The sequence below is a fragment of the Diospyros lotus genome, chromosome 6 (genome assembly GCF_014633365.1).
Source record: "Diospyros lotus cultivar Yz01 chromosome 6, ASM1463336v1, whole genome shotgun sequence".
In the NCBI taxonomy this organism is placed as follows: Eukaryota; Viridiplantae; Streptophyta; class Magnoliopsida; order Ericales; family Ebenaceae; genus Diospyros; species Diospyros lotus.
Window position 1 is genome coordinate 29433593 of NC_068343.1, and position 72089 is coordinate 29505681.

Below are 72089 nucleotides of genomic sequence, written 5' to 3' on the forward strand. Positions count from 1 at the left end.
TATTAGCAACTCGGTTAGTCTTGATAGATGATTCATGAGCTTCCCTAAGCCTCGGCTGTAGTTCGGCCATCTACTTGTCCACATTTTTATCCAGCTCTTCCCAAATGCTCTCATTTATTTTTCTAATTTCATCCAGATGAGAGCGGTAGAGTCTGGATAGATGGTCTAGCATCTCCACCTCCATGATTCGAGCTGCCACCGCAAGATTGAGGGCCTACACCTCGATGCATCAAAACATCCTGAGCTGGCCAAGGGATGCTAGCCTCTTCCGATCCTTCGCCGAGATCAAATGCTCGTCAATGAATTGATAAGTCTAGAACTTGAGATGGTGGAGGTCGACTGATCGCGCTTCACCAACAGCCACACTTGGGGTGGTGGTGTAACGCCCCTCCCCCCCCCCCCCCGAGCCCCTCCTAGCATAGAGGCATTATTTGGATGATATAGAACAATTTCCACCAAGTATATAGTAAGAGAAACTACATCACATGACATTTCATAACAACCCTTACATAGTCAACCACATGGCTACTCAAATCGGGTTCTTATGCAACCACACACAACATATGACAAATCGGGACTACATAACATCCATCGATCCCAAAAACAAAAGTGTATTAACCTAACAAAATAGAACTACACCCAGGACCCTATCTTCAGAAGAGCTCTACACGTATACTATAACCAGAAAGGAAGATCCCAGCACCACCTAATGAATTGGCCAACTCAGGCGTCCTTCCTACTTTGAATGATGGAAAGCAAGGTTGAGTCACAAGATTCAACAAGTATATACATGAAATGAAGGCTAAGACTTTGGGAGGATAACCCAGTACCACCCGTACACTCCGTACCTAAGACATTCACATCCACAACATAAAACACAAGACAAAGAATAACTGCATAAATAAACATGCACATATTGATCCTTAGGGCCCATATAGAAGACATCGGCACCCAAGTCCCTAACAAACATGCAGCTGCCATGAACTGGCAAGTGTAAATACTCTGCGCTCCAGCGTTGAATTCAAAGCTTCCTCGGGTCAGTCCTTTCACCTGTAAATCACGTACATAGATCTTCATGTCCAATCAGGTCTTCCCTCGGGACCTTCCCGAGCTAGTCTAAAAGTCTTCCCTTGGGTTGCCCCCGAGATAGTTTAAGAAAACTGAGCCGAAGCTCCCCCGGGTCAGTACTCCCATCACCCTCCCTGGCATGGTCCTCTCGCTATGCACAATAGTAATAATAATAATAACAATAATAGTCGCGTGCAATGAAACCATCAAATGCATAAGTAAGAATGCAATGGCATAGTAAGCATAAAGATGATACAAGACCCCCATAAACCAAGCATTAAGCCATGCTTCGCCCATATAGTAATACACATTCAATGCAGTGCTCGTGTAAGGTACACCTTAAACGCCCTAAGGCACACCTCATAGGGTATGGCACCCCATTGATGCAATTCCCAAATCCTGACACCCACTGTCTGATAGTATGGTATAGCTATGGCAATGATACCCAAGAGATGGGTGAATTGCGTTATTTAAAAAATAGATATAAAACTTGAAAATTTTCTTACTTAAGAAGGATACAAATTTTGATGCAAGTTAAAGATTGTAAATTACAATTTATGAAATGAAAAATAAACATAATTGAGTGACACAAGCAATATATAGTGATTTGGCTTAAAACAACCCTAATCCACTACATTAACTCCTCACTAAGAATTTTCAAGAAAATCACTATAACCTTCCTATCACACTAGATAGGCCCTCTAGCACCAAGGTAGGAAATTACAATCCTCTTGCTTAAGCAAGCAAGCCCTCTAGTAAAGCTAGGTAAAATACAATCTCCTACTTAAAACACAAGTAGGTCCTCTAACTATACGAGCTAGGAACACAATTTGAAATACAATAGAGAGATGTCTAAGAGTGTACACTCTTAGTTACAGTATAATCAAGATTAAATGCAAGACTAGAAATATAATTCTACTCAATTAAACATAAGCCTTGAAATAAAGAGATTTAGAACACCAATTGAAGCAAAATCATTGATGAGCACTTGGGAGCTTGTAGATGGATCACTTGGGTTTTTTTGGATCTCCCATTTGACTTTTATTTATAGAGTCTTGATGGCTTGATCGAGAATCTTGTCGTTGATAGTGGAAGGATCACTTTGAGAAAGTAAAGGAACTAGCTGTTACATGCTGTTTGCGATGAACTGGTAGACAGGTTCATTTAACTGGTTGACAGGTTAGTTCAAATATTTGAACACCAGTCGACAGATGGATCAAGGCAGTTAACAACTTCTTAAGAACGGTCAACAGGTCCTGATGTAGAGGCAGTCGACAGTAAACAACTGAGAGCATGTTTTGCAACTGATCGACAACCTATTCTGGACAGTCGACAACATGAGCAAAAATTGATTGATAGGTTCATATAACCGGTCAACAGGTTGTCTCATGTTTTTCAAAAATATGCTATGTTTTCTCCAACGATTTTAGAATCGACTTTTGAAAATATTTTAGCCAATGTGTTTAATATAATTCATCTTGATTTTTCTATCTCTACTAATCTCTATTAAGAAAAATGGGCCATAGAAATAAGTTGTTTTAAATGAATGTTTGTTTTTTATTGAATTTGATTTTTGTTTTCTTAAGTTGTTTTGATTTCATACGATGGCTTGAAATTGATTTTGTTTTCATAACATGAGAAGTTTTGAGAATCATCAAAACCAAAACATCATTATCAATATCAAACTGTAATTAAATAAATATTAAATTCACACACAAAAACCTAAGACACACAGCTGTCACCTAATCACTCATCTAAAACCTAACCCCACCAGGTGCGACATCATTCCCAAGGAATTGGGGCGATATAAAGCCCTGTGTCCGTTAGCAAGAAATAACGGCCAACTCATAAAATGGTTGTCACGTGTAGTTACATAATTAATGAGTGGAATCGAATCATGGTAAGGGAGAGAATAAAATATGTAAAACGACAGGGACTTGCATAGGGATTGAAAAGCACGAAGAGAGGGTTTAGAACTTGCCTTTAACTGGTCGATTCTCATTTTTCCTGCACTCCCGCTACAAAGTAATACATTTTATGGAAAATAATAAAATTATAGTCCAAATTAATTAAATTTAACCGTGTAAAACTTATAATTTAAAGATATGAAAATCTCAATAATTTACCCCACTTACTTGGCTTCCTTAATCTCTAATTGCATAAAATTTTAATCCAATTTCTTCTTAATTCCCTCTTCTTCTTGCTGCTTCTGCTCGAGTGTCTTCTCCTAAATTCTTCTTTCAAATTGCTCCAATCTTGCCTTACTTGCTACCCAAGGGTTGCAATATATATGGGAGATTGGGGGCAAAAAAGTCATAGGTGAAAGCTACTAGAAACCAGCCACGTGGCAGCCAGAAATGCAGGCCGCTCAGCTCGTTTCGGGCTGGCCTTGGCTGAAAAAATCAGCCATTTGACTCATCTCCCCCCATGCACAACTCGATCCCACGACTGCTGCAAGCCTCCCCTCACGTGCGCCCACCCGCTCCAACCACATCCTCACTATACGGTAAGCACACACTTAATCTTAAAGAGATTCCAAACCTCTTCCGGCCATTACACTTAAACCCCGCAACCTCTAGAGATTAACACCTACAACCCACTTAATAATAACACTTACACCTAATTTTACCGAATACTTACCTATTTCCTTAAATCAACATAAATTAGGTGGTGTTCTTTTCGTGTTTTAGTTTTAAGTTTTGAATTCATTTTTAGTTTTCTGTTTTGAGATTACTGAAAATGCGTTCTTTTTGTTATTCTGGTAAACTATTTTGCAAAAATGAAAACTAGAAAACGCGTTTACTTTGAATTTTGAGAAAAATTATTTTATAATATTTTATTTAATAAATTTGATTATTTATTAAATTAAAATAGTTTAATACTAATATATTGTTAAATAATATATATATATATTTTGAAGTTGGTGAATTTGTAATATTTTTTTCTTGTTATAAAAAAATAAAAACAAGAAATAAATTAATTTTGATAAAAAAATATAAAATATAAAATAAGAATTAAAAATAAACTCGATGAACAAAACTAATAGAAAAAAATGAAACAATAATGGGGCATGGGATATTGGCCCAATTCAAAGGCAAACATAGTTCTTTTCATTCAATTGGATTGGCTCCCACTGCTCTTAAAATCTATCCTATTTGTTTCCTTTCAAATACATCACATAATACAATGAGAATTAATCCCCAAGCTTGTATTACAACAACCCAAGAACACAAACTCCAAAGGAATAGCTAGTAGCATCAAATGAAAGAATTGAGTGAATAGTACAGTCAAAAACTTGAAAGGGAACATGAATATTTCCTTCAAATAATAAGAAAAACAAATTATACTCAAAAGAATCACCTAACCACTTAAAAGAACCACCAATAAGAATCCCATCTATCATACTAACAATCATCAAATTAGAAATAAAAATACAAAATCATACATATTTCCTCAAATAGATTCATAGATCTAGATACAGATTTAACCATACAAAAATACAAAATCATACATAATCCTCCAACAAGTACAAGGGCTTTAACCTAAAGAGGAAGAGTCACAAGAGGAAGTGATCAATGGCGTAGCTGAATGGCAAATGACGGATCTGGGTTTCTATAATGACGGGCATAAACGAAGGTAAGGCGTGGCAGAGTTGCTAAAACGACAAAGGCGAGGCGGATATGGGTTGCTGGTCGTGGCGGTGACGGCTCGCGCTTGTGATAGCCATGGTAGACTCATCGCCGACCAACAAAGGAGATAGATAGATAGATAGAGAGAGAGAGAGAGAGAGAGAGAGAGAGAGAGAGAGAGAGAGAGAGAGAGAGGAAGAGACAAAGGACTCTGATCTGGAAGAGAAAAAGAAGAGCGAGACTGCGACTCGCGGCGAAGATGGCCGTGGCAAGTGCGTCATTGGCCAAGAAGGAAGAGAGAGATGAAGCAAGGAAGAGAGAAGGGAGGGAGCTCATCGGATCTGGAAGAGAGAAGGGAGAGAGAAGATGCAGCAACTATTTTCCGCGTTTTTCTATCTAACCGTGTTTTGGTTGAAAATAGCCAAAACGATTTTTTGTTGCTTTGCATTTCCTTTACAAAAAAATTTCTTGTTTTCAAAAATGTGTTTTTGAAAATAATAAAGAAAACATATTTTCATTGTTTTGAAAAACTGAAAACATAAAATGGCTCAAAAACGACAAAGAGAACAGGCCCTTAATATTTTCCTTTAAATCCACAATTATTCAATAATCACCTTAAATATTAGAATTAATAATTATTATTTATCTCCCAAAATTCTGGGATGTTATAGGTGGAGGTAAGGCAGCTCGGCCCCGCCTCTTCCACCATTTGCCTTTTTCGGTGGAGCACCAATTCTTCGGTCACTGTTGGCTTTGTGGATGGGTGAAGAGAAAGAGGCAGGGATGGGGCATGAAAGGAAGATGGTGAGGTCGACAATCGGGCCTATAGCAGATGAGGAAAAATAGCTCTGCTTGAGGCGGGGGCCTTACCCAAGGAAAGCTTCGAAGGCTTTGAGCGCTTCAAGGGGACTGGGGCCTTCTCGATAGCTCGGCCTGACGATTCGAAACTCCCTGAGGCCTTCTTCTTATCATAACGAGCCCTCACATCTTTCTTGGTAAGTTCGGGAGCCATCTTGTAATACTCAAGAAATTCTAAAGGACTCAAGAGTAATTTATCTTGGGGCAAAAATAGAATTTAAGGATAAATAGAAGGTATGACGGTAATTTATTATCGTATAGATGACCGAATCAACTGATAAGAGTACCCCAGAGCCGAGATGCCAAAGAAAAATGGCGTGGCATTAACAAGCACCCCGAGATAGGATTTATGGTGCCAAAAGAAATAGGATCGGGAACGATTTTCGGTACATCTAAAATGCAGCTGCCAATTTGGCTGCAATACCGAATTATTATAGACGATTTTTGGGAAGTCAATGGAAGCTTGAAGGGGCTTCATTTTTTCATAAGGAATGACCCTTCAGTGGTTTCAAGAAGAAACGAAAGGGTTTAAGGCCAAAACGGAGATTCGGGCCTAAGTGCAGTTTTTTGAAATTACCAGAGAGAGGTCAAAACGATAATTTCTTGAAATATTCGGGGGTTAAATGAATGTTTTAAGACTTGAGGGTCTTAATCGAAACTATGAAAAGTTGAGGGGCTTTGCAAAATGGGCCAAATGAAGAAAGACAAAATTTTAAGGGTCAAAGTGTAATTTCAAGAAAAGCTCCAAAGCATCCATGGCCGACCAACCTTCCAATCGCTGAAATCAGCCATGGGAGACCCAAGGCAGTGGCTGGGGGGCCTCTGGTCAAGGCCAAGACAAACTTCTTGGCCAACAAATGGCCAAAATGGCGTCAAAATTGAGCCAATTTTTGGCCGAAAGTTTAGCCATTGAAATGGCAAGATTGGAGCTCTTTCGGTGGATTTGGACTTGTTAAGGGCAAGAGGGGACATTAGAGACCTTGAATGAAGTGAGATCCGTCGTTTAAGGGCCCAAAATCGCTTATAAATAGAGGTATTTAGAGATGCTCAAAGATAGAAGAAATTTAAACTCTCAGATCTGAGAGCTTGTGAATAAATTGAGAGAATTGGATAAGGGAATTTTTTTTCCCATATCCTAAGCTTCATTTCTATGCAATTTGAGCTATTTTGGTTGAGAGATGAGTGAGATCCGAAGCCTCGTCGAAAAAATGAGCTTCACCAGAAAACATGCTTGAGCAGTCTGAAAATGGCTTCATTTGTGAGCTTTTTTGGTATCATGTTGTAGAGGGCGAAAAGATGAAGAAATAGGTTCAAACAAGGGGTCAATCGGAGGTTGGATGAAGGAGATATGGCCATTAAACCAGAGGCGTCGCGAGCTGGCCGGAATCTGGAGGAAGAAGACGATCGGCGTGTGGGACACACGTGCTAGCTGAGCGTGCGTGAGTCAACTTGTTTGGGCGAGTGCGGGCGCATTCGGGCTCCAAAAATTATGAAATTTTTTTATAAATTCCTCTAAAATCAAGTTCTAGAGGCTTGTGCAAAAATATTTGGATTTGGACTTCTAGATGTCTCGATTTTTGCACCAAAAAGCCTCGTTTTGCGTGAAAATGCAACATCTGGTTAAATTCAGTATTTTCCCTTGAAGTTCATAGTTTATTATGAATTTTTGTGAAATTAGATTTGATAAAATAGTCTTGATGGTATTTATTAGGATTTTTAGAAGAAAAAATAGAAGAAAATGAAAGAAAATAGGAAGAAATTGGAATATTGAGATATTTAGTGATTAAATATCATTTTATGGTTGAGGTGATCGAGATGATGTGATTGGTGTGACTTTTGAGAGTTAGCATGAGAATCGAGGTCGGACACGCATATCGAGACGATGCACGCTTTTCGAGGTGATTTGATCTTTGGGCAAATGTGAGTTTTTTCCTATCCTATATGATATGATTGTATATTATGCATGACATTTATGAAAGATATGATTGCTTATATATGCATAATATTTACGAAAGATATGATTTATTTTGTTAATTGCATGGAAAGTCATGATAATTGCATGGCACAATATTATTGTTACATTGATATTTGTGCATGGGAATAGGATGTCACCCCAGAGTGTAGCCGTAATTCCCCTAGGGCAATGATGGAATAATGTTAGGCTTGTCCTGTAGAGGATTCGGGATTTGTCTAGTATTCTGTGCCAGGCTGGTGGGCCTGGGAAGTTACATTAAGGGCAAATGTTGTTCATGTTATTGCATCATGCATATATGTTTTTGGACCCTCACTAGAAGTTTCATCTTCTAATGGGTTATGCCCTTGGAACATTCAACGTTCCAGTTTAGACTTGCAGCTTAGACAAGGAACAGGTTGAGATGAGACAGCGCGTGATGGCGTGGCCGATGGATTCAGCAAGCTGACTCAGATATGTTTTAGCTGATACTTTATTGATGATTGGCCTTGTTAGAATATTATGGAATCTCCATGTATTTTTGTATTTCAATATTGAGGATATGATGTTAACTATGGTACGAATTATTATGTTATAAATAAAGTGAATTGATTATGTACCATATCAGGTTTCGATTTTAAGTTTCCGCAATTATGATGTTTACCTGTCTTAACTTATTGATTCTTATTTAGAGTGTTGAGAAGGTAGAACGGGATTATCGAGAAATGATTTATATATATAAAACAAAAAATTATTTCCAAAATTCCTAAGTTATTTAACGCTCGAAAAAGCGGGACGTTACAGTTAGTATCAGAGCTTAACCCTATTTGGAGATTTGGGGAAAAACAATTTGGAGACTTAAGGGTATCAGATACAGTTAGAGCCAATTAGTAGAAACCCCAAGTGGTGGCTTAAAGGAAAATAGACTAAAGGTTCATAAGAAATCCCTACTTAGAAATTGGGGATTTGTCGGTTGAAGTCTTAAAGGTTACTAGATTTAAGTGTGGGGTAGTGAAAGTGCATGTCTAGAAAAGTTTTGGCTAAGGAAAGACTTGGTATTTAAGTGTGTCCGTTTGTGACCCACCTCTCTTTCCTGGGAACTTACCTGGTATACTATTCACATACAAACACTATTTCAGTATACGACTACTATTCTCGATGAATAGTAGAAGAATGATGGAAGCTAGTACCAGCAGAATGATCTAGCTATTGAAGTTAGGATCTGATGATATGATTCAGGTTTAAGGTTGACTTGGTAACCATGATTATGGATCTGACAGATTTAGAGACTGATGATTTGAGGTCACTAGTCGAAATCCTTACGATGAAAAATAGGATAATTGTGGTTATCAAGGATGAACGAATCATGGATAGTTAGTCTGATGTGACAGGGCATAGTTGATGAGTTAATGATAGAATGATAAGGATTTTCGAGGATCATTTAGTGTCTCGAAAATAAGATGAGTGGATCAGGGATCCAACGGATTGGGTTAAGCGAGAGGCTAAAAATGGCCTAGAAATGGCGTGTGAGTTATGTCAATCGATGAGATGATAATAGTTCAACCGACGTGACTTGCAGAGATGGGATAGGGAACCCTACCAACGTGATGGCACTACTGGTTCGGTGTTCACAGTAACAGATCTAGATCTAGGGACCCACGTGCAGAGGGCTGATGGATGGCTAGTGGTAAGGTACGGGAGTCCCGTCGACCGAAGCATCATAGCGAACTGCTTGGGAGATGATCAGATGCTGAAGATCTATGACAACCCAGTAGGATATGTACCTTGTGTGGGGTCCAAGTCCTAAATGGTCTAGGGTGCGAGGTGTGCCGCTAGCTTAATTGATCGAGGCCAGAAACCTCGGGAATCTAAATGAGATGGATTGAATATGGACTAGGTGTTCTATTTAAAGGATTGCATCAAAGTTTGCAATCATCTTGGGTGTGGGTAATGCGACAAATAGTACGAGGCTCGAGGAGAAGAATCCCTCGGTGTCAAGTTTGGCAAATGCCAAGTGAGATCATGAGATGGTTTTATTGCAATTGCCTCAAAGAAAGAATTAGGTTGCAAGGAAAATATACTCGACGTATGGATATGATATATGAATGCTCGTGAGCTGTTTAGGTGTTACCTATGAGGTGAGGAAATCACCGACCGTGATAAGGGCCTAGAATGAATGTTTTTATAGAAGAAGCTAGACTCGTGGTAGCGACAATGAATGATAGTTCTTGAAGGACTACGACGAGACCGTGCGATTTTCACTCAGGGTGTGCCCATTTGAGGGTTAACGTATGATGTAGGAGTAAGCCTACTATATGATAGGGGTGATGATGACAACTTGTGTGCTGGCTGGCGGTAAGTGTAATGCCAAGGAAGAACTAATTTAATGGTCGTGTGCCTATGGTTAGCTAGATATGAAGAACGGAATGCGAGAATCGATGGATTCTTGATAAATGAGATTTCAGGTAGTGGAGTAGGGATAGTCCAAAAACGATAATGGCGAGTTGTGAGAAGGCAATCTCGGTTTAAAGTAGAGTTCAGGTATCGAAAAGAAAGAGTTGTTTGGCAGGTCATATTGACCCTAAGAGAATGATGAGAAGACCTAGTCAACAGAGGTTGTGACTATGGTTCATTGTGCTAGATGGATCAATGGAATTAGGTAAAGTTGTTGGTGGTTAACCCAACAAAGCGAACGTGGAAGCGCCATGATAAGTGGTGGATTGAGAGCCACAATTGCAAGGAAATCAAGTTCACCGAAGATGAATGGGACCAGATATCGTAATCTAATTCGGGATTTTTGGAGATAAATCGATTTGAGATTCTTGAGTAATTTCTTGAAAGAACTAATTGAGGATCTAGGGATTCGTAATGGAACTTTAGAGTTTTCAAGAAGAAATCCAGTGAGGATTGGAGTACCGTAGGTGACGTAAGTACCTACCTGCTCTAGTTGGTAGTATGGTTATGGATTGTCGTCTTAAAGATTGTGCAAATCTTTGATGTGATTGAGAGAATCAAGTTATGACGGATGCGCCAGGATGACAGGTTGCAGTAGGGGAAGCTGCAGATTAAGAGATCTGGGATTTTTTTAATTTTGAGAAAGAAACTCCCATGTGGTTAGACAGTTGGTCTAGGTAGCTGTGGTAGGCAAATTGAGAGATGTATAGCTATACAATCATTAAAATGATGTCAGCAAGTTATGAAAATAAGGAGCTTATTGATATGAGGTGTAGGCACTTGCGGTTAGTGAAAAGCCGTAAGAAGAATGGAAAATACCAGGATATATTATTGGAAGATTTAACGAGATTATTTCTTAATGATGAAATTGCCAATGATAGCTTGGATGCTTAGCTATGTGTGACTTGATTAAGGACATGAATTATTAGGTGATAATTAAGAGCCGATATTTTTACCTCGATTTGATGAATTATTAAACAGTTGCAAGAGGCTGAGATATTTTATGATCAATATGCAATCGAGGATAAAAGAATGAGACGTTAAAAGTACCAAAAGCATAATATTCATTCCATATGTTCAAAATAGTTACAGGAAATCAAGCCGTACAATTACTCAAAGGAAAAAGGCAAACCATAAAACTGATAACGTGGTCGATGCTCAATGACGATGACGGTTTCCAAACATGACAGGTCCCAGCTCATCGATGTCATCTGGTGGTGGCATCTAGCTACTGCTAGCTTCACCAGGGTAAGGTGGAAGAGTAGCCTCTAAGAAACTAGGATGAGGCACATCCTTTGGGATGATGGGAAGATCGAAATTCCAGCTTGGGTTTTGAATAGGTTGAGGAACATGTTGGGGATACGAAGAATAATATGCGAATAGTGAATCTTGCAAATAAGTTCGATAAGTTTGCAAATCACTAACCTGCTGCTGGAGGGCTAGAATGTGAGGTACACAACCATAGACAGGATCTTGAAGCCGGGCTTGAGCTTCAAATAAGAGTGTCATAGTAGCTACAAGTCGGTCACTTGCTGGAAGATGGGCCAGGAGGATGGAGGCATTTCTGGTACCAAAAATACTGTGAATGGTAGCAAAATAAGTGGCTCATTCCTCATGGTAGAAATAAGGAACAAAGATACAGTGTGGAGAACACTGTCTCTTCGCACCAAAGAGCCTTGTTTTGCTTGAAAACGCAACATCCGGGTAAGTTTAGTATTTTTCCTTTGAAGTTCATAGTCTATTATGAATTTTGTGAAATTAAATTTGAGAAAATAGTGTCGATGGTATTTATTAGGATTCTTAGAAGGAAAAATAGAAGAAAATGAAGGAAAATAGGAAGAAATTGGAATATTGAGATATTTAGTTATTAAATATCATTTTTATGGTTAAGGTGATCGAGATGATGTGATTGGTGCTACTTTTGAGAGTTGGCATGAGAATCGAGGTCAGACAAGCATATCGAGGTGATGCGCGCTTTTCGAGGTGATTTGATCTTTGGGCAAATGTGAGTTTTTTCCTATCTTATATGATATGATTGTATATTATGCATGATATTTATGAAAGATATGATGCTTATATATGCATAATATTTACGAAAGATATGATTTATTTTGTCATATTACATGGAAAGTCGTGATAATTGCATGTCACGATATTATTGTCACATTGATATTTGTGCATGGGAATGGGATGTCGCCCCAGAGTGTAGCCGTAATTCCCCTAGGGCAATGATGGAATAACGTTAGCAAATTGATGTAAGAAAAACATATCGGAACCCTACGCATATAAGTGGCCAAACCCTCATTGTCCCCGCTATACCGGCCCAAAGCCTGTGAAGACAGCACCACCGAGTTGGACGCAAGCACATTTACCAATGCTTGAACCCCCACACCTAGGCTACCATACTCTACTGGCTCGAAGAAGGACGACTCCTTGCTCCAGTACAAGGGGTACCTCGATTCTCCCTTAACATCTAAAAAGAAGGCCAACTCAGACTTTGCGGAGAATACCTTGAAGAAACCAGCCTTGAAATTCTTATACGAACTATCAAAGGCGTGCAACAATTTTATCTTCGAGTTCCCACTCAATGACACCCAACTACCTCTGTCGACCCCTTTTGGCTTGAAAAAGTAAAAGAACACCCCAACATTGGCATGTCGACAGGGGAAGCAACATAACACTTTGAATGTTTAGATAAACGCCCAACTATTTGGATGAAGTTGGGTTGGGCCACGTTCAGCATCGCTAAAATCTAGCTTTGGAATCTGGTGAAGGGAAGGCGCAGATGAAGTCACGAGAAGAATGTCTCGTACATGAAAATTGACCTAGCATCCGCCTTCGAGTCTTGCTCCATGAAGACCCTCTCTTTTTCCCCACACAGCTCACATGTGAATAAGCTCTCATTCCCTTCGACTGATAAGAGAATCCATGTCCTCAACACGACAACATCATTTGTAGAATCGTACATTGAAGCAACCTTGCCTACGTCCTTACTTATCCAACTGTATTTGTCGCTTGCACCAGAACATACTACAGAGGCCTTCTCTATAATACCCAAGAATTTCAAAAGGGCTCAAGAATAAATTATCTTGGGGCAAAAGTGAAATTTCAGTTATATTGAGGGTATAAGAGTAATTTATTACCGTATGAATGACTGAATCGACTGTAGGGAATGCCTTGAAGCTGAGATGCCAAAGTAAAATGATGTGTCATTAATAAACATCCCGATATAGGATTTATGGTATCGAAAGAAATCGGATCGGGAATGGTTTTCGGTACAGCAAAAATGCAGCTGCTATTTAGGCTGCAAAATCGAATTGTTATAAGCGACTTCCAGGAAGTCAACAGAAGCTTGAGGGGGCTTCAGTTTTTCATAAAGAACAACACTTCAATGGTTTAGGAAGAAACGAAAGTTTTTAAGGCCAAAACGAAGATTCAAGCTTAAGTACAATTTTCTGAAATTGCCAGAGGGAGATCGAAACGATGTTTTTTTGAAATATTTGGGGGTCAAATGAAAATTTTAGGACTTAAGGGTCTTGAATGCAATTATAGAAAGCATAGGGCCTAAGTGAAAAGGGCCAAAAGTTAAGGGGTTAAAGTGTAAAAAGCTAAAAGTTTGGCCAATGAAATCCAACTAGCACATGGCCGATCAGCGATGGCCAATTTGGACCATAGGGTCGCACGAGGGATGGTCGGGGGAAGCTTTGTTGTAAAGGAAGGACCGACCACGACCATTGGGGTGACCGAATTTTGAGGAAAAATCGACCAGCATTCTGGTCACTTGGTCGATCGCTTGCAAGTGGCGATTTTGGTCAGGTAAGGTCGATTTGGGGTGGATCCAAGGGAGGTTGAGCCACTAAGACACATGGGTTGGTCGATCTCGGGTTTTTGAAGGATCAAAATAGCCTATAAATAGACGTCCATGAAGGCCAAAAATTGGAAAAGTGGAAGCTCCCAATCGAGGTTGTTTTCGAATAAATTGAGAGTCAAAATTAAGGGGTTTTTTTTGTCTATAGCTCGAGGATCGATTCTGGAGCATTTGAGGAATTTTGGTGGTGGTTTGGCATGTATTCGAAGGTCGCCGAAGTTGGGAGGCGGTAGCTTTGGCCGAGGCTTTAAGCCTTTTGTTGAGGGCCTTCCGGCCATCCTTTGGAGCATTAAAGTATACCATCTTGATCGACTGGGCAAGAGGATCATCGTGGTGGAGTCGACAAAATTTTTTGGCTAACCATCGCCAGAGAAAATGACTGGTGCGTGGGCCACCATGCTGCCAGTCGCCCTAGCTCGTGGGGGCTCGTGTGGGCACGTGGAGCCTTGGAAAAATTTGCAAAAATGTTTGAAAAATTTGGAAAATGTGTTATCGAGGTTTGTGAAAAAAGATTTGGATTTGGCCTTCCCGATATCTCAGTTTTCACACCGAATAGCCTCATTTAGCATGAAAATGTAGCATCTGGGTGAGTTCAGTAATTTTCCTTTGAAGTTCATAGGATATTATGAATTATTGTGGAAAGAGATTTGAGAAAATAGTGTCGAAGGTATTTATTTGGATTTTTAGAAGAGAAAATGGAAGAAAATAAAGGAAAATAGGAAGAAATTGAGGTATGGAGATATTTTATGATAAAATATCATTTATAGGATTGTTGTACTCAAGATAAAGTGATTGGTGCAACTTTTGAGGGTTGGCACAAAAATTGAGGCTGGGCACGCAAATCAAGGCGATGCGCACTTTTTGAGGTGTCCTGATCTTTGTGAAAGGTGAGTAGTTTTATCTCAATAACTTATATTTATGATATGATTGCTTATATATGCATGATATTTATGAATACAATGATCATTTTGTCATATTGCATGAAAAATCGTGATTTGCATAGCACAATATTATTGGCATATTGATAATTATGCATGAAAAGTCGGAGTTTATCTTGATTTTGGATTGTGTTTAGGCTATAACTCCACTACTTAATTGTGTATATTGGTTGGGATTATTATTAGTGGTTTTTGGGTTGTCTCCACTGTGGTACCCGAGACAACCCACTGCAGTGGAAATTGAGAAGGCAGCACACCATCCTATGGTACACTTCTGCACATTGCCGACTATGACAGTGTTCAAGTACATTTGTTTAATTTTCTTTCTCTATTGGAAAATTCACATTTCTTTCTTGGAGCTATAACTCCACTGTTTAATTTGTTTAATTTCCTTTCTCTTGCTAGAAATTTGTTTATGTATTCAGGTTTGTTTTTGTTTTGAAAAGGATTTTGTGACAACGTAAAAGTTGTATAAGTCCAGTTATATTTTGTTTGTTTTCCAAAGGTGACTGAACATGGTTTTTGGTTTATGACAATTATTAATCTTTGCGGTATCTGAGATAACCCACTGCATAGCCAAATGTGCAGTGAAAATTGAAAATGCAATTGTCTGCTATCCATTAAAAATCATCTACAGATTCCAAGAACTATATGTTTTTTACAAATCTAGGCTTAATTCTATTTTGGGTAAGAAAAAAAATAAACAAAATATAATAAAATACTGAAATAGAAACTGAAAATGAGCAGGAAAGATCAGCCATCTATCTTGGTCTCACACGTCAAAAGATCCGACTTGGGGTCTCATTTCGAGCTCAACTATCTTGGTCTCACACGTCAAAAGATCAGCCATTATCTTGGCATATCAAACTCGAATGCTCTCCCTCGCAAACATCCAACCTGGGGGGTTGTGGACCGTACTGGCCAAATCAGGCCCAGCCCAATGAAGGCCCAAGACCTCCATCGGCCTTCCGGCCCGATCTTAGCCCCCATACCGACCAACAGTGATTATCATCACTCCTAAACTTGCAAACACTCCCGTTTCATCGGCATTTAATGAAGGTCCCGTTGGCACCACCCCTCCGTCAAAAAGTCTAGCCAGCGCCGATTATCTCTATCCCATCCCACTACAACACCCAAGGCTAACTTGCATGTCAGGGAACCCTTCTTTTCCTTTATATAAATCAGCCTGCTCATAGGCCAATGTAAGTTCTTTTTAGCCCATCGACACTCTGCCAATTAACTTTCTTATTCACTTCACCATCAGAGTGTTTGTAGCTGCCACCACCCCATACTGGAACCAATTCCAATCAATCCTTTGGGTCGAAAGGAACATTATTCAATAAGGCTTATTTGATCCATAGAACAAGGAAAGACAAGTTGGTGGTACCAACTCGTGAAAATTTAGTAACCAATTATATCATACAATTTGAAAAGTTGCTACTATTACCAAAAAAATCAATTGTTTCATCTAAAATTTATTGATATAAAATCTAAAATATTTTTATCAATTTTGTTAAAAATAAGAATTAGTTTTTCTTAAAATTTTATTTATTTTATAAATAAAATTTTATTTTTATAAATTATATACATCGATATTGTTAGTTCTACTTAAAAAGATTCTACTAAGAATTCAGATATTTATATTGAGTTGATTATTTTATGATAAATTTTTTGTTTAAATAATTTTTTAACTATATTAGTTTTATTTAATTTTTCATAATAAATAAATTAATGTTTTAATTTTATTTTGTTTAATTTTAAATATCTATTTGGAAAAGAGAGCTGTAGAAAAATGGGTACACCGTTATTCATAGATTGAATTGATAACTTTCATTATGTATCATCTAGACTTGATTTATATTTTTTAGTACATGATAATTAAATTTTATTTCGTAAAATTAATTAGTTTGTTATTAGCATGCGTTTACTAGTTTATTTATCAAATTAATTATTTTTTAAGATAAAAATATATATATTTTTTAAAGCATGTGGATAGATAAACCAAAATATAGAAAATAGATAGATAGACCTATACTTCCATGTACCTAAGACACAAACTCCAAATTCCCTTTGAAAAAACGTTAAATAACTGAAAGAACTACCGTAATATCTACTCAATAAGGAACAAAAATATATTTTGTGAAACTCCTACACTTTTTTAATGAGGTGCAACAATTTATGGATCAGACAATGTTCTAGACTTATGTACCTACTAGAATTCGAGGATTAAGCTAGAATAGTTAAACCTCTCCTTTATTATTTGGTCGATTCTATAAATTATTTTATCAGTGAAATAAATTTTCTAATCACCCGCTCCCCATTCCTGAAAAATTTTGATTTTCAAATTACTAAATCAAGATGCATGGAAGAATCATTAATTACAATTCATATAATGTAACATATTACATGTAGAAACAAATAATTACAAATATAATATATTTTTATGACAATAAACATCTAAATTTTTAAACATTAGAACTTGTTCCTTCTAGACCAAAATGACTGGATGGAGAGCTTAAGGTGACGACAAACTTGGTCAGAGCGGGGGTGGTATCTACAAGCACTCTGATGCTCAAGTAAATAAGAATTTAAGGTGGTAAAGTGTTGGTAAGGCTGAAAAAAACATACCTCTGGTGGCTAGGCTAGTTTATATAAAAGGGAATGGGGGAGTCCCCCTTGCGTGTTGCCATCCGCCGTGGAACGATAGGGAGTTGAGATATCCGGTATTGATGGGGATCAAAGGCTGGGATATTCAGAGTCGATGAGGCTGTTGCAGGCACGAGACTCTAAGATGGCATTGATGGAATGATATTGTTGATAAACTGGCGTTGGGCCGAGATCGGGCTTGGTGCTGAGCTATGGGCCTACTATTTGGACTGAACCCAACGGGATTAGTAAGGTCCACAACCTCCTAGGTTGGATGTTCGTAAAGGAGAGCATTCGAGCTCGGAATATGCAGCTGAGGTGGCATCATGACTTGGCCGAGATGTACAGTTGAGATAGTGTTGCGCATGTTTTGGAAAATCTTGGACTTGGGTTGAGCTCGATTAGTTTGGGGGGCTTGTTTTAATGTTTTGAAAAATCTGGGATAAGAGGCAACATGTTGCAGATGGTAAGGAGTCCTTCTGCTTTCAACGGATGACAGGTGCATGGGCGTCATTCCACCTTCGATGCATGACAGGTGGCGCGATTGTAACGGTTGTTACGCTTGAATCCTTCCCATTGGATGTATTGTGTAGTGTCGATTTGCCTTCGATGGTAGGTCTAAATCGTGGCCTTTCGAGTGATGACGGTTATAAAAGTTCTCTTTCTTGCTTCCTTACTTTACCTTTTGCATTTGCTTCAGATTTCAAACTTTTGTTCACTAAGGGCTTTTGCTTCTTCCCTACCTCCGTTTTTCAATCCAAATTAAGGGGCTTTTGTTGCCCATGAGCAGTAGATTAATTCTGGAGATTTTCGAGTGTTTTGGTTGAGTTTTGGAGGCCGTTCGAGGCTTCGAGCCTCCGGTTGAGGGCCTTCTGGTCGTCCTTTCGAGGCGCAAGAAGTTCCATTAGGATCGACTGGAAGCAAGGATTCATGAGGTGGAGAAAACCAGATCGCCGGCACGGCCGTCGCCGGAGAAGACGACCGGTGTGTGCCAGGTCACGTGCGGTCCTTCACGCGCTCCACTCGCCCTAGACGCGTGCAGGCGCATGTGAGCGCGTGGAGCCTCCGAAAAATTTGGGAAAAATTCCTAAAAAATCGAAAAAATTATTTTGCGAAGGTCTGTGCGAAAAGATTGAGATTTGGGATTCTCGATATCTCAGTTTTTACACCAAAGAGCCTCGTTTTGGTGAAAACGCAACATCCGGGTAAGTCCAATATTTTTTCCTTGAAGTTTATAACCTATAATGAATTGTTGTGAAATTAGATTTGAAAAAAATGTCCCGAGGTATTTATTGGAATTTTCAGAAAGGAAAAATGAAAGAAAAATGAAATAAATGGAATATTGAGGATATTTAATGATTAAATATTATTTTATGATTTAGGTGATCGATATGATGTAATTGGTGCAACTTTTGAGAGTTGGCACGAGAATCGAGGCGGGGCACGCATATCGAGGCGATGCACGCTTTTCGAGAAAATGCAAGTTTATCTTAAAAGGTGAGTTTTCCTATCCTAGGTATGATTTGATGAGTGGTATTCTCACAAGGACTTATATTTATGATATGATTGTTATATATGCATGCTATTTATGAATGCAATATTCATTTGTCATATTACATGAAAAGTCGTGATATTTGCATTGCACAATATTATTGTCATATTGATATTTGTGCATGGGAATGAGATGTCGCCCCTAGAGTGTAGTCGTAATTCCCCTTAGGCATTGAGGGAATAACGTTAGGCTTATCCTACAGAGATTCGGGATTTGCCTAGGATTCCTAGCCGGGCTGGTGGGCCTGGGAAGTTACATTAAAGGGAAAAAATGTTGTTCATGTTATCGCATCATGCATTCATATATATGTTTTGGACCCTTACTAGAAGTTTCATCTTCTAATGGGTTATGCGCCTGGAACATTCCACGTTTCAGTTGAGACTTGTAGTTAGGGTAGGGAGTAGGTTGAGATATGATAGCACGTGATGGCGTGGCCGATGGATTCAGCGAACTGATACTCTATTGATGATTAGCCTTGTTAGAATATTATGAATTCTTCATGTATTAAGGCTATTAAAGATATGATGTAATATATGGTACGAATTCTTTATGATATAAAAATAAGTTGAATTCAGGTATGTACTATATCTGGTTTCGATTATTGCTTCCATATTTTTAAATGATTTGCTGGGGGTTTTGTTTGGAATTCGGTACTTAAGGTTAAGTTATGTACCAGAAGGAAAGAAAAAAATAATTTATGTATATTTTGGGCCCCAACATAGTGACACGCTCAGTAAGAGAAAAACGGAGTGTTACAGTTGGTATCAGAGCGAATTGTTGGAAAAGAAGTCCGACGGAAGAGCCTTAAGTGACTAGGATGTAGTCGATATTAGGGTAAACCTAAGGAAAAGGGTCGCATGTGGCTAGATAAGCAAAGCCACCATAAGATTTGGGTATTGACGGTTACTGGATAAGTGTGTTGTAGTGGAAGTGCATGTCTAGGAAAGTTCTGGCTAAGGAAAGACTTGGTACTTAAGTGTGTCCGTTTGTGACCCATCTCTTTTTCCTGGGAACTTACCTGGTATACTATTCACGAACATACACTATTTCAATAGACTACTACTATTCCTGGTGAATAGTAGAATGCCTAATAGAAGCAAGTATTGGAAGAATGATCTAGCTATGAAGTTAGGATCCATTGATTCGGGTGTAAGGTTGACTTGATAACCATGATTATAGATCCGAGGGAGTTAGAGACCGATGATTTGAGGTCATTAGTCGAAATCCTTACAATGAAAGACAGGATAACTGCAGTTATCAAGGATGATCGGATCATGAACGGTTAGTCTGATGTGACATGGCCTAGCTATCGAGTTAAGGATCGAAGGATAAGGATTTTCGAGGGTCATTTAGTATCTCAAAAATGAGATAAGGGATCCAACGGATTGGATCAAATGAGGGGTCGAAGATGGCCAATTAATGGCGCATGAGTTGCATCAATTTATAAGGCTACAGTGATGCAAAACGATATGACTCGCAGAGACGTGATAAGAAACCCTAGCAGCGTAACGGCACTACTGGTTCGGTGTTCGCAGTGACAAATCTAGATCTAAGGACCCGTGAGCAGAGGGTTGATGGATGGCTTGTGGTAAGGTACGGGAGACCCGTCAACCAAATCATTCTAGCAGACTGTCAGGGAGACGATCAGATTCTGAAGATCTGGGACAACCTAGTAGGGTCTGTACCTTGTGTGGGTTCGAATTCCAATGATTTGGGATGGAAGGCGTACCACTAGCTTGTCTATCAGGGCTAGGAGCCTAGGGAATCAATCCAATGTAAGATGGATCGTATTGAGAAGACACGATCTAAGGAAGAATAAGCATGTAATGACTTGAGTGAGAACTGTGTTTCCTATTCAAGGAATTGTATCTAGGTTCATGATCATTTTTGTGAAATGGGTAATGAGATAAGCATCATGAGACTCAAGGGGAAGATTTACCATGATGTCCAGTATGGCAATGTTAAAGTGAGATCATGAGATGGTTGTATTGCAATTACCTCAAATGAAGAATTGGGTTACAAAGGAAAGGCTACTCGACGTATGAAATGGACGTGAAAGATGCATGCTCGTGAGCCATGTAGGCGCTACCTCCGAGGTAATGAAATCACTTGCCATGATGAGGGCCTAGAAGGAATGTTCTTATAGAAGGAGTAGACTCAATGGCAGCGACAATGAATGATAGTTCTTGAAGGACTACGACGAGATCGTGCAATTTTCACTTGAGACGTACCCGTGTAAGGGATGACGTATGATGTGGGAGTAAGCCTACTATATGATGGGGGTGATGATGACGGCTGTGTGCTGGCTGACGGTGAGTGTAGTGCCTAAGAAGAACTAATTTAATGGTCGGGTGCCGATAGTCAACTGGATCTGAAGAACGAAAAGCGAGAGTTAGTAGATTCTCGGTAAATGAGATTTTAGATAGCGGAGCATGGCTAATCCAAAACCTTGACGATGAGTTGTGAGATGGTAGTCTCAACTCAAGGTACAGTTCGGGTACCGAAAAGGAAATAGTTGATTGATAGGTCGTATCAACCCTAAAAGAATGATGAAAAGACCTAGTCAACAGAGGTTGTGACTACGGTTCAGTGTGTCAAATGGACCTGCAAAATCAGGTAAAGTTGTCGGTGGTCAACCCAACAAGATGAACTTGAAAGCACTATGAGGAATGGTGGATTGGGAGTTATGATTGCAAGGAAATTGAATCCATGGGAGGTAATTGGAACCGGATATCATGATCTGATTCATAAATTTTTGAGGATAAATCGGTTTGAGATTCTTGAGAAATTTCTTGAAAGAATCGATTGAGGATCTAAGGACTCGTGATGGAACTTTGGAGTTTCAGAAAGAAGTCCAGTGAGGATGAGAGTGCCGTGAGTAATGTAAGTACCTACCTACTCTAACTGGTAGCATAGCTATGGATTGATGTCTCGATAGTTGTGTGAACCTTTTACGTGATTAAGGGAATCAGATAATGGCAGATGTGCCAAGATGATAGGTCGCAGTAAAAGAAGCTGCAGGCCCAAATTGATTGAGGATCCGAGATTTTCGATTTTGGAGATTGGAACTCTTGTATGGCTAGACGGTTAGTTTAGGTAGCCTTGATGGGCAAATTGAGAGATGTATCGCTGAGTGATGTCAGCAAGTTATGAAAATAAGGAGCCTACTGATATGAGGTATAGGCACTTGTGGTCAGTGAAAAGCCGTAAGAAAAATGGAAAATACCAGGATATATTCTTGGAAGATTTAACGGGATTATTTCTTAATGATGAAATTTCCAGTGATAGTTTGAGGTTATTGGATGCTTAATTATGGGTGACTTGATTAAGGACGTGAATTATCATGTGATAATTAAGAGAGCCAATATTTTACCTCGATTTGATGAATTATTAAAACAGCTGCAAGAGGCTGAGGTAATTGATGATCAATATACAATCGAGGGTAAGACAAGGGAATGAAACGTTAAAGTATCCAAAAGCATAACATTCATTCCATACATTCAAACAAGTTACAAGAGATCAAGCGATACAATTACTCAAAGGAAAAAAAGGGGGGGGGGGCAAACCATAAAAACTGATAACGTGGTCGATGCTCAATGATGACGACGGTTGCCAAACACAACAGGTCCCAGCTCATCGATGTCATCTGGGGGTGGCATCTGGCTACTGCTGGCTTCACCAGGTAAGGTGGAAGAGTAGCCTCTGGAAAACTAAGATGAGGGACGTCCTCTGGTATGATTGGAAGATCGAAATTCTATCTTAGGTATTGATTAGGTTGGGGATGTGAAAAATAATATGTGAATAGTGAATCTAGAAATAGAGCTCGATAAGCTTGCAGATCACTAACCTGCTGTTGAAGGGCAAGAATAAGGGATACTCATCCATAGACGGGATCCTGAAGCCGGGCCTGAGCTTCAAAGAAGAGTGTATCAGTAGCCCAAAATCGATCACTCACTGAAAGTGGAGTTAGGAGATCGATGACATTTCTGAGACCAAAAACATCACGGATGGCTGCAAAACGAGTAGTACCATCCTCACGATGAAAGTAAGGGGCAAAGATACATTGTGGAGTGCATCCTCTATTTAAGACTAGGCAGGCCCCACATCGAGTCCGAGCTCGCATGATAGATCTGGGTCTTACTAAATCTAAACAAATCAGATATGGATCGGATCTAAATAGGTCAGATCTAATTTGATGGGTCAAACCTGAATCAGGTCGGGTCGACCTAGATCTGGCAGTAGCGGCAGGGACGGCGCCGATCGTGATGGCGACTGAGGGAAGCTGGGCGGTAGCCGGTCGCTGCGCGAGGGAGCAGGCCGCGGCGGTGGCGTGCCGGATCTGGCCGACGGTGGGCCGATTGGGCCTTCGGAGATGGCGATCGGCGACTGGGGGCGCGGAGAAGCCGCACGATGGCTCGTGGCTGATGGCGGAACAGGCCCCGACGACGATTACAGAAGGGGCAGCGGAGGGCATTGGAGGTGGCGGTGACGCTAGAAGGCAGCAGTGGCCAGTGGCTGTTCGCACGCAGTGTCGGCAGAGGAAGGAAGAAGAAGAAGAAAGAAGAAATAAGGAAGAAAAAGAAAAAGGAAAAAAAAATATTTTTCTTTTCTCTATGGGAAAAACATGTTTTATTATTCCGGAAATTTTGGCAAGAAGAAAAAAATTATCCGGACACGCGAAAGTTGAGTTCGGGACTTTTCGAGTATTTATAGTCCTGACCCTATGTTTCGAAACATGGAGCAACGTGGGGTTCGAAATGAAATTTTTACGAACCAGATTTCGAAATAGAGTACTAAGATGTTTCAAAATAAGATGTTTTGACAAGCTATTGTCAGAAGACAGTGATGGAACACTCTGGAATAATTATGTCCACAATAGGACACATGAGAAGAGTCTAATGAAAATAAGCTACCGGGTGTAGTAAGAGTTTATGATAGCTCAAAGGACCGAATTGCATGATTAGTGCAACATGACTGAATGATGGCGTGCAGATCACACCAAGGCACAAAAAGGACTACCCGATATATGACTTGGAGTTGGCAAATGTGGTATGTGCTCTCAAAATTATAGAGATATTACCGAAACAGAATGGTGGGACATTTTGATGTGCTCACAAACCACGAGGAGCCTGATGTATGAGTTCTCACAGAAAGAGCTGAATGAGAGGTAACGACAGTTGATGGAATTCCTTAAGGACTGCGACTGCACTACTTTGTATCACCGGGCGCGTGGCAGAGATGTGCCCAACGCAGGACCTAGTGGATAGCTATGAGTGTCAGATGAAGTTAGAGGCTTGTTGGCTTGCTGACTATGATGGTAGTGCCGAAGGAATCGTCTATTTTTATGGCTAGTCTGGTCATTTAGTTGGATTTGGTGAACGAGATATAGAAGGCATGTGTGGTTGACAAGTGTACTTGTCTATGGAATGATGATATGGCCAACCTAAGGTTTATGATTCTTGAAATGCGAGAAGACATTCTCAAAAGTTTCAGGGAAGAATGTGCGTGCCTAAAATGATTGAAAGATGCATGGTCGTTTGAAAGGAGCCACAACAGGAAATTATGTGAATGACATGGTATGCTTGTAAGCATTAGACGTGTAAGGAACGCAAACCGAGGTGTTTGTCAAGGATCAAATAGATGTTTGATTTGAGGTATTCAAGTAATGAACTATGTTATGTCTTAGTTACCTTAACGGTCTGATGAAAATTTCGAGGACGAAATTTCTTTAAGGAGGGGTGAATGTAATACCCGAGAAATTCTAAAGGACTCAAGAGTAAATTATCTTGAGAGTAAAAATGGAATTTAAGGATAAATTAAGGGTATAACGTTAATTTATTACCACATGAATGACTGAATCGACTACCGGGAGTGCCCTGGAGCCGAGATGCCAAAGGAAAATGATGTGGTATTAACGAGCACCCTAAGATAGTATTTATGGTGCCGAAAGAAATCAAATCGGAAACAGTTTTCGGTACAGTAAAAAGGTAGCTGCCAATTAGGCTACAAAACCAAATTGTTATAAACGACTTCTCGGAAGTCAACGAAAGTTTGAGGGGGTTTCGATTTTTCATAAGGAACAACCCTTCAGTGATTTTAGGAAGAAACAAAGAGGTTTAGGGCCAAAACAAAGATTCGGGTCTAAGTACAGTTTTTCGAAATTGCTAGAGGGAAGGCTGAAACGATATTTTTTCAGAATCTTCGAGAGTCAAAATGATGTCTTAGGACTTGAGGGTCTTAAATGCAATTATGGAAAGTTGAGGGGTTTAGTGAAATGGGACAAAATGAGAATAGCCGAAAGTTAAGGGCTAAAGTGCAAATTCAGCAAAAGTTGGCCAAAGACCAGCACATAGCCGAAATGGACCACGGGGTTGCACGAGGCATGGTCGGGGGAGCATCTTTTGTAAAGGAGGATTCGACAACAGCCCATGGGTTGCTAGAAAAAGCAAAAAAATGGACCAAAAATTTGATCAGGTTATCGCAAGACCTGCAACTTGCTTTTGCAGGTGAATAACGATGCTTTTAGGTTGATCTAGGGGCGGTGAAGACTCCTAAGGTGATGGGTAAGGCAGCCAAGAGCATTTCATCTCTCGAATTGGCCTATAAATAGGGCTAGGGTTTGGCCGAAAATAGGGGAGAAAGGAGCTTCAAATCGAGGGCCTTTTTGAACAAATTGGAGGTCAAATTAAGGGGCTTTTGTTGCCCATGAGTAGTAGATTAATTCTGGAGATTTTTGAGTGTTTAGGTTGAGTTTTGGTGGCCGTTCGAGGCTTCGCCGGAATCTGGAGGCGAACCTGCCTGGCCGAGGCTTCGAGCCTCCGGTTGAGGGCCTTTCGGTCGTCTTTTCGAGGCGCAAGAAGTTCCATTAGGATCGACTGGAAGCAAGGATTCAAGAGGTGGAGAAAACCAGATCGCCAGCACGACCGTCGCTGGAGAAGATGATTGGCGCGTGCCGGTCACGCGTGGTCCTTCACGCTCGCCACTCGCCTTAGGCGCGTGCGAGCGCGTGGAGCCTCTAAAAAATTTGGGAAAAATTCCTAAAAAATCGGAAAAATTATTTTGCGGAGGTCCGTGGAAAAAGATTGAGATTTGGGATTCCTAGTGTCTCGATTTTTACACAAAAGAGCCTCATTTTAAATGAAAATGCAACATCCGAGTAAGTCCAGTATTTTTCCCTTGAAGTTTATAACCTATAATGAATTGTTGTGAAATTAGATTTGAAAAAAATGTCCCGAGGTATTTATTGAAATTTTCAGAAAGGAAAAATGAAAGAAAATGAAGGAAAAATGAAATAAATGAATATTGAGGATATTTAGTGATTAAATATTATTTTATGATTGAGGTGATCGAGATGATATAATTGGTGCAACTTTTGGAAGTTGGCACGGGAATCGAGGCGTGGCACACATATCGAGGCGATGCACGCTTTTCGAGAAAATGCAAGTTTATCTTAAAATGTGAGTTTTCCTATCGTAAGTATGATTTGATGAGTGGTATTCGCACAAGGACTTATATTTATGATATGATTGTTATATATGCATGCTATTTATGAATGCAATATTCATTTGTCATATTGCATGGAAAGTCGTGATATTTGCATTGCACAATATTATTGTCATATTGATATTTGTGCATGGGAATGAGATGTCGCCCCCAGAGTGTAGCCGTAATTCCCCTTGGGCATTGAGGGAATAATGTTAGGTTTATCCTACAGAGGTTCGGGATTTGCCTAGGATTCCTAGCCAGGGCTGGTGGGCCTGAGAAGTTACATTAAAGGGTAAAAATGTTGTTCATGTTATCGCATCATGCATTCATATATATGTTTTGGACCCTCACTAGAAATTTTATCTTCTAATGGGTTATGCGCCTGAACATTCCACGTTCCAGTTGAGACTTGCAGTTAGGACAGGGAGCAGGTTGAGATATGATGGCGTGGCCGATGGATTCATCGAGCTGATGTTCTATTGATGATTAGCCTTGTTAGAATATTATGAATTCTTCATGTATTAAGGCTGTTAAAGATATGATGTAATATATGGTACGAATTCTTTATGATATAAAAATAAGTTGAATTCAGGTATGTATTATATCTGGTTTTGATTACCTCTTCCGCATTTTTAAATGATTTGCTGGGGGTTTTATTTGGAATTCGGTACTTAAGGTTAAGTTATGTACCAGAAAGAAAGAAAAAAATAATTTATGTATATTTTAGGCCCCTGCATAGTGACACACTCAGTAAGAAAAAAGCGAGGTGTTACAATTGCCCTGTACACATAACCACCTAAGACCGACACGTCCAAACGATCCAATCTTGACATAAGCTCCCACACCTGAAATGATGTAAAAGACAAGATGAGCCACAAGGCTCAACAAGCATAATAGAAGAATAAAGATAAGACTGGGGACATACCTCCCACACAGGTTACATCCCACCAAATGTCATGCAATAAGAGGTGATGCGACAAGCATAACAGAAAAATAAAGATAAGACTGAGAATAAATCTCTCACCCAGAGTACACCCCACACAATGCAATGCCGCAGATAGTAATGTCATACCATACCATGTACTAAGATATCCAAATCTCAACATAAATATAAACCAATGCACGTACTGGTCATTGGGGCTCACATAAGAAATGCATAACGTTGCACCCAAGTCCCAGCATACAAACTTGCCACAACCACTGTAATACCCTAAGTCATATTTGAATAAATTAATTTAGTCTATATGATATTAAGTTTATGTAAGTTTATGTAATTAATTTGATTTAAATTAAATTTGATTAGTTTAAGTATGTATGTGAAATGTAAAGAAATGTATAAATATGTAAATAAAAATAGTAAGATTTAAGATTAATGTATAATATGATTAAAGGAAATCATAATTTATGTAAATACAAGTATATATGCAGGTATGTATATCGTGTATATATATGTATATATATATATATAAAAAATCATATTTGCAGAAGTAGTGCGCGGCCAGAGCATGGCCGCGCCTGCAAGTTGCTTCTTGGGGGTAAAGGAAGGGTTTTTAGTGCCGAAATGACCGAGGTATGGCCTCTGGGATGCGTTGCCGTCGATGGGGAAGCGAAGCACGTTGAAAATGGGCTATAAATAGCCGCTCCAAGACTGCCCAATCCATCCGAAAATTTCGAGACTTAGATCGGTCGATTGGGAGAGAGTTTGAGAGATTGGTGAGTGGGGTTTTGATCTTCAAGTCGTGGGCATCGTTTCTAGTAAATTTGTTGGCTAACGGAGCAGCGAAGAGGGGGGAATCGAGCTCGTCGGAAAACGTGCAACTCGCCGGAGCCGCGACTTCAAATGACGAATCGAGGTATTTTCTTATGTTTTTTTTCTCGAATTTAAGGTTTTTATGGTGTTCGGGGGGTCGGATATGGGGGTTTAGAAGCTTCGTTCGAAGCTTTTTGAAGCGGCAGCATCACCGGTGACGTGTTCAGCCGCCAGAGAAGATGAAGCAGACGGGCGCGTGCAGCCACGCGCCCGCGAGTAGGAAGAAGGCGCGTGGCTGGCACGCGCCCGTCAGAAAATAAGAAAAAAAAAAAAGAGTAAAATTTTGAAATTTTTTTTATTAAATTTGAAATATTGTTTATGATATATTGGTGAAGCAATTTTCTGGAAATGCCAAAATTATTAATTATTTAAGTAGATTTTTCTATTATTGAAATAAAGAAAAAATAGGATTTTAATTCAAAAAATTTCAAGAAAATTTCAGAATGTTATAAGTATTATTTAAGAAATATTAGTGAAGAGAAATTTAATAAATTGAAAGATTAGGTAATTATTATGTAATAATTACATATTTAGCTATTATGAAATAAGGGAAACTAGGAATTAAAGTTAGAAAATTACAAGAAAAAATTCTAGAATACTAAGAATATTATTTAAGGAATATTGGTAAAAAGAAAGTAAATTTTTATGAAGCCTAGATAATTATTATGTAATTTTGGAAGAGATAAAGCTTAGGAATAAGAAAATGGAAGAAATTATGAAAAACTAGCAAATGGTATTCTAAAAATAAATCTATGTTGTAGGGGTCCTTGTGAGCAAGGAGATTAAGGGATAGCCGCTTGGCACGTAGTTCGAGACAAATTAGCTGTAAGTATGCTGCCTGAATTTAATACAGTTATAAATGTAAATATTTTTATCATATTAGCATGCTATGATATGAAATCATCACGTAGACTGCATCAATGGCATGACTATGAAATGCATACATGCACAATGATACACTTGATCACATGCATATGAGGCCGTAGGGAGTACGAACTGACACTGCTGGCCTATCAAGGGTGCACCCATACACCCCGGCTTCGAAGAGGTGGCCGCTAAAATGATAGGCAGCATGAGGGGTGTAGTTGACACCTACGATGAAAGACATTGCATACACTCATAGCATTGCATTTGGTATTCTTACTTAGATGATTCATCATCTAACATGGGTTCGCCCCTAGAACATTCAACGTTCCAGCCGGGACTTGCAGAGATGATTCAGAGAGTAGTGATGTGTAGTGACACGAGACACCAAGATGCGAGTAAATGTACTATGTTATAATATGATTAGTTTAAGATTTATGTATATTGTACCATCATCAAACGCTTTATGTATTAACTTGTATTAAATGCCATGTACAATTATTAAATTATACATTACCATGAGTAGGTTCGATTCAGCTTCCGCTTGTATTTAATTTCTAGTGTAAACATCTCGTCAAGCATTAGATAAGGCCTTAGGGAATTTTGGGAATAATGTAACAAAATATATATATATATAGATCAAATTTCCTAAGATATAACACGTCCGAGAAGGCGGGCTGTTACAACCACAAACTGGTTGGCATAAACCCCTATGAGCCCGATGCTCCCACAACACAATCCACATGAGCCTAAGGCTCCCATAACATAATGCACACGAGCCCAAAGCTCCCATAACATAATCCACTCGAGCCCAAGGCTCCCATAACACAATCCATACGAGCCCGAGGCTCCCACAACACAACCACATACTAGAGTTCCCGAGTCATAGCTATCTGGAGTTTAGCTTTCACTAATAACTATCGAGAGTCAACTCCATACCACAATCCATATCAACCGATAACCATGTAATGCAACAAATAATAAATGCAATGGCTTTTGTAGCATTAACATGATGACAAGGCCCCCATAAGCCAAGCATCAGGCCATGCTACGCCCACGTAGGAATTCACACAAGCGAATACTCCAAATGCATATGTTTGCCTAACATACACAACGTTAGCACACAGTAGGCCAACTGTGTCATGCCAATGCTCACACTCTCAACACATACAAGCATGACCCCCAGTGAATGCAAGCCCAACCCCATGCACTGCAATACCATACGATATGTCACATAATGACAGAACCGGTTGACAATGACCAGGCACTAGTCGACAATCCGTGACTAGGAACAACCGGTTGACAGCTGTCCTCAGCCCGGTCAACGGCTTACTCCAATCACCAAATGGTCAACACATCACCTCACCGGTCGATAACTCATGCCCCCTATTGTCACGACTTACACTAGCGGGAAACCATAAATACAACCAAATCCTGCCAACCCTCTAGGAACTTATTCCCAACTGGCTGGATATCATTCCCAAGAAAATAAGGATGATACAATACCCTGTAAGCACCTATCAAATAAAACTCCGAAAGTCTCATATTTAATTTAATTTAATTAATTCACACATAAATCAATACACGCTATAAAATAGTATAATTCGATCAAAATTATTAAAATTGCACCTTAAATTAAATTTCAACCATATAAATTTACTCACATAATTTACTTCACTTACCTATATATTTAAACCTCAATTAATTTAATTTTTTTTCTATTTTCCTTTGAATTTTCTCCCCCCAGTTTACAGCTTCCGTGCGCCTCCTTCTTCTGTGCAATTTCTCCTCTCTGTTGCTGTTAAAATTGACCGATTTCACACTGCTTGCCAGCCTTAAAAAAGCTGAAGGAAGGGATCACCAGAGGCTGCCGCGTGGCAGCCCAGCTACTGCCCGCATTCCCACCGCCTCCCGCTTCTCTCCTCCTACTCCCTTATAACATGTATATTATAAATTCCCTTACATATCACATTCTGTTGTATTTCCATGATATTCCTTTGCATATTCTACTCCTTTGTATAACACATATATTATATTCTATAGTATTCTTCATGGGCAACGCATGGATGCACGGCTAAGGATTCATGGAGGAAGAGGTGTCCTATGCTGGATAATTCCACCAGCTTACATGCTTTTCTATTCCTACATGTATTAATACAATAAACTCTAATATTATACAATACAACATCCCATATTGTATATATATATATATATTTATTCATTCCTTTACCTCGGCAGCCTCCTCATTTCAATTTTTAATTTCTCCCAGCTAATATATTTATTTGGTAACACTACACATATATCTTATGTATATGAACATACTTATGCCCGACTGCCACCTCCAATCTCCCAATAGCTTTACTATTATTTTATTTATTTTATTTTTAACATATAATACATGCCAGACATCGAGTGTTATAATAATATAAAAATTAAAAACTACACTTAATCATTTTTTTCTTAAAAATCTCAATATAATCACTTCAAATACAGAAATTAATAATTATTATTTATTTTTAAATTACCAAGGCATGCCATTATTCTAGGGGTTTCTTTTTTTTTTTTTTTATCACAAATTCCTCAATATAAAATCCTCACATATAAATACATTCAACATTTTATATGATAAGCTAAGTAATAGTAACTTAAATATTTGTGAAAGCTATAATCGAATTTAAAAGATATCGCAATTCCATACAAACACAAAGGTATACTACTATTCTCAACAACCAATAAATTACAATATTCGGTAGGTAAGAAAACATATAAAATCGAGCTTCAAACATAGGGAACTAACATGAATTGAAATTAAATTACACTTCGACCATTCCTTTTCTCTTCTTACTGCTCGATTCACTTGGAATGTGAAATATTTCAGGGCAAATGTCCAAATTAGAAAATGAATCTTCTAGGTGAGGGTAAAAATAAATTTCATGAATGAGTGGTGCATGGACATAAATAAATCGACATCCTAGCGTAACTTTTACTAGCATTCTAGCCCCGATGCGAAACCCTAGACAGTCATCCTTGCAATTCTCACTCTGGAGAAAATTCGTCCCCGACGCGAGATACTCATGTGGCTTTCTGACTAAACTCACTTGGGGAAATACGACTACGCTACTAGGGCAACATCCCATCCCACCATGGTCAATATGGATGACACAATTATCGATATACTAATAATATCATGCTCAATGCAATATCACTATTACCGAGACAATATAAAATGAATATGCATATTATAACAAGATGCACATAAATCACATAAACTTGGCAAATCCTTTGTAAATTCCATACTCATTTAGGCAAACATACTACATGTAAATTTTTGGGAAAACTACTCACATTGATTTAGCTTTTCAAGCCTTCTCGAAATACGTGTCTGGCCTCAAAATTCATGCCATGATATTTTTTCCTGTCCAAATTTTTTAGAAAATTAGTAAGACTAAATTTCTCAATGTTTTAGATTTTTTCACATTTTTTTTTTTTCATTTTTGTCCTTTATTTTTCCTTTCTTACTATTTTTTTCTTATTTTTCCTTACCTCACGCCTGCACCCACACACCTTGAGAGCGTGCTCCCATGCACCAAAAGCCGATGGTCTTCTCTGATCTTTCCTTCACTGGCCGACCACTGTTTTACCTCGATTTCTTGATTTTTCTTATCCTTTCTTGCTCTATTGCTTCTTTTGAACACGATGGACCAACCCTCACTTCGAAAATCCAACCAAAGCACCCTCAAATCGGCCAATTATAGTGCGTCTTTGGCGAAGCTCAATTTTTTCGACGAAACTTTAAAACACCTTCAAATCACTTCCAAAATCCATCAAACTCACAAAAAATGATCCCTAACCCTTCAAGAACAAAAGCCTCTTATCAAAACCCTCAATTTTTTTTTGTCAAACACTCGAGTTTCTCGACTGAAACTTGATGAAACCCTCAGCCACCAAGATGGCTATTTATAGTCATTTTCGGCCATTCCTCTGGCCAATCAGGTCACCCCACAACCTTGAACTTATCCCTTAGGCTATGATGGCCTGTCCCCCTCTTTGATCGGTGATTTGACGCCCATTATTGGCGGTCGCACTATAGCTGCTAGTTTTTGCTTGTGTTTACACTGTCATTTTTCATTTTGGTCCTTCATCTTTCATTTTCTAACACTTTGGCCCCTTTCCCTGAAGTACTCAGATTTCAAAAAATTATACTTAGTCCCATGACTTTGAAAAATTACACTTTTACCCCAATAACTTCGAATAATTACATTTTTGCCCTGATAAAAATTACACTTACACCCCAAAATAATTACACTTGAGACCTCAAGAAATTTTTAGGTATTACAGTAAAGGCCTTCAAAGTGCTCTCCGACTTCCTAGGTCGGGCAGTAAGCACGAGGGTCTTCTTCTCCTTCTTCCAATCCAAGGAGGTTAACAAGGGCAGTTGGATCTCTTTGAGTGGGTTCCTAAGGAGGAAATTGCTCAAGGCCTTCGGTAGTTTGTACAAAAATTTCAAGGCCGGCTTCATCAAAGTGGCATCTTGGGAGAATGTGCTGGCATTTTTCCTAGGTAAGAATGCATCCCCCTTATGTTGGAGCAAGGATCCGATCTCCATCACTGGGGTAGAATACCGAAGCTTAAGCCTGGAGAAGCAAGTGATGGTGGCTTTGCTCGGGGACTACTCAGTGCTGGAGAGCTCAGCTTTCATCAAGTATAGTGATGAATGAGAGGTCTTAGCCAAATACATGCTTAGGTTTTTGGCCTATCTTGATTTCTCTTATTATCATTCGTTGTTGCTCACCCTACTTGTTTCCTGTTTCAAGCGAGATGGCCTCGAAGATGGTTTCTAAGGAGTTGACGGCTTGTTTAGCGAAAAAGTGGGTTGAAGCGGCCACCACTGGGTCATTTGGGAAAGGCCCTGCTGTTAGTAAGGTCATCTCCCGCAACCTTGCGTCGGTTTCTCGGCCTGCTGCCAAGGCCGTCCCGATCAGGATCCCTATCCCCTGCCAAGCGAAGCAGGCAACTGTAGCAGAAGTGGCGCCCCAAAACAAGAGGCCGAGACTTACATAGGCGGAGGAGGAGGAGAGGCCGATCGAGGCCCCAAGTTCTACTGTTGGTCAGTCGTCGGGCATGGGCCAGCGTGCGTCATGACCCGATTTGGAAGGATAAATATAGTTTTTCGGATTATACTTCCAAATTTTTGTTCATACCTTTACATAAATAGAGACACGTTAAGAATGAATTTTTAATCGAAAAACCTCCATATCTATACTATATATAAAAGTGGGGGAAGAAAGACAATCAAAGTTACTAAATAACCGTTGTCCCTTCTTAATAAAATATATTAATTATTCACTAAAAATCAAAATTTTATATATTAATTAGTTATTGGTTAAAAAATCATAATTTTAATTTTTATGACCAAAGTCAGTATCATGTAGTAAAAGGACGAAATTGGAAAGATAAATAATGTTTTAGATCATAACTCCAAATCTCTATTCTCTATATAAATAAAGACCCGTTAAAAATGATTTTTAAACAAAACCTCCATATATATATATATATATATATAAAGAGACATGAATGGTCTTCCACTTAAGGAAATTAAAATAATATAATTCATTATAATATTATAATTTATTATCTTAGTTGTGTCATTGTACTCATATACAAACAAACCATTTATTAGCTTTATTGTATTCAACTCAATTATTCAATAAAACTCTCTTTCAATATATAACTTGTTCATAAAAAAAAGAAGAAGACACAGCTTTCCTCTTTCCCGTCCCTTTCCTTGACCCTTTATTGCTTACACTATTTGTTCTCTGCACCTTTTTTCTATTACATTCCTTTTTCTAATCGGTTGATTCTTTGATTGTTTAATCAACAAGTACCTGTTCGTATAAAATCCTATACATTTTTTCCAATTTCTATTCTTGATTTCAAACATACTCTATCACTTTTTTTTCTTTTTTCTTTTATTAGACTTTCTTTTTCATTTGATAATAAACGTTTGGGTCATTCATTGTATAGAGTTTTGGATCGGTCGATACGCCCATGTCTATAACAACTACTAGCTTAGCTCTTGGAGACCAAAAGAGCCGTGAAGTTTAAGGTTCTTGTCTTATATGAGTGTAGATGTGGAATGTGGTCATGCCACTTAAACAGTGCACTCCGCCCTAACTCCTCTAACGGCGACTAGAGCCATTGTATATATATTCATTATTCTTATCACGTAGTTCTAATCTTATTTTATTCTCACCACATAAATGTGGACCACATATTTCGTAATGATGTTACGTACAATCAGTGTGCATATATATTTCGTATGTTTCAGGATAAGGCTTAGCCTTGGTTAAGGCAAGTTCCCTTCCCACCAAGAGATTAGGAATTTGATTAAAAGATTATTTTGGGCCTATTGGGCCAAAGTCCAAAAGTTGGGCTTGGTGGGCCTAAAGCCCAAAGCCCGCCTAAGGGTAAATAAGCTTATTTACCTAGGTAAATTTTGATTTACCCTACCCTTATGGCCGGTCCTAGGAGGGTATTTTTATTTAAAATTTTAATTAAAAACCTAATCCTATTATATCTCTAAATTACAATTTAACTTGGAGTTAAATTCAAAAGACCAATCCTATTAGAATTGGCATTAGAAGTCACGGCATTAAGGGACAACAAGGAGACGGACGTTTTTTCAAGAAAAAATCATGTGGGACTTGATTTGGTGTGAAAAAAATTGGGGAATTGTTCCCCAATTTAGGAAAATTAAAAAAACAATCTCCCTTTGTTCTTATTGTGATCGTTGCTTAAGGGTCAGACTAGCGCGATCAGTTTGCCCCCAAGTGCCCGGATCTACCCCGGTGGGCGGACCTCGGGTTATCTCGATCTCTCTCAAGCTGTGCCTGAGAGTCAAACAGGCTCGGTCAATCTATCCCCATGTGCCTGGGTCTACCCTAGCGTGCAAACCTCGGGTCATCCTGATCTTACCTAAGACGTAACCGAGGGTTAGACTGACGTGGTCAACCCACACCCAAGCACCCTGGTTTACCCCAACGTGCAGACCTCAAGCCATCCTGATCTCTCCCAAGCCTTACCCGGGGGTCAGACTTGTATAGCCAGTCCACCCCCAAGCGCCCAAGTCTACCCCAGTGGGCGGACCTTGAATCATCCCGATCTCTTCCAGGCCGCACCCAAGGGTTAGATCGGCTCTGTTAATCCACCCCCAAGCGCCTGGGTCTACCTTGACAGGTGGACCTCAAGTCAACCAAATGTGTAACACCGAGTGTCATTCTACATGCATTTATAAATTTTGCATAATTTTATTTCTTATGCCATAATAAATGATTCAATTATAATTATTATTGTCAATTATTGAGCCTTGTTATACAGTGGAAGGAAATGGACGTCGTCACGCTCAATGTGCTAAATAGAAAAAAAAAATTATTATGATAATTTGTTAGTATGCAGTTTAATGTGTTACTATTGATTTAAGAATTTTCAAGTGTATTGTATGTTTATCAAATTCAATTCAAGTGGCTAAATATATTTATTTGGGTGTGAATTATATAGCACTCAATAGGACCTAAAATACAAATTAATTTAAGGTTGGGCCTAATTTATAGAAGACTCATTTTTGGCCCAATAAGTGAGAAAAAAAAAACTCAAAAGCCCAAAACCCAAATAAAACCCACCCAACTCAAAACCTAATAAAGGAAAGAGAAACCCTAATATATCTTTCCCCTCCCCAAACCTCACGTCTCTCCCTTTCTCCCTCACCCATCTCACTTCCCTCTCTCCTTCACCCATCTCACTACTCTTTTCTCCCTCAACCCACATATTGTTAGAACAGTAGGTTCTATGACACACATTAAGAAGGGGGGTGAATTGGTTATTTTAAAAAAAACTTAATTGATAGAACTTTGAAATCCTTTTGATTGAAAATAAAAAACTCAATGCACGTGAGGATAATGAAATGCTAGCAGTGATAAACAAATAAAAAGAAATATAAGCAAAAGAGAATATAAAGATTTATAGTGGTTCGGTTTAATTCAAGCCTAATCCACTACCTTAGCTTCTCACTAAGGATTTTTCAAACCATCCACTATCAACCCTCTACTCAACCCGAGTAGGACCTCTAGTCCGAGATTAGGAATTACAACCTTTTGCTTATAAAAGCAAGCCCTCTAACACCTAGCTAGGAAATACAAAACCTCCCACTCAAAATGGGCCCTCTAGCTACACAAGCTAGGAAGCATAGGAAATGTAGAATGTGAGAGAATCTAAGAGATGAATCTCTTAGTTACAATGTCTCTCAAGATTAAACAAGATTTAAATGAATGTATTAACAATAATAGAACGAAGCCTTGGAGAGAAAAGTATAACAATGAAAGCATAGAACACTGTAAATACAAACGAATATAAAATGTAAGCTCAAATCAATTCATTCCCGTCCATTAGCCTTCTCTTGATCATCCATGACTTGTATTTATAAGCTTCCCATAAGATTGAAGAGAAATGAAGCCGTTTGTGACCGTTGGAGAATCAGAAACTAGCCGTTGGAGATTGAAAAACTAGCCGTTGTAAGTTTCTGTGAAACACATAGTCGACAGAGAAAATAGATTAGTCGACTATTTTATCAAATAAAACTAGCCATAGTCAACAGACAGAAAAGCATAATCGACTATTACTCAACCAAAACTTCTCATAGTCGACAGATCGTTTTACATAGTCGACAGATCAAAAATTATAAAGAAAATTTTCAAATTCATGAACAAACATAGTCGACAGATGAAATAGCATAGTCGACTATCCTTACACAATAGTTGACAGAATGAAATATAGTCGACAGAGGCCATATATAGTCGACAGATTAAACAAGTATAGTCGACTATCCTTATGCATAGTCGACAGCACTAAACAACATAGTCGACTATCTTCTTGGAAAATCTGGAAACTTAACAGATAACATGTAGAAGCACACTTGATTAATACAAAACATCACCACATATTTATATTTCTTTAGTTTAAGTAAATGTCCTCATTTTGTTTAATTTATATTTTACCTTCCATTTACTTTAATACATAAATATAAATAAGAAAGTACCCCCTATTTGGATTCAATAAAAATATCTAAAAAATCAAAATCCATAAGAATAAAAAAGTAGAATTTGGGTTTTATAGGAACTTAGGATTTTGCGATTTTACCACCTCTAAGATATACACTTTCTATTTTTTAAAAAATTCGTTAAAAATCATTTTATCACTAATGAATGTTAACTATTGAATTACTGGGAGTTAGTTTTCTAAAACTAAAACATTTTCATATATGTCTCCTTATAAGGTGCTCTAACCTTCCAGACTTTGAAAAATATGACTTTGAATTCTCGATATTTGAAATTCATTTGATTTTCATTCTCACAAAATAATACTTGATATTGAAATTGATTTATGTTGAAAACCACGACCTTGATTCATAACTTAGGGATTAAATAAAATATTATTTTTCATCATCAAAACTAAGTATATAAAAGTAAAACAACACAAATCACTTCTCCCCTAGAAGAAGAAGAAGAAGAAGAAGAAGAAGGTAACTATCATTTTATTTAATTTTTCCCAAAATCTACCTTTAATAAGATGGGTATTTTACATAAAATATATATATACATAGATGTGGAAGAATACATATAATTGATTTGATTTTATATTGATTGGGTATTATAGAGGCATGAAATTTTGATAGATCTAATGGAACAATAATGCTGCCCAGATTTAACAGCTTTTCTAATCTTACTTTAAAAATTTGCTACAAATTTTATATGTCGAATTTTTGGGAGATTCAAATTGGAAAATGACCCTCTATGAGTTGTTTATCATATAGACTTGGAATGATCTCATTTGGAGGCTCGTATAGGTTTTTATGATATTTTTCGTATACATTGACAGATTCATACGAGAACAGTATTTTGGAGGATAGAAAAATATTTTTGAACCCCAAACGTTACTGTAATGAGCTCATTTTTTTATATGATGAACTTATAAGAGTTTAATACATCCTGTGTAAATTGTATAATTTTATGATATCATTTACTATTTTTAAATGATTTTTGAAATATTTTACTGCATGCTGCCAGAGAAAAAAAATAAATTCTGTTTGTGAATTTGGAAAAATATTTTGAGGGTCTTGTAATCTGAATCTTGATGTGAATTTAATTGAGAATGTATCTCTATGAGTTATTTAGCCCACCAAATTGGATTAACATAATTTTGTACTAAGAATTTAAATTTATGCTTGTCTTTGTAAGGCCGATAGTTTGAATTTCGTAAATGGGTAGTGTTTCACTCATAGGTCTCTATTGTAAATGTGTCATTTATGTTTTTGCATTGAATGCTATTTATACATGTAGTATTATAATAAATTCACTTGAGAAAAATATAGTAGTGAATTGGAGTCATGTTTAGAAGGTAAGGATTATTGAAAATTTTAAAATGATTGATAATGAATTAGGATTTTTGGCACATTGACGTCATGGGCGACTAAAACTCCTCCACTTGCAAATCCAAGAAGTGAACTTTAAAGACTCCATGTTAGTAAACTCTCTCTAATTTTCACTAATGTGGAACGGTTAATGTGGAAAAAAATGGTGCTTTGTGGTTGGCTTGCAGGTATTTAATGCTAAATCTTTTCATAACTTGTGTCATTTCCTTACATACAATGAAAATGATTAAGCATGTACATATATATATATCATGCCATTGCATCAATGAGCACGCATAGGCATTGGTTTGAGAAAGTTAAATGTTTTCAAAGAAAGATGTGTAAAGTTGCAAATTTTCTTTCAAAAATATGTAACTCAAGTTTTAAAGGAAATGGGTGAGTGTCTATGCCATGAACAATGTGAGTGGGAAATGGGGCGTGGGGGACCGGCGCACCCGATTGATAAAGTAATGTGAATGTGAAAGTTGAAAGTGGAAAGAAATTTTTAACCGCTTTGCAGTACTACCGGTGGAATGAATCTGGTTCCAAATAAGAATTGCCCACTGCATTCTGATTGGCTAGATGACACACCCTATGACCTCACAATGGAAATAAAATGTTTTGAGAAGTTAAAGTAAATGGGGATGTAGTTTTCAAAATTTATTCAAACCTTGCATGTTACAAGCATGCATCATGTGCATGGAGTTTACTTGCTGAGCTTTAGCGCACCCGTTTATTTTCCCCACGTTTCAGGTGATGAGAGCTAGATGAGTTGAGGAGATCGCTTGGAGGTAGACTCACCCAGTAATCCATGGCATATGGTTTTAGTTTTGGACTTTTGGTTTATAACACTTGTTCGTTAATCATTTATTTACCCATTTCTTTAATTGTTTAATTTTGAGATTTCGAATATGATAGTTTTGGTTTGATTGGACTCAAATCTTCTATTTGGACTGAGTTATTTACTTAGTTAGCTAATATTTCTATAGTTGTGGATGCGGTGTCCCTCTATAGGTTGGCTAAGTCAAATTTATAGGGGAGAATCCGATGAAACTTCTATAGAATTCTTTTTAAAATAAAATATGAAATAAATAAATATATATATGTGTGGTAAATAAAGGAAGTAAAAACAGATAATTTGAAGACAAATTTATTTTATTTCCGCATTTAAAGTGAAGTAAATGTAAACACATCTAGGTTTAGGATTTTTAAACTTGGGGTGTTACAAGATGTCTCTCTACCATGCCCTGGATCATGCAGACACAGCCAGTCCCTACCCAAGCGCTCGGGTTTACCCCAGCGTGCGGGCCTCAGGCCACTCCGAGCAACACTTGAAGACATCCTTAGCTATTCTCGGATTCAGAGAAGCTCGATCAGCTCACAGATCTCGGGCATCCCGCCAACTCAAAGGTTCTCACTCGATCTTGGTTGGATATGAAACAACAATCAAAATGGACGAAGGGAGAACCTGAAGCATGCAAATAGACTCAAGAAAAAGAATAAAAGCAAACAAAACACCGGATGCGAGTAGTAGATCAAAAAGCATCTCACTAATGTTTGGAGGTTCAAATTACATGTTTGTCGACTAAATATACAGTCATAACAAATTTCAAAAGGGAAAGAAAAAGTTAGGGACTAGTGGGCCCAGCGACGGCCTCGGTTGACGATGCCACAACCACTCCAGAAGGATTAGCGATGACAGACTCGCCAGCTTGATTGGCATCCTCCTGAGATCGACCTCCCCTAGTCTCTGTCATATTTTCTGAGACTGTGTCCTGGTCAGCTTGATCATTCGAAAGTTGGTCCACAAGCTGACCATCCACAATCTCTTTGAAGGCACTATGTGATGAGAAGTCGACACCGGAATAGAGCACCTAAGCTTGAGACACGCCCCTCGCAAAACCCTCTAGAAACTAGTTGGCGGCCTCATCCTTCAAGCTCTTTGTCTCGGCCTGCACCTTGGCTACCTCGTCCTTTAGCCAAGTAACTTCATGGGCTGTTTGGGCGGCTTGGTGGAGAGCTTTGGCAAGGTCGATAGCCACTCTTTCTACTGCCACTGCCACTGCTGCTTCCTTAGCATCAGCCTAGGCAACTTTAACCTCCCTTTATAGCGCCCGAGATCTCCCTAGACTCGATCTCGTTACTCTATCAGATTATTAACACGATTGTCAGCCCGGGCGGTTGCGTCCTCTGACTGATGGGCCTACTCCTGCAGATCCTCCATTTCGACAGTCACCTATTCCCCTGCCTACTTGGTTTCCTTCTTGCGAGCTTTTCTGGAACTTTTCGCTCGCTCACGAGCCTTATCTTCTAGTGTCTGGCACCCATTAACAATATGGAGGCCTTACAACCTAATCCAGTGGCATAGCTCAGGATGCTCGAGGTCAATCTGTCTCTTCTGATTTGATGGGATGGGAAAGGTGATTCTCCATGAAAACCCCCAGCCAAAACTTGTGGCTCCAAAGGCTTTGGGGGTCAGACTCACCATCATCACAACCCCACAAGCTCAACCTCATGTGTTGACTCGAGTAAGAAGACCCCAGCTTTTCAACTCTCCATCTCTTCTGTTTGAGGGGGACTTCCTCGACCTCAGGATGCACCTTAGCCTACCAAAAAGTCGAGACCTTGGCTGAAACAGCCTTGGAAGATGGCTGAGGTGCTAGTGTGGAGCTCTTAAGCTGGGCGGGAGCCTTCCTGGCAGTATTGCCTGCCAATCTGGTGCTTGACCTGACACATTTCTCCAGTCCTTGGGGGCCATCTCGCCTGAAATAGGAAACAAGTAGTGTAAGAGCAAATAATCGATAACAAGAAATAAGGTTAACGATGCAACAACTGACCCATATACTCGGCCAAACCCTCCAGATCGCCCTCGAATTTGATGAGTGATGAGGACTCCAGTGTCGGGTAGGTCTTGAGAAAATCCACCATCGCTTGGTCATCCAAGCCCAAACTCGGGTATTCGGCCTTTACGATAGGGACCGACTCCTTGCTCCAGTACAAAGGAATCTCGTGGCTGTCTTCTCATCCAGAAAGAATTGTAGATCCTCTTTTTAGGAAGCCACCTTAAAGTAGCCATACTTAAAATTTTTCTAGTAACTATCAAAGATCTTTAGTAAATTCCTCATCGGAAGACTATTCAAGGAGATCCAACAACCTTTCCCAACTACATTGGACTAGAAAAAAGAGAAGAAGACCCTCGTGCTAGCTTCCCAACCTAGAAACCTAGCTAGCACTTCAAAAGCCCTCATGAAGGCCTAACTTGTAATACCCAAGAAATTTTAAAGGACTCAAGAGTAAATTATCTTGGTGCAAAAATGGAATTTTCAGATAAATTGAGATTATAGGGTAATTTCTTATTACTATAAATAATCGAATCGACTGTAGGGAGTGCCCTGGAGCCGAGATGTCTAAGAAAATCAATATGGTATTGACGAGTATTTTGAGCCATGATTTATGGCATCGAAGGAAATCGGATCAGGAACGACTTTCGGTACAGCTAAAATACAACTATGATTTAGGTTACAAAATCGAATTGTCGTTGGGAACTTCTGGGAAGTCAAAAAAAGCCCAAAAGGGCTTTGGTCTTTTGTAAGGAACAACCTTTCAGTGGTTTCGGGAAGAAACGAAAGGGTTTGCAGCCAAAATGAAGATTCGGGCCTTAATGTAATTTTTCGAAATTGTTAGAGGGAGGTCGAAATGATGTTTTTTCGGAATCTTTGGAATGAAATGGAAGTTTTAGGACTTGAGGGTCTCAATGAAAATTATGGAAAGTTCAGGGGCTTTGGGTAAAAGGGCCAAAGTGTGAAAGCCAAATCAAGAGGGGCCAAAGTGCAAAAAGCTCAAAGGTTTGGCAATAGGAAACAGACCAGTAGCTTTGTAGGTTGCCAACCGCCAATTTCGGCCATGGGGAACCTATAACGCCCTGCTTCTCGGGTGTGTTATAACTTGGGACAATAAATTTTTTTTCTTCAAACTTAAAGCTAAATCACATCATTCCTCGAAATCGTCCTAGGATTCCCATTTATTTATCTCGAAAGATAATCATTATACACATCAAATGATCGAAACCTGATATCTTAACATTAATCATAAATAAATTCTTACATCTTCAACATTTCTCAAAATGTTCATAATCTAAAGTAGCAGAACTTAAATACAGGGGCTACATTACATACATTTAATTTATCATGCACTCTGTTAAGTGCCATTTAATGCCTCATTCATCCTTGTATCTGCTATACTCTTCATCTGGAACGTTTGAATATTCCAGGGGTAAAGCCCAAGTTAGATGATGAATCATCTAAGTAAGGGTACATAATGATATATCATGTGTGTATGCAATGTCTTTCATCGTAGGTGTCAACTGCACTTCTCACCTATCTACAATTCTTACGGCCACTTCTTTCGAAGTCGGGGTGTCTGGGGGCACCCTTGGTAGCGGTGCCAGTTCGTACTCCCTACGACCTCAATGTGCGTGATCAATGATACCAACGTGTACATATGCATTTCATAGTCATGTCATGTATGCAGTCTACGTGATGGATACATATTAGGGCATGTCAATATGACGAAACATTCCTGAGGATCGGGTTTTTTAATCACTTACAGCCAAGAATTTTTCATAAAACTAACTTTAATTGGGAAGTGCCACTTACCTTCTCAAGCTTATCGGGCTACCTCGATATCCGTGCCTTGCCTCGTACATCTCCTCGATTTGCGTGCCAACCTAAAAATTTGCACAAGTCACTTCAACTTAAGCCTCAAAGTATCCTAATCACCATAATTATTTAAATAAACATTAAAACCTATTTTTCCATAATTGCTTACATTTTCTTTAATTTTCTTTCTATTTCTTCCTATTTTTCATCAATAAATCCAAACTAAATATTTTTAAAATATTTTCTCAAATATTTCACTACTAAAATTCATAAAATAATATTCTTGAATTTTTGAAATTTTCTAGGAGATTTTACTTACCTTAACTTAGCATCTCTGACTTCCTCAGTATGCGTGTCACATCCTTGAAACGCGTGCCCGAGCCATTTTCCTAGCTAAAATCTCCAAGATGTTACTGAAACATAATTTCCTATTTTTCGGGATTTTCTAGGATTTTTCCCCATCATTTTCCTATTTTCTTTTCTTTTCTTTCTTTTTCTTTTCTTTTCTTTTGTCTTTTTTCTTTTTTTTTTTGTTTTCTTCTCCTTCATTCCTCCTCCTCCTCCTTCTTCCTCCCGCCCCTGCAACTGCTGCACCTCTATTTCTTCTTCTCTTTCCTTTTCTTTTTTCCTTTTCTTCTTTTTCTTTTTCTTTTCTTTCTTCTTTCTTCTTTCTTCTTCTTCTTCTTCTTTTAATTCTTCCTTCTCTTCTCTGCCTCTTGCGCGAACAACCCCTGCCATGCGCGTACCAGTTGCCGCCGCCCGTGAGCCAACCGGCCTTACCGCCCCAAGCCGCTGCCTCAGCTAACCTCGCCATTGCCGGTGGCCACCGACCTCCCTTGCACTGCCCACGTCACTGGCAACCGTTCGCGGCCACTGATGGCTGCTGGTTGCGGCTGCTTGCGGCCATGGCTGCCCCAGCTCGCCCTCTCGATCTTCTTCTCTTTCTCAACCATGCTCAGCCCTAGCTCTCTCTCTCTCAATCTCTCTTCCTCTCCTTCTCTTTTTCTCGAGCTCCCTCCGCATCTCTCTTGGCCTAATGCTCTCTTCCAACTCCCCGCTCTTTCATTTCTTCCTTGCTCACTATTTATAGGCTACTCAACCGCTCCCTCACGTCACTGCCCATACCTCCTTGCGTGGAGGACCCTCTTGGTGTGAGAATTACTTTACTTGCTACCATGAGTTTGCAGAGTATGGCATGAAGGTTGCAGGGGATTGGATTTGAAATTTTAGGGGTATGGCTTCACGCCTCTGCTACGCACATATATATATATATTTATACACTAAATATCACATTAATATATATAGAAAATTACATAATCAAATTCCAACTTTCATCCTATTTCACTTGGGCATCTCCTTAATTTCAGTTATACCCTTCAACACTGAATTAATTTGCATTTCGATATAGAAAATGCAAATTAATAACTTTAAAGTTACTCGATAATGCCGATTTCACCCCAGTGTCATCAGGCTATTGTTTCATCCCGAAACCACTAAAGGGTTGCTCGTTACACAAAACCGGAGACCCCTAGGGTTCCGTTGATTTTTTGAGAGCCTCCTACAATGATTAGATTTTTTAGCCTAAATGGCAACTGTATTTTAGCTATACCGAAAATTGTTCCCGATCTGATTTCTTTTGATACCATAAATCCTATCTCAGAATGCTCATTGAAACCATATCATTTTCCTTAGACAATTTCACCTCGAGGCACTACCTACAACCGATTCAGTACTTATAACTATTATCAAGCCAATTTTTCGATATTCTAAACTCATCGAAATTACGTGGCATCCTCATACTAACATGGGGTATTACAGAACCTAAGGGGGTTGGTTGGGGATGCCTTAGGATTGATTGAGGGCCGACAACGGCAACAGGAGTGGCCGGATTTTCAAGAAATCCGATCGAAAGTTGGTTGGTTTGTCGAAGGTCTACAAATCAAGTTTTTTGGTCAGATAAGGGTGTTTCTAGGTCGATCTAAGGGAGGTAGATACGCCTAAGGGGTTGGATTAAGCGGCCAAGGGTGTTTTAAAGCTCAGTTTTAGTTATAAATAGAGCTCGAGTGGTCGAGGGTTTTGAAAGTTTGGAGCTTCAAATTGCTCTCGTTTTTGGATAAATTAAGGGACCAAATTAAGGGGTTTTTGTTTACCATGAGGTAAGGATCAAATCTGGAGAATTTGAAGCATTTTCGTAGTGATTTGGTGGGGTTTCAAAGCTGGTCGAAGATGGGAGAATGGCGGTCTGGCCAAAGCTTTGGCCAACAAATCGGAGGCCTTTCGGTGCTCCTTTTGTTGGTTCCTAATGATGGCAAATATATCCCAAGAGGGGGGGTGAATTGGGATTAGGTATAAATTTTCGATACTTTAAAACTTTGATTATTGGTAGAATACTAGGTTTCGAAATATAAGCTATATGTTTCAAAATAAAGCTTTCTGTTAAGTAGGTTTTGAAACCTACTATATGTGTTTCGAAATGTACCTTACTATTATAGCTAGTTTCGAAATATGAAATGTATGTTTCGAAATCTACTTCACTGTTTTGCTTGGTTTGAAATCTTTTGACTTGTATTTCAAACTAATGATCTTTGAAAAGATGATTTACATAAGTAAGAGAATACCAAAGATGTTTGTATATCAAAGATAGGTTTTCTATGTATATGTATAAGTTTATGCTCAAGAGAACTATTTTATCCTTTGATAACAAATCTTATGATAACATGTGTAATAGGCAATAATGATAAGCAAAAGCTAAAGAACAATTGCACACAAGATATATAGTGGTTTGGCACCCGCCTACTCCACTACCTTCAAGCTTACCCACTTGAAGGATTTGCAATCCCAATCACTTTTACTAGTGATCACCACAACAAGGGTTTTACCACGGTTCACCCCAAAACCTTATAATGTGAGTTTTTACAGGCTCAACTCAAACCTAGCACCAAGTGAGTTTTTACGGGCTTAACTCAAACCTTACACCAAGTGAGTTTTAAGGCTAAACTCGAACCTTTGACACAATGAGTTTTAGGCTCAACTCAAACCTTTACACCACAATGAGTTTTAGGCTAAACTCAAACCTTGCAACAATCAAGATAAATAAAGTTTATCTTTACAACCCAATGGAATGTATAGCAATGAATATCTTACCATTGTGGTTGTACAAACCTCTTAACTTGAGGTGAGGAGAGCTGGAGAGATGAGACTCGTTGTTTGCACTTGTTTCTCATTTTTCACATCACAATGCACATCTAGGATCGTATGAATGGATCTTCTTGAGAAGGCTTTATCAAAAGAATGGATTTAGATCATTTGCGCTTGTGTGTGTATCTCTAGTGTGTGCTCACTTGTTCTTGCTTGTTGTCTTTCTATCAATCTCTTCTTGTCTTCAAATACCTGTTATTTATACCAAAAGATAGAAATCTGGCCGTTTTATAGCCGTTAGAGACAAGACAAAAAAGTAGGTTTCGAAACATCACAAATTTACACATAGGTTTCGAAACATACTCCTCATGTTTCGAAACATACAGCCTTTACAGCTGGATATGCACCAAGAGACAGCAATGAATGGGAGACACAATCTATTCCCCACTAACACATAATAATGATCTCCACTTCAAATTTGAATTTTGCAAGCCATGGAGAATGCATTAAAAAATGTTTTGAGAAGCTTTTAGATAAATATTAAAAATGAAAAGCAAAAAAGCATCTCGGATCTCTACTAACAGAGACATAGGTTTCGTAACATGATGCGTATAGGTTTCGAAATATACCTATCTGGAAATGAGGTTTCGAAACATGATGCATATAGGTTTCGAAATATACCTCTTTGGAAATGAGGTTTCGAAACATGATATGGAGGTTTCGAAACATAGTCCAAAACCTGATTTGAAAACACATACAATGCAGAGATGTTTCGAAATAGCATACACAGAAAACATTGAAAACCCTTTCAAAGGGGTTTCGAAACATGCATAGAAACATGACAGATATTCAGAATGATTTGCTTGAAAGCATAATCCACAGCATGTATACATCACAGCTTATTTACATTTTTTTAGTTTAAGTAAATGGAGGTGTGGACATTTACTTTAATACATAAATGTAAATAACAAAGTACCCCCTATTTGGATTCAATAAAAATATCTAAAAAATCAAAATCCAAAACAATAAGAAAGTAGATTTTGGGTTTTAGTACAAACTTACGATTTTGCGATTTGACCACCTCCAAAATATATACTTTCTATTTGATGAAAAATTCATTAAAAATCGTTTTAGCATTAATGAATGTTAGATATTAAATTACTGGGAGATAGTTTTCTAAAAAGAAAACTCTTTCTTATATGTCTCCTTATAAGGTGTTAACCTTTCAGACTTAGTCAAAAACAGGGTTTTCATTCTCACAAAGAGATACTTGATATTGAAATTGATATATATTGAAAACCACAAACTTGACTCATGACTTAGGGATTAAACTAATATATGTTTTTCATCATTAAAACTATTGTACAAAAAGTACAACAACAATCTCCCCCTTTTTTATGATGACAAAACCTTAAATCAATTTCATATATCCTTTTCCCTAAAATCATATATCTCTCTCCCTTTTTCTAAACGCTTTTGATTTAACATATCTCTCCCCCTTTTTGTCAACAATAAAAATGTAAGTCTTTGAAAAATAGACTTCTCTTAAGACGAAATAATAATCTCTCTCTCTTTTTAACTCTCCCCCAACAATAGTTTAAGAAACTTTGCTTTTAAGCAAAACATGCTATATTTCAAACGATTTGACATATCTGAAAATAAATAATCTCCCTTTTTAAACCAAAATCTTTTTAATAGAAATGAGTTGGAGATAATACTAACACGAAAAGATAGTTTTAAAAACTAGAGAAGGATTGAGTTGGAGATAGCTCCCCCTTAAGATGACATAATTAATATCATAAAAGCTTTTTGAGCACATGCCATATACATAAGTCTTTTTCATGAGATGCCAAAATTTAAAAATTTTCATATCATATTGCATACTCATGATCATATCAGAGCCAATCTATATCTTTCAAATAATCACTCATATTTAAACAATCAAAGCACTAGATCAATTACACAGTCATTCATCATATAAGAGGCATATACATTTAAATGATCAATATAGGAGTGAAATATCTCATTTTAAGCAAATAGAAAGACTCTCTTTGAAAAACTCCCCCTTAAACTTATACAGGAGGTTTTGGCCATAGAGACATTTTTTTTTTTAAAGAGAAATTGTCTCATTTCAAATGTTTTTCACAAGAATAGCACATATCAACGACCATAAATTTGAGGAATGAACCACATGCACTCATATATGTATTCAAAGAATAAGTGGTCATCCAAACATATAAATCTAAACAAGTTATGGTAGATTTTATGCAAGACATATTAAGGATAGGCTTTAAGAGCATACATTTGTCTTTTGATAATCCTAGCCATACTTGTAATCATATAGGATCATTACATATAGATAGCTTCAAGAAACGAGATGATCCTTTAACTAGATTATAACAGATAAAGCGTAATTTCTCACTTAAGTATTCATTGTCATACAAAAATAAGCAAGCAATTTCATACAAGAAAAATAGCATTGTAAATGATTCAAGACATGAATACCATATGCCGTTAATAAACTTTTAAAAGATCTAAGAGCTTGATGGCATAGTCCTTTGATTTAACCAATGATAGATTTGAGAGAAATGAAAGGTCTAAACTTCTTTGAGTCAAAGGTTTTGAAACTTAGAACAATACGTTTCGAAATGGAATTTTCTGGAAAACATGTTTCGAAACTTGGAACATGTTTTGAAATATAACATTCTGGAATTTATGTTTCGAAATAGAAAGCATGATGTTTTGAAACTTCTTCAGATAGAAACTCTTGAACTCAACAATTGGCTGGGATTTATCTAGAGTTTGATTTCCAATAGATTTGGATATGATTCCAATTGATATTTTCTTTTTGAGCATGATCCCTTATGAATAGATGATTAATTTTCATATGTTGAGTCATGAAATCCAGAATTTTTGATAGGGCTATAGCATTTGTATTGGCACATTTGATTTCGAATATTGTGGGGATTTATGCCATAGTCTTAATGTTCCATCCATAGGATTTGAACAACTATATCTTCACCTTTAGTGAACAAGAATGGAATGGAATTTGACTTTCTTCTAAACAAAGACACTAGGAAATTTTTATAACTTGACATGGATCACTAGTGTTCTTTTTAGCCATTTTGCCTCCAAGATGGAATTTTTAGGATTGGATTGAAGTCTAGCACATAGGCAAACACTAAACATGATGTTTGTCTGACAAGCTATCAAATATAGCAAAGATCCAATTATATTTCTATATAGCTCATTTTCCACCATTTGGATTTTCTCATAGTTGTCTAGGCCTGAACTACTCTTTTTGAGAGACTATTGATTTCCTTTCAAGAGTATTGAATTTCTTAAGAAGATGTATTTTTGAATAGATATATATATATATATATATATAAATTCATTTATCTTCTTGCCTAGATTGCAATCTTATAAAAGTTTTTAACTTTCTCATTATGCTCATTTCCTATTTCCCTTTTACATTAGATTGACAAAATGATTCCATAGGGATTTGTTTGAGAATTCAAATATAAATTGTTTTTAGATTCATAAGATGTCCTTGCTATGAGGCTTAGAGTAATGTTATATCTACTTGACCTCTTTTAAATTCTTCCTCTAGAATAAATTTGCTAGGACTTTCATATCATGACTTAGGAGTTTGTTTTAAACAATATAGTGCCTTGATGAGTTTAAGCACATGATTCTTCATATTGAGGATTCTTAGGATTGGGAGTTTGATCCACATACACTTCCTCATTTATATAATCGCTTAAAGACACTCTTGACATTCTCTTGATGAGCTTAAAGGATTTGTGGCATGCTAATGCCAACAACATTCTTATGGTTTCTAGACTTGCTACGGGAGCCTAGGTTTCATCATGATCTTTTCCTTTTTCTTTACTATACCTTTAAGCTTACTAATCTAGCTCTATTCCTCTTTTATCCATTTTGATTATAAACACTCATTTGGTTCATATGGTTGGGTGATCTTTGGGATATGGAGCTAATTTCCACAATAAGGGGTGAATTTGAAAAAATAAATGATTTCCCCCTTTTAAACACTTTTTAAGAATGAAAGGATGTCGCCGGTGAAGGCAATGGCTTTGTTAAACCTCAAGACCTTGAAATGGCACGATGAGGTATCAACTGTGTAAAGACAATCCCTTTTTTGCAAATAATAATCTTATATTTGAAATGTAGAGATAGGTTTCAAAATATAGACAAGGAGGTTGCAAATTGTCACTCATTTCTAATGGATGCTCTTATCCTAATACCTTTTGAAAGGATCTCTAATAATATTATTTCTCTACATATTTTCTCTCTTGGAATGAATGGTTCTATCTCTTTATGGGCTATGTTCTCTTCATTAAGCTTATTAACCTTTGATATGTTTGACTCATTTCCTTTGTATAACTCATAGGGTTTCTTTAAGATAGACTTTATAAATTCCTAACAGACATGTAGCATGTTATCACTTGATAGATTTGATTCCTTTTGATCTAATGAGAATTTTTCATATTGAGATCATTCTTACAATCTTTTATAGGTTTAGGAGCTTTGACACTAATATCATCAATTATAACTTATAGGGGTTTTCTTTTAAGATAAGCCTTGTTGAATCCCTATTTGGCATGAGGAGTTAATGGCTTAGATCAAAGGATTTACATACATAACATAATTCTAGCCATTTCTTATAAAGATCTATTTATCTTTTCCACTACCTCATTTTGTTAAGATGATCTAGCACCAAGCATTATGATTAGCATCATTTTCCTCACAATAGTGCTTGAATTGTTCATTTCAAAGATTACTTAAATGACCACCTCTAATTTTGAAAATGCTTATACCTATGTCCTTTTTGAATTCTCTCATAAGACATTTCAAATAACTTTAAAAGGACTTTTAGATACAAGACATATTTCCCAAGTTAAGCTAGAGTAGACATCTACAATGACAAAGGATATAATGCTTTTCATCTAGCTTTTGGATTCTCATAGGTCCAAGGAGATACAGATAGATTAAGGTTAGAGACCTAGAGGTTGAGCTTTTATTTGAAGGCTTAAATGATATAATTATTTGTTAACCTTTCATGGATGCCTCGCAAATGATTTTCATATTTAAGCTTAGGCACTTTCTCAACAAGATCATGATTGGATAGATTAAGAATATTCACACTTGCATGACTTAGTCCATTATGCCATAGTCAAATATTTGAGATATTGATTATACTAGGCATTTCTCTTATACTAGACAAGAATAAGTCTATGCACAAATTCTATCCTATTTTCTATGATCTTTATTTCATTTGTGACAAGATATTTCTCATGAATAAGCATTAAAGCATACTTAAATCTCTTATCACATAATTGATTTATGCTACTTAGGACATGCATAGGAGCATTTATCAAGATAACACTTTCTAGCATATATCAACAAACTTCATTCTTCCCTTACTCAATGCATATGTCAAAACATCATAGAGTGCAAGCTCACCATTCATTTATCATTAAAACTAATAGGTATAGGGAATTTAGGGATAGAAATGTACCACCAATATTTTGATAAAATCTTTCTTACTTGGTTGGTGAAATGAGGAGTGATCTTCTTTTTCACTTCCTTTTTCCTTCATGCTTGACTCATCTATAAGGATCTCTCTTTAAAGTTCATTTGGATGTCAAGCAACCTGCACAAATAACTATCCACAAGCTTTTGGTGCCCAAACCACTTTGGGTTCACCAATGTTAGCATAGAGCTCCTCCTTAGGGACCCAAATTTGTTTATGCTTATGTGGATGATTTGTTATGAAACCTTTGTGCTTAAAATGATTCCAATGATTAGAATGTGATGCAAAGGATTTTCTTTTGAAATTCATTTTCCTTTTATCCTTATGCACATTCCTCTTAAAATGATCATTTTTAGGTTTCAAAACATATTTGGATCCTTGGGGATTAACATGAGAACTACAAGATATCTTAGTTCCCTTAGGAATCCATTTTATTTTTGGACCACTAGATGATTTCCTTTTAAAAGGACAACTAGATGCAATGTGGCCAAATTTACAACAATGAAAACATTTAATATCATGAGAGGTGTGAAAAGATGAGCTTTTGACATTTGCTCTTTGACTATGAAAATTTTGAACACTTTTAACATGATTACAAGAATTTGAAATCTTCCTATTTGAAATAGGTTTCTCATTTAAAGTAACATTAGGAGATTTCAATAGATTTTCTTTCAAATCATTTTTCATTGATAGTTTATTATTGGAAGCAAGCAAATATTCATTTTTTGATTTTAAAGCTTCCAACTCATTAGATAGAATATCTAATTTCTTTTGAAGAGTTTTGTTTTTCAAACACATTTTTTCAAAATTGACATATAACTCATTAAATGCATTTAACAACTCTTCATTTGAGCAAGCATCATGATCATCATATATATCATTTGAAGAACTAGATTCATGATCACATTCAATATCAAAAACAAGAGTAGAAGTAGAGGTTACCTCCTCTTCTTCATTTACCATGAAGCACTCAATTGAGCTTTCTTTACTAGAGACGTGGGAGCTTCTTACCTCCTCTATTTGTTGACGATTCAAGGTGTTTTCAATCTATAAACTTTCATCAACATTTTCACAAGATTGATTAGTAAGATAAATTGAATCAAGAGTTTTCAATATATCTTTAGCATTAACGCACTTAGACACTTTAGCATAGATATCATCACTTAAGGCATGGTGTAAAATATGCTTGGCTTTAATGTTTAAGAGAAAATTCTTTTTGTCATGATCATCCCATTCCAATTTTGGTTTTGAAACAAAACCATTTTTCACAATATTCCACAAGTAAGAATCAATAGATGTCATGAAGAATGAAATTCTAATTCTCCAATGTTCATAGTATGAGCCATTAAAATAAGGTGCTACATCAATAGGATAACCTTCCTTAAAAGTCATGGATCTCTTCTTAGGTTGTTAGACCTTAAAGGAGTTAGGCTCTGATACCAATTGTTGGTTCCTAATGATGGCAAATATATCCCAAGAGGGGGGGTAAATTGGGATTAGGTATAAATTTTTGATACTTTAAAACTTTGATTGTTGGTAGAATACTAGGTTTCGAAATATAAGCTATATGTTTCAAAATAAAGCTTTCTGTTAAGTAGGTTTCGAAACCTACTATATGTGTTTCGAAATGTACCTTACTATTATTGCTAGTTTCGAAATATGAAATGTATGTTTCGAAATCTACTTCACTGTTTTGCTTGGTTTGAAATCTTTTGACTTGTATTTCAAACTAATGATCTTTGAAAAGATGATTTACATAAGTAAGAGAATACCAAAGATGTTTGTATATCAAAGATAAGTTTTCTATGTATATGTATAAGTTTATGCTCAAGAAAACTATTTTAGCCTTTGATAACAAATCTTATGATAACATGTGCAATAGGCAATAATGATAACCAAAAGCTAAAGAACAATTGCACACAAGATATATAGTGGTTCGGCACCCGCCTACTCCACTACCTTTAAGTTTACCCACTTGAAGGATTTGCAATCCCAATCACTTTTACTAGTGATCACCACAACAAGGGTTTTACCACGATTCACCCCAAAACCTTACAATGTGAGTTTTTACAGGCTCAACTCAAACCTAGCATCAAGTGAGTTTTTACGGGCTTAACTCAAACCTTACACCAAGTGAGTTTTAAGGCTAAACTCGAACCTTTGACACAATGAGTTTTAGGCTAAACTCAAACCTTACAACAATCAAGATAAATAAAGTTTATCTTTACAACCCAATGGAATGTATAGCAATGAATATCTTACCAATGTGGTTGTACAAACCTCTTAACTTGAGGTGAGGAGAGCTGGAGAGATGAGACTCGTTGTTTGCACTTGCTTCTCCTTTTTCACATCACAATGCACATCTAGGATTGTATGAATGGATCTTCTTAAGAAGGCTTTGTCAAAAGAATGGATTTAGATCATTTGCGCTTGTGTGTGTGTCTCTAGTGTGTGCTCACTTGTTCTTGCTTATTATCTCTCTATCAATCTCTTTTTCTCTTCAAATACCTGCTATTTATACCAAAAGATAGAAATCTAGTTGTTTTATAGCCGATAGAGACAAGACAGAAAAGTAGGTTTCGAAACATACATAATAGGTTTCGAAACATCACAAATTTACGCATAGGTTTCGAAACATACTCCTCATGTTTCGAAACATACAGGCTTTATAGCTGGATATGCACCAAGAGACAGCAATGAGTGGGAGACACAATCTATTCCCCACTAACACATAATACTGATCTCCACTTCAAATTTGAATTTTGCAAGCCATGGAGAATGCATTAAAAAATGTTTTGAGAAGCTTTTAGATAAATATTAAAAATGAAAAGCAAAAAAGCATCTCGGATCTCTGCTGACAGAGACATAGGTTTCGAAACATGATGCGTATAGGTTTCGAAATATACCTCTCTGGAAATGAGGTTTCAAAACATGATGCATATAGGTTTCGAAATATACCTATCTGGAAATGAGGTTTCGAAACATGATATGGAGGTTTCGAAACATAGTCTAAAACCTGATTTGAAAACACATACAATGCAGAGATGTTTCAAAATAGCATACACAGAAAATATTGAAAACCTTTTCAAAGGGGTTTCGAAACATGCATAGAAACATGACAGATATTCAGAATAATTTGCTTGAAAGCATAATCCACAGCATGTATACATCACAGCTTATTTACATTTCTTTAGTTTAAGTAAATGGAGGTGTGGACATTTACTTTAATACATAAATGTAAATAACAAAGTACCCCCTATTTGGATTCAATAAAAATATCTAAAAAATCAAAATCCAAAACAATAAGAAAGTAGATTTTGGGTTTTAGTACAAACTTACGATTTTGCGATTTGACCACCTCCAAAATATATACTTTCTATTTGATGAAAAATTCATTAAAAATCGTTTTAGCATTAATGAATGTTAGATATTAAATTACTAAGAGATAGTTTTCTAAAAAGAAAACTCTTTCTTATATGTCTCCTTATAAGGTGCTAACCTTTCAGACTTAGTCAAAAACAGAGTTTTCATTCTCACAAAAAGATACTTGATATTGAAATTGATATATATTGAAAACCACAAACTTGACTCATGACTTAGGGATTAAACCAATATATGTTTTTCATCATTAAAACTATTCTACAAAAAGTACAACAACACCTTTCAAACCTCAAGATAGGCCATCTAGATCGACTGGAGGAGGAGAAGAAGGTGGCATCAAGACTCAGCATCTTCGATGTGCCGGAGCCTGGGCTCACTAGCGGCCATTTATGCGCAAACACGTGATGCTTCTTCTTGAAGCGCGTTAGGGCACGTCTGGGATTGGAAAATTGTGCAAGAAATCCCTAAAATTCTAGAAAAATGGGATCTCGAGGTCTGTGCAAAAAGTTTTGATTTTGGCCTTCCTAGTTTCTTAGTTTTCGCAACGACTAGCTTTGTTTTGCGTGCAAACAAAGATTCGTGGTAAGTTCTGAAATTTTCCTATGAAGTTCTTAGAATTTAATGAATTGTTGTGGAAAAAGATTTGAAAAAATAGTTGTGAAGGTATTTATTTGGAATTTTAGAAAGGAAAATGGGAGAAAATTGAGGAAAATATGAAGAAATTGAGGTATTGAGATATTTTGTGAATAAATATATTTTATAGGATTGTTGTGCTCGAGAATTAGTTATTTGTACAAATTTTGAGGTTTGGCATGAAAACTGAGGTTATGTACGCAAATCGAGGCGATGCGCATTTTTCGAGATATTCCAAACTTCATGCTAAAGGTGAGTGGTTTTGTCTCAAGAACTTATATATGATATGATTGCTTATACTATGCATGATATTTATGAATGTCATGATTATTTTTTCATATTGCATGGAAAGTCATGATTTTCACATGGCACGATATTATTGGCATATTGATACTCGTGCATGGGATTAGGATGCTTCCCTGATTGTGTAGTTGTAATTTTCCAAAGGCAATTGATGGAACAACGTTAGGATTATCTTGTAAAAAGGTCGGGATTCTGCCTAGGGTTCTGTGTCGGGCTTGTGGGCCAGGGAAGTTACACTAGGTATGTGATTGTTCATGTTATTGTATCATGCATTCATGTATTAAGGATATTGAAGATATGATGTTAAACTATGGTACGGATTCTTATGTTATGTCATAAAGTGAATTTGATTGTGTACCATATCAGGTTTCGATTATTGTTTCTGCATTTGTAATAATATGTTGGGGGTTTCTCTTTGAAATACGATACTTGAGGTTTAAGAAATGTATATAAGGAAAGAGAATATGTATTTATATGTTGGGTCCCAGCATAGTGACACGCTTGGGAAAAGCGGGGTGTTACACAACTATTTTGGTTAAGTTGGGTTGGGGTAATATTCATTAATGACAAGATCGAGCATTGAAAGTTAGTAAAGAGAAGCCATAGATGGAGGAGAGCAAAGAATGTCTCATACATAAAGATGGACCTTATATCCCCAGCTGAGCCCAACTCCATGTCGACATGCTCTTCCACCCCGCAGGGTTGACACACGAACAGTTCCTTTCCCTTCTTGGTACCAGAAAGGAAGACCCATTTCTTCATCGAATCTACTTGTTCGGAAGTGATGTACATTGAGGCGATCCCGGACACATCCTCACTCACCTAATCGTTTGTGGGGGGAGGATTTGAAGAGGATCTAGGGAAAAAAACTAGATTGGAAACTCGCAAAAAGTTGGGATGACAGTTTCAGAGAGCGAGAGCCACGAGAAGTTCGAAGACGAGTGCAAAAAGTACGGAGATGCAGGAATGAGCGTATTTATAAGTGTCGCAGGATGCGTCCAACAATTGGAGATCATCTGTTACCGGATACCTACTCACATAGGGTAGTGGGATGCCTTCCCACTTGCGCTCGTCGTCCAGGCAAACATTTCGGATTTCGAGTCACGGGCACTGCCAGCTAGTGTGTCAGAATGACCCTTCGAACTCCTGCTGCCATCAGATGTCACTAAGGCTGACCCCAAGCTCTTGCTAGCAAAAGGCATCCTTATAACTTGGTCCTGGGTTCAACGTTAGCCAAATGCACGTTACAAACTTGACAAGGCATCTGAGCTCGAATGCTAGCTCCCGTGAACATCCGATCTAGAGGGCAGTGGACTGTACTGACCCATCGAGCCATGTCCAGAATAGTTGGCCCAAGACTTGGCACCGAGCCTGGCCCCCAAGCTCGATCTCAACCCAAAAGCTCGGATAATGTTCCCATCCTTATTAGGATCCTCATGCCTACAACGGACTCCATCAACTCCGAATAACTCGCTTTCTAATCCTCATCAACTTCAAATCTTCACCAGATTCGGGGACTACAATCCTGATCTTCATCAGTTCTGCATATCTCGACACCTCATCTTCCCACAACGGCCGACCACACGCAAGGACGGGGTTCCCCCTTTCCTCCTCCTATATATACCGACACAGTCACCGACCAAGGTATGTTTTTTTTAGCCTATTGATACTCTGCTCATCTCGAATCCCCACTTACTTGAGCATCGGAATCCTTGCAGGAGCCAGCTGCCCCTATCGTAAACCACAGGATTTCGACCCTCCGTCACCTTGAACACTTCGTCCGATCAACTCTTTGAGCTAGAAGGAACAAGAGGCAATAAGTATGATGTGTGGAATATTTTTAATAAATAAAAGTGACGCACTCAAATAACAAAACATAAAGTTAATGCATAAAAAAAATAGTCACAAAAGTTCATACATCTCAAGTACATTCAACTTTATATTATATTAATATTTTATTATGTAATTGTTTCATTTTGGAAAGAAATAAATGAAAAATGTCAATACATCATATTATAATTATGTTCTTGTCTTCTTTCACATAGTTAGCTACATGTGTTAATTAAGGATAGGCATTTTTATTTTTTTTTTGAGATGTGGTTAAAATTAGTTCATGTGGACTCACCTAATCACTTAAACATTTTAGGTGGATTAGTTATTTAAAATGGTATTGGTGACCAATATGTATACTAGAGGAAAGGTTAACTTGAGAGTCGTATCCTGACACTAGTACATTATACTACTTGAGGCAAAGGTCTAGGCCTATATCTATAATTAGGATGTAGCCAGTTTAATAAGAGGAAATTGTTACAACCAAATTCCATATTAGTTTCATGGGACAGTTTAAGCATTTAGGTGGATTGGCTGTTCCTTTGACATTTTTTTTTTTTTTTTGGAGGGGGGGGGGGGGGGAGAAGAAATTCAAAGAGGAATTTCACTGAAGGTGAAGATCAAATGCTAGAAATTAAGCAAAACTTATTTTTTTATTCATACATAAATTAACAGAGAAAAATATTACAAACTTCTTTATTCATATATAAACATTAAGAGGTAAACTTACACACAAAATAAACTAGAAAATCACCACCAAAGCATATATATCAATTAATAACATGAAATTATTCATTTAGTTATTTATAGACCTTATTCATGTTATGTTATGGGACCTCCACCATTGGGTATGCTTGAGGGTACTCTCCTTCATTATTTGCTTCCATATTGCACCCACTGATTCGTGAAAAATTGAAATATTTGATCATACCAATTGCTTCAACCGCCTCTTCTTCACTGGTAATACGTGTTTCGTTACTTGGAGGGTGGAATTTATGAGTACGATCTAAATCTACATGTAACAATTCTTCAGAAATTTTTCGCCACGAGTTCTGTTGTGCTAGCACCCATGTAGGAGGAGGATTCCCTGACGCATTGGATATATTGGATAGAAATGTAGAGATACTTTCAAATCTCATCGATTCAGATATCATCTGAATCACAACGATCAATAGCTTAGCCCTTCTTCGAGTATCAGTGGAGGTAGCAAGGTTGCTCACAGCTGCTTTGAGTTGCTCCCCACCAAGGGCTATCTTTTTTCTATCTTTGCCTGCTTTATTTTCCAAACTGATGTAGCTACCGTTGTAACCCAGAAAGGTGGATCCATCAATTAGATGAGTTGGACTAAAATCGTTAAATTCCAACCATTGATTAGTGGCATTTTTGTAGCCGACCAAATAGAGGTTTTCTTGCCGAATCCTTAACGTAACATTACTAGATGTGGAAACAATTAATATGACATCGAAAAAATTATTGGGTGTTACCTCACTCACTTCAGGATAAAGTACAGGACGATGGTGCGAAGTTGCATTGCTTAATTCTTCCTTATCCCGGAGGCACTTGATGAATTTCTCATAATCTGTCCAATTGTCAAGGTTGAATGTCTCCGTAAATAGCACTTCTTCATATTTTTGGGACAATGAAGGAACATCGCTTTGTTGATAAGCGCTTGGAGTTGGAGAATTCACTGATTCTGCAATTTTCAATACAAGAAAAACCCAAATCCAAAGACTTGTAGACAAAATAATACGAAATTCCATAATTTCACACTCTTCTAAGTAACACACAAGATATATAGCTTTTTTTTTTTTTCACTAATAAGTAGTGTTGTGAGATGAAGTCTAACCCCTTATTCCCTATATATATGTGATAGAATAAGAGCATGTGATGTCTCTAAATGCACATGCTTCTCTTTGGTGACGAAAAAGCCGTGTGGTCCAAAACCTACACGTCATCTGCCTTGATGTATGTCTTTATCAGTATTATTATTATTTTTTTTATACAGTTCATATTTAATTTAAGACCAATCATAGTAAGATCAATCATTACAATAGTTTTTTTTAGTTTGTTTAATATTTCAAAGTTTAAAGAGTTTGATATTATTAACTATTTTATGTTAATAATTGTTACCCAACCTGTTCAACATTAATTAATCATCCAGCAAGCAAGCAAGCGAAATCCTTTCATAAAAGAAGAAGCTATTGGGTGATGCGATGGTGTGGGTATTCTTGTCGTATTATTGGTTTTAGCAGTACAGAAATGACAAATCTGCTGGCCCTTGATGTCAAGTTTATTAATTAAAAAAATAGGGCCCCTTTGAAAGTACGTAGTTTTCTTTGCAGGTTGGGCCAAAATTCTAACCTTATGTGGTTAGTGGATGTACACTATAAATGTCAAAATGTGCCAATAAATCATTTCTTATTATTTTATATATACATAGACTCAAGCTTTTTATGACTAGCTGATTTATATGTTTTCAGGAATTAGTTAGCTAACTAGGTTAAAACTGAAAATTGATTAATAAATTACGGATAGCCTTACATGAGGCTTAGTAATCTTGAGAGTATTACAAATATTGACTAAAACTCTAAAATTTAATTAACTAAAAATACCCTTAAAAAATTTACTTATAAATTTTATTTAAATTTTAAAGACTAACTAACTAAAAGAGAGTTTAACTTCGGCCTCTCCCTATGGCTATGCTCCTGCGTCTATCCATATCTTACCTCTCCCTGTGCTTTGTACCTTATTTGGACTTAATGCAATATTTGCGGCCTGTGGTAATAATAACAATATTTGATAGATGCATATAAGCTGAAATTGATACCCCTCCCTATACGACCATTCAACAATATCAATCATCTAGCATGCAAAAACTGTCACAGAACAAGTGGCTGATGGTTGTGGTGTGGCCATCCATAATTGATTATTATTATAATTTAATAATTGGGCCCGCCCGATCTCGACCCCATACCTGCCAATATGATTGTACTTGAACTCCGCTATGAACATATTAATTAATATATATAATTACATACTTACTCTTCCCTTGTTCTTTTTGAATTCGATAATACAATGTCTATGTGAACATATGTGATGATCGAATTTCTACCCATAGGAACACGGATTTTCAATGCACATTTTGTTCATTTTCTATAATATTATGTGGTGTTAAAACACATAATGGAAATACGAGGTAATATTATTTCAACACCACATAACATTGTAAAAATGAAAATATATTCCCACAATTTTTTTTTCGACAACAAAAAATGCATTAATCACTAGTAAAATATATAATTACAAGCCTACTTTTTTCATGTTCTTTTTTAATTGGATAATGTAATGTAAATGTGAAGATATGTGATTGTATTTGGACTCCTCTCTGAACATATTAATTGGTATATATAATTGCATATCTATTTTTTTTTTATTTTTTTTAAATTGGATAATACAATCTGTATGTAAACACATATGATGATCGAAGTTTCTATCCATGCGAGCACGGATTTCTATTGTGCCTTTTGTTTCTTTTCTACAATGTTATGTGGTGTTAAAATGTGCAATGTAAATCTTTGTTCCTATGGGTAAAGAGGTAACAATTTTTAAACACCACATAACATTGTAGAAAATCAAAATATTCCCACATTTTTTTCTAACAATAAGAAATGCATTGATGCAGCACCTGTCCAATATATAATTGCATATATACTCTTTTCTTGTTCCTTTTAAATTGGATAATGTAATCTACAGGTGAACATGTGATTATACTTTGACTCCTCTCTAAACATATTAACGAGTATATATAATTGCATACATACTCTTTTCTTGTTCCTTTTTAATTGGATAATGTAATATGTATGTGAAGACATGTGATGATCGAATTTTTATCCAAGGGAAAACTAATTTTCATTGCGCCTTTTGTTCATTTTCTACAATATTATGTGGTGTTAAAATACGCAATGAAAATTCGTGTTCCCATGGGTAGAGAGGTAACGTTATTTTAACACCACATAATATTGTAGAAAAGAAAAAATATTCCCATGTTTTTTTTGTTTTTTTTGACAATAAGAAATGCATTAATGCTTCACCTGTCCAATATATAATTGCAATCCTACTGTTTTCTTATTCTTTTTCAATTGGATAATGTATTATGCATGTGAACACATGTGATTGTACTTAGACTCTTCTCTGAACATATTAATTAGTATATATAATTGCATACCTACTCATTTTTTGTTTTTCTTTGAATTGGATAATGCAATGTGTATGTGAACACGTGATGATCGAAATTCTATCCTGGGAACACCGATTTCCATTGCGCCTTTTGTAGAAAAGGAACAAAAGGTGCAATGGAAATTCGTGTTCCCATGGGTAGAGAGGTAACCTTTTTTTAACACCATATAACATTACAAAAAAGTAAAAATATTCTCAAGTTTTTTTTTCCGACAATAAGAAATGCATTAGTGCTTCATCTATCCAATACATAATTGCATACATACTATTTTCTCGTTCATTTAAAATTAGATAATGAAATGTACATGTGAACACATGATTATACTTGGACTCCTCTCTGAACATATTAATGAGTATATATAATTGCATACATGTTCTTTTCTTGTTCCTTTCAAATTGGATAATGCAATCTATATGTGAACACATATGATGACTGAATTTCTACGCAAGGGAACACATATTTCCATTGTACCTTTTGTTCATTTTCTAGAATATTATGTGGTGTCAAATATTGAGAATCACAAGTATTATCTCCTACAAATCAGCCCCATAATCTTAGCATTATAGAAAAGGAAAAAAAGGCGCAATGTAAATCCGTGTTCCCATGGGTAGGGGTAACATTTTTTTAACACCACATAATATTATAAAAAAGTAAAAATATTCCTACGTTTTTTTTTTTCTAGCAATAAGAAATGCATTAATGCTTCACCTGTCCAATACATAATTGCATAGATACTCTTTTCTCATTCTTTTTAAATTAGATAATGTAATGTACATGTGAACAAGTGATTATACTTGGATGTCTCTCTAAACATATTAATGAGTATATATAATTGTATACCTACTCTTTCCTTGTTCTTTTTGAATTGGATAATGCAATCTGTATGTGAACACATGTGATGATCGAATTTCTACCCATGGGAACACATATTTTTGTTTGCCTTTTGTTCCTTTTCTACAATGTTACGTGGTCTTAAAATATGGATATCCGTGTTCCCATGGGTAGAGAGGTAACATTACTTTAACTCCATATAACATTGTAGAAAAAACAAAAATATTCCTACGTTTTTTTTCCCGACAATAAGAAACGCATTAATACTTCACCTGTCCAATATATAATTGCAATCCTACTATTTTCTTATTCTTTTTAATTGGATAATGTATTGTGCATGTGAACACATGTGTTTGTACTTTGACTCACTACAAGAAATTTAAGATTTAGCGACGGAAATATTCCGTTGCTAAATCCAAAAATCCGTTGCTAAATAAATTTATCGACAGATTTTTTTCGTCGCTGAAATCATCGTCGCAAAAAAAGTTTTGCGACGGATCTGTCACCAATTTAGCGACGGATCAGCGACGAAAAATTTTCGTTGCTAAATATAATTTTTTTTTAAATTTGCGACGAAAATTTCCGTCGCTATTTTCTCAAAAAAAATTATTAAAAAAATAAAAATTTATTTTAGTAACGGAATATTCCGTCACTATTTTTTAAATTTTTTTTTATTTTTTAATATAAAATAAAAAAATAAAATTAAAAAATAGTTAGCGACGGTATCATTCCGTCGCTAACATATCTTAAAAAATAAAAAAAATAAAAAATAAAATAACTAAAAAAATAATAATAATTAGAAATTAAAAAAATATTTTCACCACGTTAGAAAAAAAAACTACAATCCTAACAAACATAAAATTATTAAAAAATAAGATAATTAATTAATATTAAAAATTAATACTTAAATATTTAAATTTTAAATATAACCAAAAATATAATAAAATACAATCCTAAGAAACATTTCTAATAATTCACTAAAAATAAATAAAATATATTAACAAATAAAATAACACACCAAAAAAAACATAAAAAATATATGAACAGAAAACAACACAATATATAAATTTTTAATAAAATAACATAAAAAATATATATAAAAGAAATCAAAGAATATTTTTAATAATTCATTGAATAAACACAACAGCAAACATTACAAATCTACAAAATTTAACATAAGCAGCAAAAAAAAAAAAAGAAAGAAAAATAAAAAAATTAAACCAAAAAAAACTAATGCTGAAAACATCACAAATTTACAAAATTTAACATAAAATGTAAAATAAATATCTAAAAAATTTAAAAAAATAATTAAACCCACGAGAGAGGGCGAGCCGCGACCGAGCGAGCAAGTGAGAACGAGGGCGATCAGCGATCAACTGAGAGGCGACGGCGAGAGCGAGCAACTGAGACAGCGAGAGCGAGTGAGAGCAAGTGAGAACGAGACGAGTGAGAGCGAGACAGCGAGAGCGAGCAACTGAGAGGCGACGGCGAGTCGCGAGCGAGAGACGAGGGCGAGACATCGAGTGAGAGCAAGATAGCGAGGGCGAGCAACTGAGAGGCGAGGGCGAGCAGCGAGCGAGAGACGAGGGCGAGACAGCAAGAGCGAGGGTGAGGAGCGAGCGAGAGCGAGACAGTGAGGGCGAGCAACTGAGAGGCGATGGCGAGTCGCGAGCGAGAGACGAAGGCGAGACAGCGAGAGCGAGGACGATGGCGAGGCAGCTAGAGAGAGCGAGGCAGCGAGCGAGAACGAAGCAGAGAGCGAGAGCGAGAGACGAAAGTGGGGGAGGGCGAGGCAGAAGCGAGATGAGAGAGCGAGGGCGAGAGGTGAGGGTGAGAGAGCCAAAGAGGGTTAGAGATTTGGGGGGGGGGTGAGTTAGGGATTTTTGGGGGGGAAAGGAGGGGATTAGGGATTTTTGGGGGGGGGGATTTGGCAGGAAAGAGCGCGGGAAGATTCCCGCGCTCTTGAATTTATTTTATTTTTTAATATTTTAATTATATACAAAATAATATAACTTATAAAAATAATATTAATAATTATTTAATTGATAAAAATAATGTAATTTAAATAAAATTTTATTGTAATTATTTAAAATGTGATAATAAAATAATTTAAATTATTGTATTTAAAATTAATATTTATTTAAAAATTAATTTGATATATTGTATTATTTATTAATAGTTTGTTATATTAAAAAAATTAATTTTTCTATAAATAAAAATTATATTAAACGAAATCTACATAACATCTATAAATTTTTAGGGTAAATTTTGAGTTTTATAAAAAAATATAAAAAAAAAAATTCAAAACATCCACCGAACTTAGGATTCTCAATTATAGAGTAGAACAATACTAATAGCAAAACCCATCTGATCAACACAGTAAATTTCAGATTGTTGAATTTCATCTATAACTCAGAGACAAAATTAGAGAGCACAAATAAACAGATATATTTATTTTTTTCTTGGTCAACATTAATGTTTATACATAACACTTATATTAGATAGTAACATATGATATTATTATTAAGTATAAGACACAATGTCGTCCATATATTATGTTTTTTAAATTTTTTAGCTTAGCGAAAAATTCTCCTATTTATAAAGAGAAAGAGACAGAGCTAGCTCCACAGTGAAGCCAACTAGGCGGCTACCTTGGGCCTCCAAATTTGAGAGGCCCCATAGTCTTAAAAAATTATAATTTTGCGACGTATTATTTTACTAAAAAATTAAATATAAAATTTATCTTTCCCATTCTCTTCCCACGTTTCTAAACCCACTAAACTTCCTTTTGTCTCCCACTAAACCCCATTTCCCTTCTCAATTAAACTCCATTTTCTCTCTCTCTCACAGTAATTTGCATAACTGGTTGTCTGCTCATTTATTGCATGTTCTTCTTCTTCACTTCTTCACTTCCTTCTCACTTCTTGCTTCAACTTCAATCTTCTTCGGGCTTCGTCGCTTTGACAGACTGCATCTATTCGGTAGTTTTAATTTCTTTTTACTTTAATTTTTTTTTTGGGTTGTAAAGTATGTTATTTTTTAGGTTTTCGTATTGTTGTGATATTTTTGTTGGCTTTAATTTGTTGATTGTTGTTGTGTTGTGAAATTGTGATTATTGATTAATAGTTAAGGTAGTTGTCTTCCTTTTTTTTTTTTTTATGATGTATCTCAAACCATTTTTATTTAGCATAGATAATTTGAGATGGGGTTTAATATAAATTTATAATACATTTTTCATAGAGCTAATGTAAATTTAAAAAAAAATTAAATATCATAACGCCAAAAAAAAAAAAATTGATTTTACATATAGTTGAACATAGTTCAACATATGTTGTTCAAATGAAAATTGCTCATTATTGGTGAATTTTAACTTATCTACATTTGTAGTTGATTAAACTTTATTTTTTTTAATTTAATAAAATGATATTTTTTCATAAAAATATATATTATTTATTTTTTTATAAAAAAATTAATTTAAAATAATGTTTGTTTTCTAAAATTTAAAATAAAGAAAATTTCATTAATATTATGATTTTTAAACTTTTTATTTATTTTTCAAATATAGTGTTTTTTACATTTTGTACACATTTAATAAATATTACAAATAATTAATTATTATACATTTAATATTTTTTTATTTTATGCACATAAAATATATTAATTGATATAGTTAGAATTTAGCAATATTATGATTTTTAATATTAATATATTTATTTAAATTTTATAAATTAATTTTTTAATATTCATCTCATGGTTAAATGTATATTTAATTTTTTATAAAATTTAAATATTTATATATTTAAATATTCATTCCAAATTTAAATATTTAATATTCATTCCGTCACTAAAATTAAAAATTTAATTTTTATTTTTTTATTATTATTAAAATTTAGTGACGGAAATAATTTTTCGTCGCTAATTATAGCGATGGATTACTGTTTCCGTAGCTAAAAAATTATTTTTTTATTTTTTTGCGAGGGAATTTTTTTCCGTCGCTAAAATTAAAATTTTTATTTTTAATTTTTTTTATTATTATTAAAATTTGGCGACGGAAATAATTCTCCGTCGCTAATTATAGCGATGGATTATTGTTTCCGTCGCTAAAAAATTATTTTTTTATTTTTTTACGACGGAATTTGTCGCTAAAATTAAAATTTTTATTTTTACTTTTTTTATTATTATTAAAATTTAGCTACGGAAATAATTTTCCGTCGCTAATTATAGCAATGGATTACTGTTTCCGTCGCTAAAAAATTATTTTTTTATTTTTTTCCGAGGGAATTTTTTTCTGTCGCTAAAATTAAAATTTTTATTTTTAATTTTTTTTATTATTATTAAAATTTAGCGACGGAAATAATTCTCCGTCGCTAATTATAGCGATGGATTACTGTTTCCGTCGCTAAAAAATTATTTTTTTATTTTTTGCGATGGAATTTGTTTCCGTCGCTAAAATTAAAATTTTTATTTTTACTTTTTTTATTATTATTAAAATTTAGCTATGGAAATAATTTTCTGTCGCTAATTATAGCGATGGATTATTGTTTCCGTCGCTAAAAAATTATTTTTTTATTTTTTTGCGAGGGAATTTTTTTCCGTCGCTAAAATTAAAATTTTTAATTTTTAATTTTTTTATTATTATTAAAATTTAGTGACGGAAATAATTCTTCGTCGCTAATTATATCGATGGATTACTGTTTCCGTCGCTAAAAATTATTTTTTTATTTTTTGCGACGGAATTTGTTTCCGTCGCTAAAATTAAAATTTTTATTTTTATTTTTTTTATTATTATTAAAATTTAGCTACGGAAATAATTTTCCGTCGCTAATTATAGTGATGGATTACTGTTTCCGTCGCTAAAAAATTATTTTTTTATTTTTTTTGCGACCGAATTATTTTTCGTCGCTAAAATCGGTTGCTAATTTTACAAAAAAAAAAATTTCTTATTCCGTCGCAATTTCGTCGTTGTTCCATCGCAAAATAGCGAAGGAAATGTCCGTCGCTAAAAATCCGTCGCTAAATCCCGAATTTCTTGTAGTGACTCTCTCTGAATGTATTAATTAGTATATATAATTGTATACCTACTCTCTTTTTATTTTTTTATTTTTGAATTGGATAATGCAATCTTTATGTGAACACATGTAATGATAGAATTTCTATCTATGGGAACACAGATTTCCATTGCGCCTTTGGTTCATTTTCTACAATATTATGTGGTTTTAAAATATGCAATGTAAATTCGTGTTCCCAAGGGTAGAGAGGTAACATTTTTTTAACTCCACATAACATTGTAAAAAAAAATATATATATTTCCACATTTTTTTTTCCAGCGATAAGAAATGCATTAATGCATAAACTGTCCAATATATAATTACATACATACTCTTTTCTTGTTCTTTTAAATTGAATAAAGTAATGCACATGCGAACACATAATAATACTTGGACTCCTCTTTGAACATATTAATGAGTATATATAATTGCATACCTACTCTTTTCTTTGTTGTTTTTGAATTGGATAAGACAATCTGTATGTGAACACATGTGATGATCGAATTTCTACCTATGAGAACACGAATTTCCATTGCGCCTTTTGTTCCTTTTGTACAATGGTATGTGGTGTTAAAATGTGCAATGGAAATCCGTGTTCTCATGGGTAGAGAGGTAACATTATTTTAACACCATATAACATTGTAGAAAAGTAAAAATATTCCAACATTTTTTTTCCCTATAATAAGAAATGCATTAATGCTTTACCTGTCCAATATATAATTGCAATCCTACTGTTTTCTTATTCTTTTTGAATTGGATAATATATATTTCATGTGAACGCGTGTGATTGTACTTGGACTCTTCTCTAAACATATTAATTATTATATATAATTTCTTACCTACTCTTTTTTTGTTTTTCTTTGAATTGAATAATGCAATTTGTATGTGAACACATGTGGTAATTGAATTTCTACCCATGGAAACACAGATTTCCATTGCGGCTTTTGTTTCTTTTCTACAACGTTATGTGATGTTAAAATGCGCAATGGAAATCCGTGTTCCCATGGCTCTTGGAATTGGCTCGTTCTTTTCCCCTATCCGACTTACGATCTTATTATAAATCACCTTCCTAACTTTCCCCGCTTTCAGCGTCAGGATGAGATTTTTTGGCTTTCGGCTGCGAACGGTGTTTTTTTTATCAGGGCTGCGCTTAAGGACTCTCCGATTCAGACTGTCTATTCAGAGTTATGCTCTTAGTCATGTTTGGCAGCTTTCGAGGGACCAGGTTTTCCCTCCCATTGAGTTGCTATTTGCTTGCTGTTGGAGGCTGGCTTCTTGGTTCATGAAGTTTCTTGTTTAGCGTTAGACACTTTGGTACCTTATGTTCGATGTTGCCTCTTAAGTTGGGACTCACTTCGCTTTAAGTGTTCTTGCTCAGGATCAGTACAACAGGCTTGTTCTTTCGAGTTGGATTGTTGCTTTCAATCACACCCAGGCTTTTTTTTTTTTATTTTCTGTACATTATGTTTGCTTCTTCCTATGTTTTTTTTTTAGCTTATTTTTCTCTCATTTTTTGGCCCAGAGGGTGATCGTTGTTGTGTTCATGCCCTTGGTTCTTGGTCGGCCCAGGGTATGCCTTGGCCTTGGTGTATAGCTGTTTCAATGTTGGTTTTTTTTTGTTCTATGAATCTCTCATTTACAGAAAAAAAAAATATTATTTTAAACCCACATGACATTGTAGAAAAAGCAAAAATAGTCCTACATTTTCTTTCCTGGCAATAAGAAACGTATTAATGCTTCACCTGTCCAATATATAATTGTAATCCTACTATTTTCTTATTCTATTTGAATTGGATAATGTATTGTTCATGTGAGCACAGGTGATTGTACTTGGACACTTCTCTGAATATATTAATTAGTATATAAAATTGTATACCTACTATATTTTTGTTTTTCTTTCAATTGGATAATGTAATCTATCTATGACCACATGTGATGATCGAATTTCTATCCATGGGAACAAGGATTTCCATTGCACCTTTGGTTCATTTTCTACAATGTTTTGTGGTGTTAAAATGCACAATGCAAATCCGTGTTCCCATGGGTAGAGAGGTAACATTTTTTTAACACCACAAAACATTGTCAAAAATAAAAAAAAATCCACATTATTTTTCGACGATAAAGAAATGCATTAATGTATCTCCTGTCCAATATATAATTGCATACATACTCTTTTCTTGTTCTTTTTAAATTGAATAATGTAATGTACATGTGAACACATAATTACTTGGACGCCTCTCTGAACATATTAATGAGTATATATAATTGCATACCTACTCTATTTTGTTGTTTTTGAATTGAATAAGACAATCTGTATGTGAACAAATGTGATGATCAAATTTCTACCTATGGGAATATGGATTTCCATTGCATCTTTTGTTCCTTTTCTACAATGGTATGTGGTGTTAAAATGCACAATGGAAATCTGTGTTCCCATACCATTTTAACACCACATACCATTGTAGAAAAGGAACAAAAGGCGCAATGGAAATCTGTGTTCCCATGGGTAGAGAGGTAACATTATTTTAACACCATATAACATTGTAGAAAAACAAAAATATTCCATGTTTTTGTTCCCTGTAATAAGAAATGCATTAATGCTTCAGCTATCCAATATATAATTGTACACCTACTCTTTCCTTGTTCTTTTTGAATTGGATATTGCAATGTGTATGTGAACACATGTGATGATTGAATTTCTACCCATGGGAACATGGATTTCCATTGTGCCTTTTGGTCATTTTCCACAATGTTATGTGGTGTTAAAATGGGCAATGGAAATCCGTGTCCCTATGGGTAGAGAGGTAACATTATTTTAACACCACATAACATCGTAGCATAGCAAAAATATTCCCATGTTTCTCTTCTCGACAAAAAGAAATGCATTAGTG